Here is a 69,993-nt window from a genome sequence, read left to right as displayed (position 1 = left end):
CCCTGGACCCTGGGCACAGTCCCTGTGGCGAGGGCACCCATGGCCCATCTCCATGGCCCAGGTTCTGCAGCAGACACCCAGCCCTGCAGGCCCCAGGCTCCACCTGTCCGCTACTTTTGCTATCCGGGACAATCAGGACAAGCTGGAACAGTTCATCCGGCAGTTCATTTGTAACTAGAACTGCAGGGTGGAGCCTGTGCTGAGACTCCTTAGCCCCAGACCACAGCTGTGGCCTACAGCCAGAAGATAGAAGAAACTGTAAACCCTTAGCTGGACTATAAAATCTCTGAGGTTTGATTGTCCCTTGTTGTCTCTTCCTTTCTTCATTCTTTGGGGTGACAAACAAGGGGACTGGATGAGTCCTTTTTTCCAAACCCAGCAGTGTCTTTTTGGTGTCTGTGTCTATCTGTTCTCTCCTTTTCCAGCCCCATGAAAGTGACCCACCTCATCCCACAAAACCAACCCTAAAAGATGACGAACAGTAGCATAAATCAAGCTGCTGCTCTAGCTTGACAAATTTATTGAGAACTCTTTCTCCTTTCTACCCAGAAGAGGAGCCTTGAGGGGGCTGGCACCTGCCCACACCCAGCATTGGGCCTTTCCCTGTGCTGGGCTGAGTGGGAGTTGATGCCCCCATCTTGTCCTAAGTCCAGGGGCTGTGCAGGAGCCATCATACCACCTTGTTGACAATGACGCCTAGTTCTTCGATCTCACACTGGACTTCATCTCCCTTCTGCAACAGAGCAGGCCGTGAGGGTTTCAGCCCTACAGTCTGACACACGTACACACACATAGGCTGGAATTTCTCAAGTCTGCAAGGCCTTCTGGATCCCTGCTCCCTTTCCTTTTAGCTAACCTACCTTGAGAAAGACAGGGGGTTTCCTGAATACACCAACGCCTGGGGGAGTCCCAGTCAGGATGATGTCCCCTGGGTAAAAAGTGACAAACCTGGGGCAAAGCAAAAGAACCTGGTGAGACCAGGGGCTGAGGTAGCCACAGCCAGGGGTGGAGGGCTTGGCTCAGCCTCCAGGTGTGTGGGCAGGCAGGGTGGGGCTGGCCAAGGCAGGCTGCATCCCACTTACTGGGAGACCCAGGCTATCAGCGCTTCTGTCTTGAACACCATCTGGTTGGTGTTGCTGCTCTGGACTACCTCCCCATTCACTCGGCAGCAGATCTTTAGGTTGTGTGGATCTGAAAATGCAAAATCAACACCTTTGGGTTATCCCTTTTTTCCCCTCAAACCCCTCCCCATATTTACAAAAATAAAACTGTAGGGAGGCTTTGTGATTTGCTAGGTAAAAGGGCTTTGTTTTTGCCCATGTTGACTCAGCGCTGTATCCTAGAACTTTCTGTATAGACATTGGCCTTATTGGGCCACCCTGCAGCCCCAGCACTGCACCAGGCAGTAGTCACTTGGATGAGTTAAGGAGGGGATGTCCCAGACTCTGAAGGGGGAAAGAAAAATGGCTAGGGTTTTTATCTAAAAAAAAAAAAAAAAAAAAAAAGAAAACAGATGTCTGTCCACAGCAGAGGCTGACACCTATAGATAAAAAAAAAAAATGACTCAGCATCTACAAAGCAATAGGGTGACGGCACAAGCAGTGTCCATAAGCGTCCTGGCTAATGAGCACTTTTAACATTTTTAGTGGCAGTCTTTGTGTTCTACACCCTCTTTAGGTAAAGCAGCTGACACACAATTTAACTTCACTGAGGACTCTCCTGCAAGGCCCCGGGGCCCTTGGTGTGGCCCACCGATGTGAATGTCTCCCCAGTGGCTGTGACTGGCCGTTCTCTCCCTTCTTAGCCACTGCCTTCCTGGTGACTTTCACTGGGTCTTTGCTGCTCTTCTGTTTACACAGTGGCTGGGCGAGGTCTCACTGGTGCTCTCTTATCTCCCTTATTGTGGAACATGCCCAGGTCTGTAACAGCCATTCTCCACGGTGCTCAGGGCCAGCTTTGCTTCCCTTCAACTTAAAGACTATTTCCACATGGTGGCAGCTAGAAGCCTGACCCACCTATCAGTTGAGTGATGTTGTGATTCACTTCATGAATGGAGTTTCACATCCTCTGTGATTGTGCTCCCTCTGAGGGTTAGAGACTTGCCCTTTAATGGATTCAGCAGCAAAAGAGCAGCCAGGGAGACACATATTAGGGAGGGTGGGTAGTGTGTAGCTGCACCTGCACTCCTCCCGGGAATGCTGCTTGTCCGTGCAAGGGCAGGTGTGGGTGGCAAAGACCAGGGACCTACCTGCTACACTGTCCTTGGTCACCAAGGCAGGGCCCAGGGGGCAGAAGGTGTCGAAGGTTTTTCCCAGCAGCCACTGCTTCCCATTGCGTCTCATTTGCCAGTCACGAGCACTCACATCATGAGCCACAGTGAAGCCGGCCACATGAGCCATGGCATCTGTGGCCTATGAGGGCAGGGGATTTGGCCATGTAGGAAATTAGATCACAGGTGATACTAACCCCCATGACAAAAGATCTCAAAGCCTTTATCCCATGTTAGTAGCCAGAGCTAGCCAAAGGTGGTGGGCAAGGGGCAAGGCAGTGTCAGGGAGCAGGTAGGCAGACCATTTCCCAGTACCAGGGAAAGCTGGCAGCCCAGTGCTAGTGACAAGGTCAGCACTAGGAGAGGCAGGAAGTGGGGCCTCTGCTCCACTCTGGCCTGGGAGCCCACCCCTTCCACATTACCTTGATGTGCTTGCCCTTCTTCCCAATGACCACGGCCAGCTCCACCTCCCAGTCCACCTCCTGTAAGGTGGGAGAGGAACAGTGAGCTGCAGTGGCTCGGGCTGAGAGGCTGCACACCATGCCTCAGGGCCTGGGCCTCTGACAGCAGGGCTCAGCTGCCAGCCCGCATTTGCAGTCACTGTAAAGCAGAGCAATGTGAATGACAAGAGGCCCAACTTGCAGGCCTGTACATTTTGGGCAGTGGGAAGTAGCATCACTGAGTACAGACCCAGTTCCCATACTGTGACTGTAGAAAAGCAACACCTGTCTAGGGGACTGAGTTTAAAAGCCACTCTGGATACTTGCAACAAAGGATGAATACTGAGAAATAACAACAGCTAGCAATATGTAACCCTACTCTGTGCCAGGGACTATTCTAAGTGCTTTAATGTGTTAACTCACTTAAATGATAAGGAAAAGACCAACATCTCAAGATAAATGTGGCAAAGGGCTTGAATAAGCAATTCACAAAAAGGAAGAAATACACATGGCCACAAAAACATGAAAAAATGCTCAGCCTGTCCCATAATCAGCAAAGTGCAACTACAAAATAGATACAATTTAGCCTTTCAAACTGGCTGCTCTTTCTAATGGTAATGACCAAAGCTGGTATAAGTACACCAGACATCCAGATGTTGGTCTCTAATACCATTCCCCACTAAAAAGAACTGGGTTCCCTGGGGAAATGGCTCATTCCAGGTCCAACACAGAGAGTGCAAGATGAGCCTGGAATGTCTTAGCCAGAAAGCAAGGAAGTGCTCAAAGTGATAGGAATGGGAACCAACTTGAAGGCCCCTCACTGGCCAAATTGAGGTCAACTGAGTATCAGAAAGAATGTAAATGATGGATTACAACTAACTGAATAAAAATAGAATTTAGGAATTCACAGAGATACTAATGGCACAGGAGTAAAAAATGGGAGGAAGGAAGCTCTTTATAGAAGTATGCCAGCTAATAAAAATAGAAGGCATTACAGAAAAGTCATCTTTCTCAAACCCCCAGTGCAATAATGGGATTCAGGTAAGGATGGCCACAGGATCCCTGCATGAGGAGCTGTAGGGCAATAAGATGGTCAAATGGTCTCAAACTACCACCCATAGATTGCTTATTATTAATAATAACAATGGAGATACATCTGCACAATGGAGAGATCTAGTGAACATTAAGTAAACCAAGTGGCCAAACTCTGGGACCGCCTGACATGAGCCTCCCAGTGGGATGCAGTGGGAAGTGCACGTCTCCTGTGGAGCTCTCTCGACAAAAATGCTTAGCCTGAATCTAATCATGAAGAAACAAGCAGATAAATCCATAGTATAGGGCATGCTATGAGAAAACTTGACTGGATTCTTTAAGAAAAGGGCAGGGGATTTGTTTGAGATCAGGGGTTGGCAAATCTGTTTTTATTAAGGTTTTACTGGCACCCTGCCATGTTTATTCATTTGTATATTGTCCCTGGCAGCTTTCACACTACAACAGCAGAGATGAATCGCTGCAAAAGAGACTATATGGCACTCACAGCCTAATATTTACTAACTGGCTCTTTAAGAAAAAGTCTGGGGACCTCTGTTCTAGATTAAAACCACTAAAGAGACATAACTGAATATAATATAATGTGTAGTTTTGATTGATCCTGGATCAAAAAAGTAACCAAATTTAAAAAGTCATCTTTGGGTTAATTGGGAGTATTCCCAGTTGGGAATTGGGACAGTTGGACTATACATTAGACATTACTCATATTAATTTTCTTAGTCGTGATAATGGTATTATTGTCATGAAGGCCATTGTCCTTATTCTTAGGAGACACATATTAAGTTTTATGAGTGAAGTGTCTTAATGTCTGCAAGTTACTTTCAAAAGTTCTCTCCTCCCCCCCACCACAAGTATAAGGGTACATTATGTTAAGAGAGGGGAATGCTGGGTACCATGGCTCATGCCTGTAATCCCAACACTTTGGGAGGCCAAGGCAGGAGCATTGCTTGAGGCTAGGAGTTCAGCCTGGGTGACAGAGTAACACCCTGTCTCAAAAAAAAAAAAAAAAAAAAAAAAAAGAGTGAGAAGGGCTGGCCTGGGGAGGAGAGAAAGCAAATATGGCAAAGTTAACAGTGAAATCAAGTGAAGAGTATGAGTGTTCATTGTAGCAGTGTTTCAATTTTCTTATAATTTACAAGGCATTTCTAAAATAAAAATTTGAGAGAAAAACTAACCAGTGTTAGTAAGGGTACATATGCTGCTGGTGGAGGTGTAAATTGCTTTCACAATTTTTTTGAAGGTCAGTTTGGCAGAATTTTTCAAAAGTTTTGAAATACTGCCTGTACTTTAACACATCATTCAAATTCTAAGAGTTTACCAAAGGAAATAATCATGTATTCATGGATGTGTAAAGTCTTTTGTATATAAGGATGTTCACTGCAATATTTATTTATAGAAGCCCAAAACTGAAAACAAGTATCCAGAAATAAGGGGCTAGTGAATAAACTACAGCCACCAGTACAACAGAAAACTACACGGTAACCCTAGAATGTTTAATGGTATGAAAAATAATGGAGTCTTAAGTAAAAGGCAAATATATGCACAGTGTAAATATATACAGGAATAGAAAAATACTGGGAGGATATATAGCAAAACATTAATATTATAAGCCCTGGGCAGTGGGAATATGGGTGACTTTTAATTTTGTTATGTTTATCTGTATTTTATTACTTTTCTACAATGAAGGTGTATTACATTTGTGATCAGGAAAAGATGTAAATTTCTTTTTCTCCAAGGCCTGTGTTATTACTGTACATATACTCCCCTGCAGCTCCTATTTAATGAACTGTTGAATGAGAGGTGGCTCCTGTAGGCTGAATGCTGAGCTTGGAGCACCCCTGTGATAGGCCCCAGTGGGGAGGGCAGAGGGGAGGCACCAACCTGGCTCTCGGGTGGGAGGACGACCTCGTCATAAGGCCCCACGATGGAGCTGGCAAACTTGCTGAAGATGATGGGTTCCTTGGGCACAGGCACGTTCTGTTCTTTGCAATGGTCCACATAATTCATGCCCACACACACCACCTTGTCTGGCCGCGTAACTGGAGCCAGGAAGGTCACCTCGGACCGTGGTAGGACTGGCAACTGGGCAGCCAGGGCTCTATAGAGACCAGAGCAGGAGAGAGGGGCTGGCTGGGAGCAGGCTGGTAATCCTGTGGTAGGCTGGGGAAATCCTGCAGCAGCTCCAAGTTTTGCTTTTCTAAAATATATTTTCTAGATCTATCAACCACCTGAGTCAGTGTGAAAACAAGCCCAGCTATTGTCCTTTGATATCGGAGCACTGCTTGTTATTTATCCAGTGATTTCCTTTCTGCCTTGGGTAATTCATATCCATGTAAGGGAATTCAAAAGATACAAATGGGACTAAATGGAAAGGTCTCTCTCACCCCTTCTGGTCACCCCATTTCCCTAGACTACACAACTATTCTATGGATACTTTTCTCGGACCCTTTTGTATGCAAATGATAGCACATTGTATACACCTTTTTTCCTTAATATATTTTAGAGATCTCTCCATAACAATGTATAATAATACATAGCTTCCTCAATAGATAGCTTCCTCTTTTTTCTTATGGCTGCATATTACTGCACTATAGAGATATACCTAATTCCCTAATGAGGGACATGGAAGTTGTTTCCAATCTTTCAACAATATGCCAGTATGGAGACATACTGTCAATGATACTGTGAGTTGTGAAACATTTGTATTTTTGCCAGTTTATTAGGTGAAAATGACATCTTAAAGTGGTCTTAATTTATTGTTCGTCATCCCCTTAGACTATATTCCATAGGGCTCCCAACTTCAGGGACACCCCCACCTAGCCCAAACCCAGGAACGAAATCTTAGAGAAAATCTCTTTGTAGTCCTTTCTTCTCTGAGGAGCTAGAAATCTAAATCCCTCCCTCAGCTTCCCAAGATGCCTTTTAGGACCCTGGTCCCAGACTCTTCAGGCAGGCAGGGACTTAATCCCCAGGGAAGGCAGTACGATGAAGTAGAGTCCCAGCTCCAGAACCAAACGTGTGGCCTTGGGATAGTTAATCACCCTCCCTAGGCCTCCATTTTTCCCTCTGTAAATTGAGGATGTTGGTATATAAGATTTCTAAGGCTCTTCACTAACAGAACAGGTGAGAGAGGAAAGAGGGGTTACCCTGCTCCCTTGCAAGAGAGCTACCTGCTGGTGCTGTTTCCCAGGGCAGGGATGGGGGTGGGTGGAAGGAGAGGGCGACCAGGGCAGCTGCTGCAGGATGATGCTGCCCACTGATTTACCTTCTTGCCACTGAGAGGGCAGCCTCTCCCTGCTCCAAGAACTGCGTCATTGTCTTGGGGAGTGTGGGGTCAAAGGCATTGAGGTCGATGATCCCTCCACCATTCCCTGACTCCAGGCCCAGGTGAGGTCCCGCTAGGTGGGGTGCCTGGAACTGCACCAGTCTCATGTCTCTGGAGGGCTGAAAGGGCCACTTCTGAGCCTGCAGAAGAGTTGTGAGTAGCTGCCTTCTACCAGAGACCAGCATCAGAGCCTACAGAGAAAAAAGCAGGACCCAGGGGCAGAGGATCCCAGAACCATCATCAGAACCTATGAAATTCCTCAAGCTGTAGCCCAAGTCCCTTTGCTCCATCAACGTTTCCTGGCACACCACATGGGCAGTGATCCACGCTTGTAAGTTATCTTACCCTGCTATTTCACTTCATAAGGTGAAATATTTATAGAGAAACAACTACTTCATGCCAAGCACTAAGCTAGTCCCAGGAATTCCAGTGTTCCTTCAACACTGGAGGAAGTGTTACAGTTCAACACAGTGTAAACTTTCAGAAAAAATTTCTGAAAGTTTACACTGCTTGCCACCACTGTGGGCATTGGGGAAACAGTGTAGGTCAAACTCAGCCCTGCCACCCTGCTTGCAGGGGAGACAGATATTAATAACGGATGTAAGATTCAGCTCTAGGGACTAGTGCTGTGACAATGATCAGGGCCCTGCTCTTGTCTAGTTCCTTGAGGAAGTGATGTGAACTAAGCAGGGCTAGGAATTAGCTAAGAGTGGCAGCCAAACATAGGCAAGTGACCACTGGTGAAACTGGCTTCACAGCTCCCATAAGCAATTTTTAAAATGCTAATAGATCTTACTCTCCTACTTAAAATCCTTTCCACTGATCACATGATCCAGCCAGAACCTCTACCAGGCTGTCCCAGCCTGGGTCCAGGGCCCATGTCTGTCTCCTTTACTACCCAGCACTGTGCCTAGTGCACAGAAGGCTCTCGGTGACTCTTTGTTGAAATGAACAAATGACAGAAGCAGAGGCTTGACTTTTCACTACTTGGGAAAGCTTAATGATTGTCAACCTTGGGAGATGTGACAGAAATTATTATATGAACAGGGCTCAGGTCCTGTTTTGAGTCCAATGCTCCACTTAAAGAAACCCCATTCTCTTGTTTTGTTCTTAATCTAAGTCTGGCCTCCATTCCTTACCACACAGTCCCTCCCCTGCATGGTTCCATGTTTTAAAAATAGCCTTTTATGCTTAGAAACGTAGAGACAGGTCTCTAAGCCCCAGACTCTGGGTCCTCACCTGGATGAGTCAATTTGCCTTGTTCGGTTAAAGACTCATTAGACTTAGGTCACCACTGTCCTGGCCCACAAGTTTGACCAAAAAACTGGGGGCTTGAGTCCTCTGCCCTACTGTCTTGCACATGCACTTCCACCACCAAGAGCACTGTAGCCCAGAAGGTTCTGTTGAGAAGCAGGAACCTCCAACAGGAGATCCTCCAGAGGCCCTAACTGCTGTCCGCCATGCCTGTGGAAACTGGGCGCCCTCTAGCTGCTGCCTCAGGGATAAGGCTGGTCACCTGTTCTCCAAAACAACCCCAGGTCCCACTGACTGTGCCCTTCCCATGTAACAGGCACATGCAGATTCATTCCACCCTTACAGCAATCCCCTCAGGTGGAGCGCCCCCACGTTACAAAAGGGGACCCTGAGACTTAAAGAGGTGAAGTCACGTGCCAAGGAACCAATCAAAAAGTGGCCCCGGCACCTCTACAGTAACCACTAGACCGCACAGCCCGAGCTCAATCCAACTCTGCAAGAGTCCTTACGCAAAGAGGCAGTGGCATGCGGTGGAAACAGCCCAAGTTTCGCAGCCTGAGACGTAGTTTGCACGTGGGTTCCCACCCTACTGTCCACTCGTCTGAAACCTAAGTCAGTCCCTCAGTTTCCCTATATGCCCGCTCTGTCGCCTGCAGTCGGTGGGCGCTCACAAGGGTCCGCCCCGTCTGTGTGGTTGGAAGCAGCCGGGGACCTGGGTCCAGTCCTGTCCTCCGCGGGAGGCCCCTTCCCGGCCTGACCGAGACCCAACCTACCTGGCCGCGGCGGCCGGTCCTGCCAGGCGCCCTGTACTATAGCGATAGGGCTCGCGGGGCCGGAGGCCAAGGCCGGCGGGCGCCTGGGCACTGGCACGAGTGACTACGGGCGCCGCGGACCGCGCCCAGCCCAGGGCACCACAGCAGCAGCGAATCCGGGCGGCTCCTCCGGCTGAGGCGCAGGCGGAGCGGGCGCGCCCTGGTGACGTCACACAACGGCGGCCAATACAAGGGCGCCTCGTTTCGAGCACAGAGCCAAATCCCGGAGCGCGGGCCCAGCGCCGGGTGGTAGGTCGTCTCCGGGACGTACCCGCTGGCTTCTGGGCATTGCCGGGGCGCTCGGAAAGTCACTCTGCGGGAGACCCTCGGCTTGCGGGAACCTGAGAGTGCGCGCTGCCTGAAATTTTGCCCCTAGACGCTTCGCTGGCCTCACCCCGGCCTGGGCCCAGTTTCTGGTTCAGGCGCTGTTCTGGTGGTTGGACAAAAGTGGTGGAGACCAAGTCATAGCGTGCTGGTGACAAAGACAAATATTTTTGTCTTCTGATTCCAACACATCATTGAGGAGGGGAGGGATGATTGCATCTATTTTACTGATGGGGAACCTGAGGCCAGACATGTTTTGCCCAAGATGACCCCATTCGGTGAGTAGTGGAGCCAGGATTCTTGACCCCAAGTCTAGCTTTTCCCACGCACCCTCAGCAACCCTGTCTTCACATGCACTGAGCTGGCGCAGGGTGGGGAAGTGGGGAAATGAGGCATAATCTCCAGCAGAGAGCAGGCATTCCAGTGGAGAAGCATTTTAATTAGACAGAACCCAGTTCTCCAGGCCTCTGGCATATGAAGACATATGAGGGGTTCAAGGCAAGAGGCCCCCAAATTAATCAAGAACCAGATCATCAAGGGCTTTACTTGTCACACGAAGGAGTTTGGACCTTATCTGAATACACAGGAGACCACTGGAAGGTCCTTGCTGGGGGTGCCATGGCCAGCCTTGCAGAAGTTTTTCTCTGGCCACTCGTGCAAGGATAGGTGTCTGGGTAAGAATGGTGCAGGTGAGAGCAATGGTGGTTTGGTTTGTGGAGGTGATGATGAATGTCCAGAGATGTTCAGGCGGTAGAACTGACAGCCCTCAGTGATGACAGGAGGTGGAAGTGAGAGGGAAGGAGGTACAAGGCAGACTCCTAGTTCTGTAGCCTGGTAGATTCATGGAGACAGAGGTTCTGTGGGACAGCAGATCTGGGGAGAGGATGGTGAGCTCAGTTTTCGATGGGTTGCATTAATACGCCTGTGGGACATCCAAGGAGCACTGTGAGGTGGGTGGTTGGAGACATGGGTCTGGAGCTTGGGACTTTAGTCTGGCTTGAAGAAGGAGGTCAGTGTAGAGATAGTAGAAATGGAACCTGTGGAGGTGTCTGAGTTCAGGGGAATGTGCTGAAGAGAAACTGGCACAAGTGTTTGACTAAGCCATAGGTCCCAAAGATTTTCTGAAAATATAAGCTACAGACCAGAAGAAAATATTTGCAAAGAATATATCTGATAAAAGACTTGTATACAGAATATATAAAGAACTCTCAAAAGTCAACAGATGCAAAAAAAGTCAATAAATGCAGTCAAACAATTTCATTTTTAAAATGGACAAAAGATTTGAAGACACTTCACCAAAGAAGATATACAGATAGAATATTAGAACATAAAAAGATGCTCAACATCATTAGTAATTAAGGAAATGCAAATGACAACCCCAGTGTGACATCACTGCCCACCTACTAGAATGGACAAAAAAGACTGAATATACCAAGTACTGGCAGAGATGTGGAGCAATTGGAACACCCAAACACTGCTGGTGGGATTGTAACACAGTACGGCCAGTTTTGAAAACAATTTGGCAGTTTTTAAGGAAAGTTAAACATACACCTACTATATGATCTAGACAGTTCACTCCTGGGTATTGACAGTATTAAATAGTCCCTCAGTCCTGTGCTCCTAAAAATAATGAAGGTTAAGAAATCCTTCCACCCTTTGTGATCCAGGAAACAATTCACTGGAAAGAACCGGTGACTTTTCATGTGACTTGGCTAAGACTCCCGAGGAGGACCCCTTGTTTACCCATGACAAGGCCAGACACAGACCCTCTAAATTTCCATTCTTTGCTTCATAAATGATCAACTGAACTGCTTGTCCCCACAGATCAATGGGAACAAAATGCTTGTTAACCAAACTTTGGTTCAGATTCTCTCCTTCCCCTGGCCCCTGAGCTTTGGCTGCCCTCAGCTGGAGCCAGCACACAGCCCTCCTGAAGGTCCCTCCTGAGACTGGCTTACCCTGGCTGCAGGGTAAGACATGCTCCATCCATTGTCTGATCGTGACCCTGCTCAGCCCACTTCCCCATATGGTTCTTTCTAGCCAAGTTCACACCTCCCTGTACCGGGTAAACCTTTTGCCTAACCCCTTAGACACTTGCAGATCATGTGGGCAGAGCATTTCCCTGTTGCCGTGGTCCTCCCTCTACCACCCTCACAACAATCATTTCAAATAAAGTCTCTCCTTAAGAAATCCAGGTTTGTTTTTTTATTTGGCAGTATTTACCTGAGAAATAAAAGAATATGCCCATGCAAAGGCTTATACGCAAACACTCACAGCACTCTTGTTTGTAAGATCTCCAAACCGGAAACAACCCGATTTTCCATTAACAGATAAATGAATAAATAAATTGTGGCATATCCACACTAGGGAATACCTCTCAGCAATAAAAAGGGACAAATTGTTGTTACAACATGTATGTATATCAAAATAATTACTCTGAGTGGAAAAAAGGTAGATTAAAAAAGAATACATATGGTATGATTCCATTTGTAAACAGTAGTCGCCCCTTATCTAAGGGGGATGTGTTCCAAGACCCCTGGTGGATGCCTGAAACCTCAGTACCAAACCCTATATATACTGTTTTTTTCCTATACATATATGTATGGGGGGATAAAGTTTAATTAAGATTAAGTTAATCTGGCACAATATGTTGCTGTCAGTCGGATCACATTACTTTTCATGTTTTCCACCCACAAATTTAATGCCTTTCCCATCTTAACTAAGCACTTATCACACACCGTGGCCATAACTTTTGCAATTGAGGTGTGACAGCAAAACTGGTATGAATTTCTTTTTCCTTCTTCACAATTTCACAGATAGATCCATTCTTTTAGTAGATTTTAGCAACCACATCATAGGATTTTTTTTTTTTATTACGTCTAGAACCTTCACATTTTCACTTGCAGGAAGCACTCTACAGCTTCTCTTTGGCATGTCCCAGTTGCCAACATCACTGCTCTTGTGCTTTGGGGCCATTAAGAATTCAGATAGGGTGACATGAACCAAGCACTGTGATGCTGTGACAGTCAATCTGATCACTGAGATGGCTACTAAGTGACCAAGGGGCAGGCAGCATAGACAGCGTGGATCCACTGGACAAAGGGAGGATTCACATCCCAAGTGGGATGGTGCTGGATTTCATCATGCTACTTAGAATGGTATGCAATTTAAAACTTATGAATTGTTTATTTCTGGAATTTTCCATTTAATATTTTTGGACCACAGATGATCTTGAGTAACTGAAATTGCAGAAAGCAAAACTACAGATAAAGGGGAACTACTGTTCCCTAGAAATGCAAATGAATCTGTAGTGACAGAAAACAAACCAGTGGTTGCTTGGAGTGGAGGTGTGAACCTCTCCTTCGAGAAACTGCTTGCACGTAGGACCAGAGATGGTGGAGAGCTGGACTGATCCAGGGTGTGGAAGAATAGGCAGAGAGAAAATAAAAGATTCTGACCCCTGCTTTCTCCATGGCTGCCCTCACAATGCACTTCGGCATTACTACCTCAAGGTCCCTGGCACAGCCCTGCAGGCAGCTTGCTCCTCCCCCTGCTCTCGCTCTAGCTAGTGACTCCCATGTCTCACAGAGAAAACCGAAGTCTTCACTTGGGAATGCCCTTAGATTACTACCTCCAGACCCTCAGATCCTTTACACCTGTACCTGCTGTGTGCCTGCCCTGCTGACAGGGACTGTCCCCCAGCAGAGGCCTTGAGTCCTGCACAGGAGACCCTGTACCCAGTTGCCATACACTGGAAATTACCTCTTATTCCTCGTGAGCAGGGCTCTGCTTCTCCACCAGGTCCTTTCCCCCACACTCAGATCTCTCCATTTTTTTTTGTGTTTTTTTTTGAGACAGAATCTCACTCTGTCACCCTGGCTAGAGTGCTGTGGCGTGAGCATAGCTCACTGGAACCTCAGACTCCTGGGCTCAGGCAATCCTCCTGTCTCAGCTTCCTGAGTAGCTGAGACTACAGATGTGCACCACCATGCAGATCTCTGCATTTTAAACAAAACCAAGCAAACTCTTCTTCGGCCCCACCTCCCTCTAGTGGCCCCTTCCCAGGTCTCTTGTCAATCTTCCTTGCAAAGTCTCCCACATGAGCTTAGTTCCTGCATAACTCTTAGCTTCCTTATCTCTCACCCTCTCCTCATCCTTTCCTAACTTGATTTTTGCCCCCATCTTTCCACTGAAACAAGTCTTGCTTAAGTCGCCAGTGACTTCCATGGTGCTAAGACAAAAGGACATTTTTTATCCTCACCTCTCAGCAATATTGGCCTCTGGGCCATTTCCTCTTGCTTTAAACACTCTCTCCCCACACCTTTTGCAATAGAGATGACTGGCTGCCCTCCACTATCCCTACTCCTGCTCTTCCTTAGCAGTTAGCTAGATACTTGGCTGCCTAGGATAGAGACTAATTTCTCAGCTGCCCTTACAGCTACATGCAGCCATGAGACTAAATCTGGTTAACAAGATCTAAACAGAAAAGTTTGGGAGTTAAAGAAATTATTTTAAAAGAATCAGCAGGCTCTTCTTTCCTCCCTCCTGCTGGCTGGAATGTGAATGCAATGGCTGGAGTATGAGCAGCCATCTTAGACCTTGAGGTGACAGGCTAAAGACGCCAGGGGCTAGATCCCTGATGAATGTTGAGCTGCCAAACCAACTCTCTGCAATGCTCTTTTGGTCTTTTATGCAAGAGAGGGGAAAAAAATCTATTTTTTAAAGACACTGTTATTTTGGATCCCTGTTACTTGTAGCCAAACATAGTCTGAACTGATAAGTCTTCTGTCACACCACACTCTCTTGGATTTCCTCCTCTATCTCAGTCTCTTTTTTCAGACTCACCTGCCTCTATCCAACCTATAAATGTTGATATCTCTTAAGGTATGGCTCCTATGTCTCTTCTCATTCAGTAAGATCCCCCAAGCAACAGTTTTCATGCTTGATGGTTTAATTATCACCTACAAAAAGAAGACTCACAGGTGTACCTCTCCAAAAACCCAACTGTCTATTGGACATCTCCATTTTGATGTCCCAAAGGCACAATAAACTCAACATGTTTGAGACTGAACTCATGATTTTTCCACATCAAATATGGCCTTCTCTGTCTCAGAGGATGTCATGACCGTGTACCTAGCTGGAGAGCTCCCAGACCAGAATCCAGTCTTTGCTCTTTCCCCATTCTTACTCCCATTTTCACTTATCTTCATGTCCTGGCAAACTTACATCCCCAAATCTTCTGAATCATTAGACTTCTTTCCATCCCAGGCCAAGACAATATTACATCCTGTCTGGTTGCACTCCCACTATGGCCTCTGTGTTGATTTTAAAACATGTCCACAAATGCTTTGACATTCCTTCCATCAGTCACTGGTGTCTAATTTCCACCCTTTATTGTGGGCTGAACTCAGCATTCACTTGTAATGAATAGAGTATGGTGGAATGACCTTGCAGTATTTCCAAAGCTAATGTATTAGTCTGCTTGGGCTGCCATAACAAGTACCACAGACTGAAGGGACTTAAAAAACAGAAATTTATTTTCTGCCAGTTCTGGATGCCAGAAGTCCGAGATCGTGGTGTGGGAAGGTTGAGTTCTCTCGAGGCTTCTCTCCTTGGCTTGTAGAGAGCCACCCTCTTGCTGCCTCTTCACGTGGTTGTCCCTCTGTGCACACATGCCCCTGGGGTGTCCTAATCTCTTCTTATAAGGATGCCAGTCAGATTGGATTAGGGCCCACCCTAATGGCCTCATTTTAACTTAATTACCACTTTAAATTACCCTGTCTCCAAATAGGGTCACATTCTGAGATACTGGGAGTTAGGACTTCAACATATACATTTTTTTTGGTGGGGGAAGACATAATTCAGCTTATAGCAGCTAGGTAATAAGGTGATACAGCTACTTCCTGGCTCTCTTGGGAAAGTGCATCAGTCTGGGGCCAACTAGGAGGGAGAAATCACATGGTGATGTGAACAGACTAAGTTTAATATAAGGAAGTATTAACTATAACAGGGGATTGGAGTTATGAGACATTGCCAGTAAGAAATAAAGAGAACGCTGAAGAATAAAGAAATGCCAGATATAAGGAGCAGCCAAACCCCTAAGATTGGGAAGCACCCAAGGGAGAAGCCCCCATGGTGAGCCCCAGACCTTGCTGGAGATGGCAGAGAGGATGCTGCAGCCTGCCCTCTGGGACTCACTCGATACCCACCCTCCAGGGTCCTGGGAATGCTCTTCACAGGGAGTGTTTTGCTGGAGGTGTTCTGCTATAAAACCGCCTGGCCTGGTGGGAAGAGTGCCGGGGGCACTGCAGGAGGTGGGCGCTGGGGAGGCTGCATGGAATGCTGGGGCCTGCCTCGTGAGGACTTCGAGACCACGAAGCAAAATCCTTTCCTCCTGCAATGCTCCTTCAGTGTCCTCTACAGACAAAGCTTCAGTGCCAGCTAGCAAGGAAAAGTTATTTTTAAAATAATTATTTTAAAAAAATTATTTTTAAAATGGCCCTGGACCATTTTCACAGAGTAGGCAAAAAAGGTGAATTTGGAGTTGAGGCAATAAATAGGTAATAGGCTGTTATGGGCTAAATTGTATCCCCTGTCCCCAGATTCATCAACTGAAGTCCTAATCCCCAGATCCTTTGGATATGACTGTATTTGGAGACAGGCCTTTAAGGAGGTAATTAAGGTAAACTGATATTGTTAGGGTGAGCCCTAATCTAACCTGACTGGTATCTTTATAAAAAGAGGGGATTTATGACAGACACACACCGAGGGAAGACACGGGGAGAAGATGGCTATCTCTAAGCCAAAGACAGAGGCCTCAGAAATAATCAGGCACAGTCCACCCCTTTGCTCTGCTATCATATGCGCCTTTCACACACATTTGACCTCCCGTGCAGCAGCAGAACAACTCTCTATTCCTATCTAACCACATGGGGTCATCCTTCTTACAAGTGAAGAACTCCTACCCTTTCCCCAAGAGTCACCGTATCCATCACTGGCATATTAATTACTCCTCAAGTTCAGTAACAGCCCCCCCTGGAATATTCTCTTGCCTAAAATGTAAAGCTAAGTCCCAACAACTTGTATATAAAATAAAAATGGGAAGGAGAGAGAAGCAGCAAATGAAGCATATCCAAATAAACGTAGACATAATCAAACAGAAAACATGCAAAGCTCCTACAGCTCTCATTTCTGTAATTAATCACAGTGCTATAATTGATATTGATGGTTTCCTTCTTTCACTATACATTCCGTATTTCACCTGTCTTCCAAAGAGCCTCAGCTGGTTGGGGTTCTTTACCTAGAGGGGTGACCTAACCTTTCATTCCCAAAAGGTTGAGCCCTCACTCTCTTGCCTTTTGTGGTTGCTGCGGTTTTTCATTAACCTTTACTATTGGGCATGGCGATGCTAAGCAGTGCCCCAGGGAATGAAGCCCTTGGCTCCAGATATGGTCATTCTTGCCTCTATGGCAGCAACCATATTCCCCTTGGGACCCAGATTTTCCCTTGGTAATCAGGATCAATCACTTTAGCAAGTAGACTAGCCCTTTCTTGTGCCTGTTGACTCAGAGGCATAAGGAGGCAGTCTTACCTTCCAATGCAGTGGGACTATTCTGTGTCACCTGGTACTTTGAGTGCTAATGTCTTCAGACCAGCAGAGCTCAACGTGGCCCGGACAGGAAGCAAAAATTCTGTGAGTGGGTTATTAGATGTAAGAGTGAGAGAAGCCACTCTCTCTTCTGTCCCTTGACTCCTGGATCCATGTATTCTGGCCATGGGGGACACAGCACCACTAATGGCCTCTGATTCACAGCATATACTGCATTGTGTGAGACATAACCTCACCCTTTCAAGATGTTGTCTTCCAACTAGCACCATAACTGAATCTCCAGTGAGGTATTCCAACTTCCAGTTAGGTCAGATGCTTCCAGATGATGAAGCAAGTGGTAAGACAAGTTACTTACATGGGAATGAGCCTATGGCTGCACTTCCTTGCTGTGCAATGAGCTCCTTGATGAGAAACCATGCAGTGCAGAATGCCAGGATGGTGGCTCAGGTGTTCTATGAGTCCACAGATGGTGATGCTGGCACAGCATTCTGGGCAGAGAAGGCAAATCCATATCCAGGCTATATGTCCAGTCAGGGAAAATCTCTGCCCCTTCCATGATGGAGGAGGTTCAATGTAATCGACCTGTCACCAGTGGTCCCCATGGGGCCTGGTGCCATATCAGGGGCTCAGCACTGATCTCTGCTGTTGGCAGATTGGGCCCTCAGCAGTGGTGTTAGCCAGGTCAGCCTTAGGAAGGGGAAGTCCACGTTGTTGAGACCATGCAGAGATCCCATTCTTGCCACCATAATTTTGGCCGTCTCTCATTCCAGACAACCAAACATGCTGCTCAAAATTCTACCCACTGGGAAGTTTTTTCTTCCCCACTGACCTTCAGAATCACCTTGTGTAGGGCTGTCATGCTGCAGCTTGTAACTTTTGGTGGTGGTCTTAGCATATCATGCAGACTCATCTGTAAATGGTGCTTGAGCTTCTCCTTCCTCAGCAAACTGACCCTAACGAGCATACCAGGAAGCCACAGGCATGGACTGAGGGAGAGGAAGCAATGCAACTGGATCTGGTGTCAAAGGAATCTCAGCCACCTGCTCCAGCAACTTAGCTGTACCTTCCAACCCTGCCCAAGCTTGGTCGCTTGTCCAGCATTTCCATCTGGTGACAGATTGCTGTTTTCAAAACACCAGCAACACTCACCAGTGGCTCCCTGCTGCTCGAAGGCGGAGGCCAAAGCATTTAGGGCTCTGCCTCACTCTGCGGTGCTGACTGCTCCCATTTCACCAGCATTTGTGCCTCAGTACTCCGGGTTTCAGCCACATCAATCCATCCTCAGCCCCTGGCCCTGCCCAAAGGTCTCAAGGAACCATGAGCTTCATCTTCATGGTCATGACATTGGGTGTAAATTCATATACTCTTTTGCATGACTCAATTTATTAATGTCTCATCTCTAAGAAATTATAGGCTCCACAAGGGAAGAGTGTGCAATTTTTTTGCTATTTTATCTTTTTATCTCCATTCCCTGGACTGATGTTGAGTGCACATGTTTTTTTTGTTTGTTTGTTTTGTTTTAATGAATTAATGAATGAAGCAATGGGCAGGTGGGGGTGGGATGCCCCTCCTCTCTTTCTTGTTGCTTTTTTCCACATACACAGGGGCAGCAGGAGGAGAAGGTTGGGGGTGGGGACAAGAACGAGACCAGCAATTCCTCCCTCTGGGCCCCCTTTGCTCTGTCCTGACAAACTGCTGCTGGGGCTGGGAAAGTTTGTCAATAAAATAAAGCACTTGTGGAATTTGCAGTCTGGTTGGCTGTCAGGGACTGGCTGATGGCCTGCTCCTTGGGGCCTTATTTTTAGTTTCTGGATGTTTTACTGTATTTGGTGATTTTTCAAAACTGGGAAGAAGCGCTGCCAGACACAGCCAGAAGAGCTCGGAGAGCAAAGTGGATGGAGGAGGGGCTGGGCTGGGGGTGGGAGTGTGTGGGGTGGGTGCTCAGGCCCAGGCCCCCTACAGTGCAGGCAGCCCCCAGAGGAGATGTTTCAAAGGGACTTTGATCCTGGTGCTGCCTGAGAGCTGGCCCCGTGACCCAGCAGGCTCAGGGCCCTGTGGCCTGACCCCACCCTGGGAACCCTGCCCGGGCCTCCCTCCCTATGACCTTCACTTCAGCGGCATTTACTGAACACTCCCTTCCTCCATGTGTGCCAGCCACCCTGCCAGTCCTGGGGACCCAGGGCTGATGGTGGCGCCTCCTGTGTGCCAGGCGCCCACACTATGGCAGTGGAGACAGCACTGGGTGTGTTGGCCCCTGGCCCCTTCCTTCTGGGCCTGCTGGAGTCTGGAAGGCACATTCACCGCCCTACAGCTGCCCTGGACATTGGGGCCCACAGCAGTTGAGACTTTCCCAGCTAAAAGTGCTGAACATCTGATTCCAACTGGCTTAACGGGTGGGACGGCTGGAGATACTGTCAGTGGCTGGAATAAGTGAAAAGTCCGGAGTTTGGGAGGGGGTTGCTAAAGGTGCAGTTGGATGGCCGATGCCCCCCAACTCTCCCACCCTTATATGTGTTCTCTCTCTCCATATCTCAGTCGGGACTTCCTCTGTGCTGGCTTCACTGCCCTGGCTCCTCGGAGTGACACAATGGCAGTGACACAATGGCAGTGACAGCTGCAGCGCTCACACTCCCTCAGCTCCAGGGAGTGAGGAGGAGGGAGCATCTCCCCCCAGCATTCCCAGCCAAGGTCCCCCCGTGCCTCGTTGGCTGCGATCAGGTCACAGTTGGTTTGCCCACCCTCAGCCAATCACTACAGCCCGGGAGAGGTGGTGTAGCTTTTGGCTTGGGCCTGGCCTTGCTCTTCTCCGTCGGCTGTGAGGGTGAGCTCAAGGCCTCTCAGATGGAGAGTGGAGGAAGGACGCCCAGGCGAGGCTGGGGGCCTCTGCCAGGAGAGGGTGGGGGCTGGGAGGCAGAAGGTTGCCGTCCAATCAGGTGGCCTTCCTCTTTGGCCTCATGGGGCCCAGGGACATCGGTGAGAGAGAAGTTCCTGGAGGCCTTTCATTGAAAGGGTAATGGAGGGGCCATCTCAGGCGGAGGGATGGGTAGACACACATCCTGCATCCCCAGGAAGGTTCCATGATGTTCAAAGCCAGCCGAGAGAGCTGAACCGAGGGGACTCTGTGCACAGGTCAGGGGCAGGAGCAAAGGCAGGTGTGGCTGGGGCGGGGCACAGAGAACAGAAAGGCCCTCGGTAGTCAGGACAGCTTGGTGGCTTGGACGGTCCTCTGACTGGTGCCACTGCTATCCAGGAGAAGGTGCCCTCAAGTGCCACTCCGGAGGAGCCTGACTCCCTTCCAGGGCCTTCCGGGGCCTTCCTGGCAGGCCCACTCCCAACACACTGCCTCTTCTTGGGGACCGCTCAGCTCTGGCCAGGGGCTAACTAGACCTGAAATCTCTCCTTCTAGATATATGAGATGTTCCCATGTGAGTGGGCAGGCGTGTGGGTGGGGTGGGGAGAGCTTGCAGATGACTTCATCTCAGGCCTGCTCAGGCACAGGGTTACTCCTGGCCATGCTGACTCTGGCATAGCCCACAGGCCCCCTTCCCGGTGTACACTGGGCCCCCCTTCCCCCACCTGTCCCCAACTCTCCCAATCTCTGACCCCTGCAAGGCTCACTTTGCAGGACCTGGACTCTGCACGTTCCCTTTACCAGCCGGCTCGGACAAAGTCCAGGCAATCGTAGCTGGCCCATGCGAGACAGTGATTTCCTCCCCAGGGTGGCTGGCCCTTGGTGCTCCCCTAACCCAAGATCTTAGGGCCCAGGTGAGTGGGTGAGAGCCGAGGGAGGGCTCAGTACCTGCTCTGGGCTTGAGGGATTGTTTGGGATGGAGAAGGTTGCTGAAGGCAATGGAAGGAACAAGGGGCCATATCCAGGATGCCAGAACCGGGGTGAGGAGGTCCTCAGCGGGAGGTCGCAAGCCTTATTCACTCGGTACCTGGCTCCTCCCTGGGACGTGTCCAAGGGAAGGCAGGACAGGTGAGGGGAAAGGGCTGCCAGCAATCCAGATACACACCATAAACACTCCGTACACTAAGGAAGGCTCCTTCGTTCCTAACTTTGAGCAGGCTCACTCTTGTTCCATTCACAGTTCTGTTGGAAGTCCAAGTCCTCTAGCAATTATCCCCGCCAAGCATGGCACCCCCAACCTGTGCCCCATGGTAACTTCCCTTGTCGCCTGAATTACCATCTGGGACTTTTCTTCTTGCCTTCTAGTGTCCCCACAAGACTTGAATTTCTGTACAGCAGAGACTGTGGCTTATTCACTGTGGTCTCCTTGTGAGGCAGCCATACCCGGTGTGTGGAAGGTGTTCCATAAATGTAGAACGGTGCTGTCTTAGTTGAGACCTAGGCACTTGGAACTCGGAGCAGGAAAGGGGATTACAGTAGGGTACCAGCCGGTGTGGAGAAGGCAGAAACCCCACGCAAAGCAGACATGCAGTGCTTAGAAGCTCACGGAGGGCAAATCCCCCTGCAGCCTCGGGAGCCTCCGAGGCAGTAAACTTGAAGAAGGACACCGTTGATGCTCCTGAGGGCTCCGGGCCACTGGGCAAAGGTTAGAGATACGAGAGCACCGAGATATTGCAAGAAAATCTCCACCTCCGAGGGAGGAGGGGCAGGGTATGGCTGTTTCAAAGTTCATCTCTGTGAGAATCGCACCCTCAGCTGTTTGAAACCTGCCATGCAGCAGCATGCCTCGTTCCCGGAGTCCTGACAGCCCACAGTCTCCTGGCCTCCTGGACCCGACGGTGGCCTGTGAAGGGTGTACGTGGGGTTCTCAAGCTGTATTCAGCATTTAGCAGAGTCTATGGGTTATGTGGCTGAGTGGTTATGTGTGCCCTAGTTAATAAAGTAGGAGGACACTGGTTGCGCCCTTCTCCCCAGCACCCGGCTCGGCGCCCTCGGGGTGCGCTTGTGGAATTGCTACTGGGTAAATTCAGTTTTGGGGGGCAAACCATCTGGGGCATGAGGCAGAAACAGGGAAGTGCCTCTGGGGCTATGAAGGAAACGACAAAGAGAAGGCGCTTCTCTGCCAAGGAGCGTCCTCTGGGACCCGAATGCAGCCAAGAGGTGACGGGGCCCGTGTGTGGAGCGTCGCCCCCTGGTGGTCAGGCGGGGGCACAGCATTTGGAACCACAGTAAAGCCTCATGAGGACGAGAAGACAAACGCGGGATCTTCTAAATCAGTGGCTGTTTCCCTGGAGAGTGCCACAAAGCACAGTGGGAGGGGCTGTGGGCACGTTAGCCAACGTCTCTGGCCCTCGTTCTGCCCATGCTGTGCTTGCTGTCTGGTGCCAAGCGGCCTTCTGCCTACGGCCCTCGTGAGGGGAACGTGTCAGGCCGGGCCCTCTTCTCCGTGTGCGGCAGGGCAGCTCGGCTGCGCCGTGCTAGTTGCCCGCGGGCCTGACTAGCGTGGGCCGCCCGCCCCTGCTCCGCCCGCTGGGCGCCAAGTGGGCCTTGCGGTCACCAGCAAAAGTGAGGACCATCGCGGATTTATCTCCAAGACCTGGAAACGCCTTCTGAAATATCTGTTCTTTCTCTGATGGCTTATTGGTGTGAGTCACCCTTCTATGCGAAGGGGAAATATACATGGAAACGCCAGTGGATCGGAAGGAAGGATGCTCACGTTTATTAAGAGGCTAGTAAATATGCATATTGAGTCATCATAGCAGTGCTATCCGGGGATTTTTTTTTTTTTTTGCTTATTTTACGGGTAAAGGAAACTGAGGCTCAGCAAGGTAAACTGACATGCTCAAGATGACACAGAAAGTTCCACATTAGAAGCATGGGCCCTACACCCTACATGTCACAAGGCCTTAGAGGCATGGCATGTGTCAAGCAGTTGTTGGGGATGTGTCCTGGGGACATAGCTCTTCTGTACCCTGAGGGCAGGGTGGAAGGGAGAAGGACTCACTCCACTCCACCCCACCCACCACCCTGTGCAGCCCTTGGCCCCTTCTTGCCCAGACTTCTGTGTGGGAGTGACATGACCCTGGCACCCATTGCTGATTGGACCAGCCCTGACATCTATCCCAAGGGCAGTCAATCCATAGGCTGGCCAGACGCTTGGCAGGGGAGAACCAGAAAGGGCAGTCTTCACACCCCACTGGTTCCTCTAGGGGCAATGAGAGTGTACCCTCCAGAGAAAGAGGAGCACTGGTAGCAGGAAGACACTGCATGTGACAGAGAAGCAGAGAGAGCGAGCAGACATGTTTCACAGAAGCAGTGCTCAGGGCAGGGAATGGTCTGCTCCCCTACACCAGGCCAAAAAGAGGGCTCAACCCTGTTGTTGGAACTGGGTTTGGTACCTGAACATTCTGTGCTCATTTCAGCCTGGTTCTGTAATGCAGACTCTCCTTGTGCCTGTTTTACAGATGAGCAAACAGACACAGAGAAATTTGTGTAACTTGCCCAAGGCTGTAGAGCTGGTGAATGGTGAGCTGGGGTCTGAGTTCCCACAGACTGGCTTCTGAGCCTTGTGACTATGTCACAAGGGCACGTGGAGAGCTGCTAGCTATCCTGGGTGCTTGAGGCTGATTCAGAGTCCTCTAGGATCACCTCACAGTCCTCATTTTAGATCCCATTCATCTCTCCTCTGTACAATAGGACCACTTGGAAGGTGTGAAGCATACCTGTCACCTTCCTGCCCCTGGGAATCTGCTTAGGCTGAGTTTTCAGCCAGAAACAAGCCCCTGGCCACTGTTCTTCAAGCCCCTACTTCCCCAGGCTGAAGTGAGTCCTCCCTCTTCTGTGCTCTACTTACAATGTTTAAAGGAGGCATGATAGTCTGTTCTATCACAGTCATTTCTCACTCTGAGACCCCCAACACCAGCCCACCTGATGCAGAAAGAGCTCAGGCTTGGTCAAGGTACCCTACACCTGCAGGCACAGTTCTGATGTCTGCTGACTACTGCCTGATTTTAAAGGGGAAGCTTCCAGCATTTAACACTTATGTCTTATGTTTGCTTTGGAGACCTATCATCAGCATAAGGATGATCTATTCCTAATAGATCTATTCCTAATTTTTATCATAAATGGGTGTTTAATGTTTTCAGTGCTTTCTCTGTATCTAATGAGATGATATAAGGTTTTTTCATTTAATCTGTGTTCCAGTATCTACTTCTGTATAAAAACCTCACCAAAGTGGAGTGGCTTCACGTGACATTTACTTGCTGATCATTCTGCGGTTGGGGCATGGCTCAGCGGGGCCAGTTTGTCTCTGCGAACTCAACATCAGCTAGATTGGCTCAAAGCCAGGGCACTGGAATCACTGAAGAGTGATCACATGCTTGATAGTTGATGCTGCTGGGTATAAGCTGGGACATCAGTTGGGACGTTGGCAGGAACACTTACATGTGGTCTCTTCATGTGGCCTGGGCTTCCTCACAATATGGTGGCTGGGTTCCCAAAGGGAAGTGTCCTAAGAGAGAACCAGGCAGAAGCCACACTGCCTTTGAGGACCTAGCCTCAGAAGCCAAGCAGCATCACTTCTGCCACATTCTACTCATCCAGATGGTTACACGGAGTCCTACTGAGTTTCAGGGGTAGGGAGACGAGACTCCATCTCTTGATGAGGGAGTGATAAGTCGGGCTAGAAATACTGCAGTGGCTATTATTGGAGATGATACTGATTTTTCTTTTTTACTGTTTTTGTAAGCAACGTTGCATTTCTTTAAAATTTTACCTTAAAAAAGGCTAAAGTTTATCAGTTTCTTTTTCCTCCTTCCAAGTAACACACATACCCCCAACTTAAATACTACTGTTGCCATGTATTTCATCTTGGATTTTTGTTTCTAATTTTTTTAATCCCACAAGGGATTTTCATAAATCAGTGTTTATATTTAGACTTACTTCGTAGTTACTGCTGTCTATACTTTTCATTCGTCATGCATCTCAGACCTTTTAGCTGGGAGATTGCCTGGCTTCCACTGAAGTAAATCCTTTGGAATTTTCTTTAGTATCTATTGGTAGTAAACTCTCTTGGTATAAAATTCTAGGTTGACAGTTATTTTCTTTCAACAAATTGAAGATATCATTCCACTGTCTTTTAGCGTCATTGTAACTGATGAGATGTCAGCTGTCAATGTGTTGCTGCTCTTTTCTCTCCGGCTGCTTTTGTGATCTGTCTTTGGTGGTATCTGCGGTGTTCTGCAATTTCACTGTACTATGTCTAGGGGAGTTTTCTTTATCTTGCCTGCTTAGAACTTGTTTGAATTTCTTAACTCTGTGAATTGGTGAGGGAAGGGAACTCTCCTCTTCCCTTTCCCCCAGGCTGTCATTTCTTGCCCCTCCCCTGGCATAATCCTCACAAAGTTTATACTTTTGAAAGTAAACACTGGGAAAGGAAGATGTGTTCAGGCAAATTCTGCTTCCCTGTGTCCTGTGACCCTCACCCTTCAGCCAAGGGGACAACCCAGAATGACCTGGAACTGGGAAGGAAAAACTATCTGGGGATGACATACATATGGCACCTCAAGAAATCACCCTGCCCCACTGGCTTTACATACAGTCTCCAGGGCTGGAGCTTCTCATAAAGGCTCCTGAGGGGGACTGTGTGCATTTCTTCCTGCCTCAGCCTCAGTGAGATCACACTGGAAGCCTGAGAATTTCAAGGGCAGTCCCTCCCCCCAGAGCCAGCTGTCAAGCGTTTACCAGCATAGCACTGGGCAGGAGCCATGGCTAATAGCAGCAGGGATGGGAAAGGCTGGAAGTTCAGAGTTGGGATAAAGCCAACAGAAGTCCCTCTCCTTTGTCAAGTTTATTTTATTAAAATATACAGGACTGAATATTGGTGGGCACTGAGAACAGGAACCACCCTCCCAGGCCATGGCCAGGGGAGACGTTTCTGCCATGCAGACATGCGGCCAGTCCTCGTCCCAGCACGGGAGGCAGACCCCTCCTGGTTGGCTGTACAGCCAGTCTGACCCTGAGGCCTTGGCCCCTTAGAAGCAGAGTGACACCAGCTGGGAGGGCTGGGCTGCGGGTGAGGGGACGGGGAGAAGATCCCTGAGCCAGGGAAAGCCGATGCCCTCCTGGAGGAGGGGAGATGGGTGTCAGTGCAGCTCCGAGGGGGCCCACCTGTGCGTGGGTGCCAAGGGGCCCACGCAGCCTCTGTCATCCCACCTTTCCTCCAAGGGCTCTGCTCACCTGGGGCCGGGGCTAGCCTCCTTGGGGTGCCCAGGGACTCCTGGGGCCAGTCCTGAGCAGAATTGGGGCGGCCACTGATGGAATGTATCATGTGGGAATGTTCCTGGGAGGGCCCATGCTGCCGGGGACTGGGTTCCTTCCCTGCGAGGCCTGGGCAGGTGGGAGCAGCATCTCTCTCCTGGAAGTTTCTGTTGGCCTGCAGCCCAGCCACAGACCCCTCCCCCCTCAGCCCTCACTGATGGTTCCGGCTTCGGGCTGGCATCGGCGTCCATTCCCAGAGCTGAACCCAGCCAAGCAGAGTCCCTGGGGTTTGTGCTTTTGAATGTTGGTAGGCTGGGCTGTGCTGGGCTGGCCTTCAAGTCCCCACTGCTCTGAGGCACAGAGTGGAACCCCCAGGCTTCTTCCCCAGGGCCACCTATATCGGGGCTGCTGGGACCCAGGGATCAGCCCACCAGGAGAGTGTTGCCTCTGCAAAGTGGAGTGTCCTTGGCTCCCTTTGGGCTGTAGCCTGAGCTGCTGGGGATGCTTGTGCTTTTTTTCTGGGGTTGGGGTGAGCCCAGGCGGAGGGATGACCACACTGCTTCAGGAGAGGGGCCCAGCCAAGCGAGACAGGAGGCGGGAGGGGAAGGAGGAGGGAGGAGCCCCTTCCCAGGCCCCTCAGAGAATTGCTCCTGGGCTCCCTGGCTGCCAGTCCCTGAGCCATGTGACCTCCCAGGACCTAGGAGTACCTTGGGTAGAACAGTCTGGTGCTAGGGAGTGTGGACAGCCCTACCCACCATTCCTACTGAGCCAGGACTGAGGCAAGGGAAGGCTTCTCCACCCCTCCTCGCCTCCGTGGGGTTGGCAAGTAGTCACCTCAGATTCTCCATCAAGAAACCCAAACCCTGAGCTTGAAAGGCCCTCCCTTCCCGGACAGAGGGAGAATGGAGCTCAGTGCCCCTCACCGCCCAGGCTTGCCCATAGTGAATGGCCTGGTACAGGCCCCGACTCTCCCAGGTCAGGGGTCAGGGGCCCCGGGGCCCCAGGGAAGCATCTCCAGAAAGCAGCAGGCTCAGCCTCCATCACACCCCTTTCCTGGTCAGAACTCTCCTGACCCCAGCTGGCCCCTCCATAGTCCTGTGGTGAGGGGATTCTAGAAGCGTAGGCCAGTGGGCAGGAAGTGGCTAGGGGGAGAGGCCAGAGAGTCCCAGAGCCACCCCACTGCGGGGAAAGCAGGGTGGAGGAGGAGGGGTGAGGTGGGCCCGCAGGAGGGGGCTTTGCTTTGGAGGCTGGACCCTCCCCTGCAGGGACACTTGAGCCCCTCCTGATGACATCTAGTGGCCACTGGCCGGGGCTGTACAGCTCTGGCCACAAGGACTCAGCTCCTAGACAGACTTAGCCCCTCCTGGACCTCTGTGCCCCTGTCAGACCAGAGGAATGGGGTGTGTGTGTGTGTGTGTGTGTGTCTGTCTGGAGCAAACTGTTCACTTTCAAATATATTTAAAAAAACGTTTCTCATGGAGGCTGCTCCTGGCAGGATTGAGGTTACTTGGGGGTGAAGGTGGCAGTGGCCCCCAGCCCCCTGCTCATGTCCTAGATGACATTCTCGAACAGCTGCATGGAGCTCATGATGTTCTCATCCTGCATGGAGAGACAAGGAGGAGAGGCCTGTCGGGTGCTGGGGTGGAGGGGTGGGGGAGGGTCTCCAAATCCACCCCACAGGGACTTGGACCCTGCAGTGACAGCTCTGTCTGTCTCACTGGGTAGATGGGGGAGCAGAGAAGTTGGGCAGCTGGTCTGAAGCCCCCAGCTGGTAAGGCACGGCCTGTCTTCACCCACGGCCTGACTGCAAGCCCATCTGGTGACTCTCTGACGGACAAAGGCTTCCCTGGCTGGACACCCAGTGGAGGCCGGGGGTACTGAGGCTGCCCTGGGAGTGAGGCAGAGGTAGGGCCCATGGAGGCCCTGCGTCCTGTTCCCCAAGGGTGCTCCACAGAGCAGGCCAGCAGCAATGTTGGGGAGGCTCTGGGTGCCGTTCCCCAGAGTGACCCCTTCCCAGTCACCCTCCCTCTGGCCCCATGTCTGCCCCCCTCTGACTCGTGCTACAGGGTGGGGCTGAGGGAGGGTCTGTGGGGAGAGGGGGTGGCTGTGGGCTGGCAGGAGTGGGTGGGTGTAGGGAGGGGGTGGATTCAAACAAAAGAGTGGGGCCGGAGCTTGGATGCAGTGCCCAGGAGGTGGGGCGGGCCCGAGGACAGCTGCAGGGACAGGACTGGGCGTGGGGCGGGGTGGGAGGCATCAACCACCCTCCTCCTCGCAGAGCCTGCAAGGACTGTGTGCCCAGCCTCCTGGTGCCACCTACCTTCTGACAGGTCTCCAGGAACTCGTCAATGGTCACCACCCCGTCCTGATTCCGGTCCATTTTCTGTAACCCAAGCCACACCCAAGGTGAGTCTGTGCCCCACCAGGGACAGCCCCCACCCCCGGCCTGAGGATGTGGCAGTGGATGGATGGGCTCCCTCCACCTGACTCATCCCCTCTGCCCCTACCTTGGATCCAAGCCACATAAAGTGCCTTCCCTAGCACCTCCCACCCCCTGGTTGGCTCCTCTAGCATCTCCCCAGTCTGCCCCCCCCCAGCCACTTCCCTGAGCCTACCTGGGCTTATGCTTCCCAGAATCTGTCCCCATGCTCACCTGACCCCTCACCTCCCTGACAGGAGTGCAGATGGAGCAACAGAGTCACAGGACGGCCACATGTCTAGAGGGCCCCCAGCAAGCGGGAGGCAGAGCCTCAGCCCCTCTAGTCCCCACAGCCCCAGGGCAAAGGCAACCCAACCCTGGAGGAGCAGGGGACACTTCCAGGAAGCCCCGGATCCGGTGTGGGCTGCCTGGAAATCCCCAGCCCCAGCCTGCCCTGAGCCGAGCTTCAGCAGAGCAGAGAGGTGGTTTAACTCGCTTCTCAGGGGGTTCTGACAACCTGCCAGGTTGGAGAGGCAGGCTGACCCCCTCGTGGGGAGGGGGAGGCTCAGAGAGGGCAAGGGGCTTGCCCAGGGTTGCCCCAGGAGCAGGGGCCCCTTCCTCCGCAGGGCTCCCCTTCCCCACGGCAGGGGCTGAGCTCGCTCACCTGGAAGAACCGCTCCACGTGCTCCATGGGCGCGTCCTCCCGCAGGATGGGGTAGGTGTGGCGGCCCATCATGTCGTAGATGGACTTCATGATGGCCAGCATTTCCTGGGGGGGGAGGGGGCTCCATGAGGGGGCGGAGGGCCACTGCCAGGGCAGTGGTTGACTGAGCGAGAGGGGCCGAGCGAGCTGGAGAGGGGAGCTTCTGACTAAGTTTCTCTCCAAAAGAGGCTGGAGATAGATTTTTATGTGCTAATCTTCAACATCTGAAACTGTAACAACTACTTCAAATACAAAAAAATGCCTGGGCCAAACAAAACCTGTGTGGGGGCCAGTGTGGCGAGGGCGGCCATCTGCCCCCTGCCTTAAGGGACCACACTGGCCCCCCTCATTTCATGGGGGCTGCGACCAGGACCCCAGCTTGTCCACTCGGGTCTCCCCAGGCCCCTCTCCGTGAGAAAGGACGGCCAGAGAACACTTGCTGGCTGGACCAAGATGTGTGGTGTGGGGCACACGAGCCCATGCTCGATACCCAGGCGTCCAGGACCGAGAGCACAGGGGAGGAGAGCCCGCCGGCTGCTGCCCCAGGGCCAGGCTGAGTCTTGTCTCTGGACAGGGAAGGGAGGAGGCGTAGCCGGGCCTCCTCCCCCAGCCACCCTGATACCTCTTTGGTGATGTAGCCATCCTTGTTAATGTCGTAGAGATTAAAGGCCCACTTGAGCTTCTCGTGGACTGTTCCTCGCAGCAGGATGGAGAGCCCGACCACAAAGTCCTAGGGAGGGAAGGGCGGGGGAGGAGTGTCAGCCCAGTGCCTAGATTCAGTTTCCAGGTCGCTGTGTGGCTTCCACTGAAATTCACACCTCCACAGGTGGAGCCTCCGTACCAGGTAGGCGGATGTCCATTCAGGTCCGTGTGAGGTGAGCGTGTGCATGTGTGTGTGAGTGCACATGTGTGCATGCACAGGTATGTACCTACGTGTCTGTGTGTGTGTATGTGGGTTGTGTGCCTGCGTGTGTGTGCATGTGCCTGGGGGTGTGCGTGTGTGCACGCATGGCAGGGGTGGCATGGTAGCTGATACTGATCTCAAACAAAGATATTGAAATACATGGTGCCTTAGCCTCATTTAATGCATTGCTGCTGACAGAGGTCTGAGCCTGCTCTTTTAACAAAGGCGGTCTCCTTTTAGTTTACCAAGTGCCTGTGTGTCAGAGGTGCTTGAAAACTTTCGGCTTGAAAAGCTAGACTATCAGTGCTCAACTCCTGAGTCACGACATGCTGTGTGTGGCCATCCACAGGGACGCTGGAGGCAGGAAGCCAAGGGAACGGTGCCACCGTCACTCTGCAGGAGAACAACTTCCCAAGGGAGTTCTGGCCTGTGACTAATTTATTACTAATGTGACAAAACAGGACTGTCCAAATGGTTTCCACGTGAAAACTTCAACCGTTTTGTTATAGTGATTGCTGGAAAGTAGCTCCTTTCTGCACCTCCAGGAAGGTGTGAAGGCTGAGCCCCCTGCCCCACGGGGAAGGCAGCAGAAAAGCGCTGTCCCCAGCCGTGGGTGGAGGACGGCCAGGCTGCAGAGGGCCGGGCTGTGCAAGGGGCCGAGTCTCCCTCAAGTGGTGGATTTTCTGGATCTGAGGAAGCCTGTCCCATGGGACGGAGAGACAAAGGGAAACAGAGAAAAGCTATTTGGAAGAAACAAAAATTATTCCAGGAGAAAAAACTTAATGAAAACTATCAGATTCACAAGTTAGAGATCTTGTATCCTTAAAATAAGAATAGGATACCATTAGAAAAAAGGAGTAATTGGAAACAGGAAAGAGCTCTGGGGAGTTCAAAATACGGAAGCAAAATGACAGACTTAGAAGGGTTGGGAGAGCAGATGGAATCTTCCATGGGGTGGAACGAGAGGGCGAAGAGCTGGAGAACAGGAGAGAGAGGAGAGGACAGTGAGGGGCGCACTCCACAGGGCCTGGCATGACGCAGGAGTTCCAGGAGGGCCCTGAGACGACGGTGGAAGGCAGGTTGAAGAAACCGTGAAAGAAGATTGCCCAGAGTGGGAGGCCGAGATTCCAGGGTCTACCACTGGCCAGGCATGATGCACGGAAACAGCTGTAGTTCAGCCTGCAGGCACAGATCACGGTGCAACTTCAGAAAAACTGGGTGCAAAGAGAGGCTCCTACAAGCTTCCAGAGAGAAAAGCGAAGCCAAACAGAAAAAGCAAAAGCAGGTCCCATTCACAAAGTCAGAAGCAGCAGCTGTGCCCGTTCCACAGTGACGCTGGAGGCAGGAAGCCAAGGGAACGGTGCCACCGTCACTCTGCAGGAGAACAACTTCCCAAGGGAGTTCTGGTCCCTACAGTGCATCAAGCAAGAGTAAGAACAGAATAGAGATACTTCCAGATACCCAAAGGCTCAAAAGTTACATCCCGTGTACTCTTTCATAGGACGCTGCTGGAAGGTGTGCCCCTGAACAGAGAGCAAGAGAGGAAGATGAGGGGCTCCAGAACCAGGGGCCCTAGCCCAGGAGAGGGAGGAAGAGGCCCCTGAGGGCACCCAGGCCCGACAGAGGATGGAGCCATGGGGGGCTGGGGAGGTGTCCTCAGGGAGATGACAGACAGGAGGTTTGGACGACTGGAGAAGGACCCAGCTTACATGAATGATGAAGTCACAGAAAACCAGGCAAACGAAACTTCAGGACAAGCGTTAAACTGTAGGCAAAGGACAGGAAAACATAATGATGGTTCATGGTAATTACTATGTGTCTTGTCTCTAAGAATATTAAAAAAAAGATTGGGGTTATTGCAAATATGGGTAAGCCGATCTGACTTTGCATTTTAAGGGTATGTTGGGAGGTTCTGAGGCCTGGCAGTGAGGAGGGCTGAGTGTCCCCCAGGTCAGATTCCGCATCCCCTGCCCCTGGCAGGAGCTTTTGTGACCACTGGGATCCCACCTGTGGTGCTCCAAGGATGAGGCCGTGGGGATATGCGCCTTCCTCCTTCCCTCCTCCCTCCCAGAGCAGAACACTTTGAAATCAAGAAGTTCCTCAAGGGAAACACACCAGTGTGAAAGCAGAGGAATTAGTTTCACGTGCAGAGAAGCACGCAGAAGGCCCAAGAAGATGCCATGATGAAAGACCTTCCGAGAAGGTGCCCAGTAGAGGAGCTTTGGCACCAGCGCTCCCCGCTCAGCCACTGCCAGACCCCACCCCTGCAGACCCGCCACCTACCACCTTATAGGACCACAGGACCCTCCCTCTAGGGGAGTGAGAGGAGGCTGAGGAGGATGACAGAAGCCTTCTTGAATACCCACCAAGCTCAGGGGCTATTCATCATCTCTCTCTTTTTTTTTTTTTTTTTTGAGACAGAGTCTCACTCCGTCGCCCTGTGTAGAGTGCAGTGGCGTCATCATAGCTCACAGCAACCTCAAACTCCTGGGCTCAAGTGATCCTCCTGCCTCAGTCCCAAGTAGCTGGGACTACAGGTGTGTGCTACGACGCCCAGCCAATTTTTTCTATTTTTAGCAGAGATGGGGTCTCGCTCTTCCTCAGGCTGGTCTTGAACTCCTGACCTTGAGCAATCCTCCCTCCTCGGCCTCCCAGAGTGCTAGGATTACAGGCGTGAGCCACTGCACCCGGCTGACTGTCTCATTTCTGAACAAGAAAATCCATCCCACCAAGCCCCGTGTGGGCCCATTACTTGGGATTTCTCCTCACACTTTACTGTCCAAAGTCTCAGGTGCCTCTTAAAACGGACACCAGAAACTGGTCACATAGGAGGGGGCTGGAGAGGACAGTGAATTTTCCCAGGTTGGAATTTTTCCGTGTGCAGTGGTATTAGTAATTCAGGTATTGCTGAAAATGAAGAGAACACTGTGTGCTTGCACAAGCAAGGCCCTGGCAGGGAGGTGCAGAGTGGGGGGTCCTGTGGTCACAGGGCACGGTGGGTGTGTGTGAGTGTGCCCGGCGGGCTCGCAGCACAGAAATAACCCGAGCAGCATTATCGACGAGCTATTATTACCCCGGTGCGTGCAGGGGCTTGCTCCGTGCTTTCCTGTCAGCTGCCCTTGGCCCTGGAAGCCGAGCCCGGCATATCGATCAGGCCGGCTCTCAGCAAGGTTTTCCTCTCCGAAGAGGTTTCAGCTTTTCGCCTGCAGCTATTTTTAGGGGCCTGGGCTCCACAGATGGGGCCTGTAGCAAATGATCCTGTGCGGCCAGGCCTGGGAGGAGCCCAGGAGGCTCCCACACAGAGAGCCCCGGCCAGGCCAGGGGGACGGACTTCTCCTTCCTCACGGTGGGGGCACCGGGCTTCACCCACAGTGCCCAGCTGGGATGTTCTCTGGATGTCTCTGGCCTCTTTTCTGGGTCACAAGGGGGAAATTCTGGGGCTGGGGGCTGAAATCCCAGCATTTGCAAGCCAGACCTCTGAGTTAAACCTTGACCCCTTTGAAAATGCAAATTCACTGGGTCACTACTGCCACAGTGTGCATTTGTGTAGCTCCCTTGGCGGGGCAGAGCTGGATGGGAACTCCTTGAAAGGAAGAAACAGGGTGACAGGACAGCAAGGTCAAACGCCCCTGACCTCACTGGCCCAGGGCCAGCTACGTGCTGCCCACTCATTCCCTGGGTGACATGCTGGACCGTTCCCACCCAGGATTGTGTCTGACCCTCCCGACAGCCCTGAGAGGGAGCCACCGGGGCTGGGAGATCCCCCCACAGGCCTCAGGGGCAGGGCACATGGGAGGGGTCAGTGGGGCCTACCTCGAAGCGGATGGCCCCGTTCCCGTCGGCATCGAAGGCGTTGAAGAGGAAGTGTGCGTAGGTGGTAGCGTCTGTGGAGAGCAAGGCGGGGGCTGGGGTGTGTTGGGTCCCCAGCCAGGAAGCCCCACCTGGGGGTTCCAGCCGAGTCCCCTCTTCCAGCCGGACAGAGGCAGCACCAGGCCTCTGGAACGCAAGAGGTGGCAGGAGGGTGGGAGGGTCCCCTCCCTCCACACAGGGATGCAGCGGGGGCTTCAGAGGAGCCAGGGGGCCTGGCCGTGGACTCACCTCCCTGAGGGAAGAACTGTGAGTAGATGAGTTTGAAGGTGTCTTCATCCACCAGGCCCGTGGGACACTCCTGCAGCAGGAAGTCACCCCCTGAGCTACCTTGGCCACCCCCAGAGCCACGCCCCGACTCTGACTCCACGGGGCCTGGCCTCTCTCCCCATCTTGGGGGGTGCCTGGGCTGGGGAAAACCTGGGTGGGGTGGGCGAGAGGAAGGAGGGGTAGGTAGGAAGGGGGTGGCTGCTGGCTTATTCCGAGCTGCTCCCCTTCCCTGTACCAGCATCAGAGACAGAGAAGGGAGGACAGTGGACCTCACAATTCTGATTCTGGGGTCCGCTCCAGCCCCCAGACACTCTCCCACAGAATATAAGCCCTATAAAGACCCCTGGGATATTTACTGTGCAATGAAGTTTCTAGAAGGTCTCCCTGGGCCTGGGTCCCTCCTGCCTGGAGTCAGGAACAGGGAGGGCTGAGTGGGTCAGGATCTCAAGGCCTCTCCCGGGGGGAGTGGGGAGGCGCTTACATTCTTGAAGCCCCTGTAGAGGGACTGCAGCTCCTTCTTGGTGAACTTGGTCTGTGCTTGCAGCTGGTCCAGCCCCTCCGGCTGGTGGCGCACCGTGGACAGCTCCAGCTCACTGTCGCTGCTGTCTGGAGGGGGACACAGACCCAAGGGGGTGAGGCCTGTGGCCCCGCTCCTCCAGCCTGCTCTGCTGTGGGCAGTGCCAGGGCACAGGCTGAGACAGGGTGGAGTGACCCTCCTTGCACTGCACAAATGGAGGGGCCGTGACTGAATGGCACATTCGGGGGCGTGCCTCAGGGCTTCTGCACCCCTGTTCCCCACTGAGGGGGCCCTCCCTGCCTGCCTCACCCCAGGAGTGCTGCCTGCCCAGCCACATGGTGGGACGGAGTGGGAGCTGTTTTTGTCCTAGAGAAACACCGAACAAGGAGAGACAGGAGGGAAAAAGACAGCAAGACAGGCACGAGGGACCTCTGAACTTCACGACCGAATGACCGAATTCTTAGACCACCTCCTCTGTGTGGCCCTCCTTAACTTCCCCCAGGAATGGCGACGGCTCCCCTCTTCGCCCATCAAAGCCTAACACAATGCTGTCCAGCTACATTTGGGATGGGGGAGTTATCCAGGTTTGGGTAGAAAGTCAGACCTCCCAAGCCCGTAGAGCAGGGATCAGTCCTTTCCTTTAAAAACAACACACCAAAATGTTAACCATGGCTACCTTTGCGGGGACAGGGGATTTCAAATGATCTTTACTTTTTTATGATTTTTTTTTTTTACATTTTCCTAATTTCTTTTAGTATGAAACGCACCACCTTTACAGTACAAAATAAACCTATGGACAAAGCAGAATTCAGTACCCACACCTTGCCAGGGAGCACGCTCACATAGCTGGAGAGTGTCACCTTCCCACTGACTCAGACACCGTGAGCCCCGCTGCACTGTCACTGCCACCTCCCACAGGCGAACGGGGAGTCCGCGATTATCTGCGCGGCTTGCTGCTGCCTCTCCACTGCAGGGGCAGCCGTCCTGCTCTGCTCATCCTGTGCCCGGGTGTCTAGCATGGTGCCAGGCAGGGCCCCGTGCTGAGCCTGCTCCATACCTGGGCTTCCCCCACGACGCTGGCGGGAGAAACACCAACCGAGAGAGCACCTGGAGAGCTGCCCAGCAATGAGGCTGTTTCCTTGTCCACATTCACTCCCAATCTCCAAAAGAACTATTTTCCAACTTCCTTCTCTTTAAATTTCCAGAATCCCCTTCCTCATCCTTACCCTCGGGTTGCCTCCTACTTCATTAAGAAGATCAAAGCCACAGAAGATTTCCCCAAGTTCTTTCCACCACACCTACCCATTCACCTGCACCTGGCCCAGACAGGGCTTTCCCACCTTCTCTGCTGACAAACTGTCCCTGTTCTCGGTGAAGGCAAATCTCCTGTGCAGTGGGTCCTGACCCCTCTCATCTACTCAAGCATGTGGCTTTAGCCATTCTCCCTACTCTTTCCTCATCATTTTTCCCTCCCTTCTAGATCATTCCCATCACCATACAGACATATTGATAAATCTGGCAATCCGTAGTGAAATTAAGGATAGGCAAACCCTGCAAGCCAGCAATCCCACTCTGGGTAACATCCCACATAGAATCTTCCCCAGCTCAGGGGACCTGTACAAGATGCTTATAGTAACAGTATTTTTGGTGGTGGGGAGGGGTTGGAGGCAATGCAGGGGTCCATCACTGGCAGGATGGGTGGGCACACTCTGGGGATGCACAGCAGGGGGAACATGCAGTGGCTCAGATGCACACATAGCAGTATGGACGATGTTAGAAATAAGGTGCTGCCTTGACTAAGAGGCAGACTTTTCAGACTGGGTGGAAAGGCAAGGCCCAGCTATAGGCTAGTTACAAAAACGACACTTTTAATACAAAGACAAAGACAGATTTAGAGTAAAAGGATGGGAAAAGGATAAGAACGCTGGTCATTTCATAAAGATACAAGGAATAATTCATCAAGAAGATAGAATAATCTGGAACATATACCACCTAGTAACAGAGCTTTAAAATACCCAAGGCAAAAAAATTCAACACTAAAGGGAGAAACAAATAAGCCACAATCATAGCTGAAGATTTTAACATCCTTTTCTAGTAAATGGTATAACAAGTAAAGACATAAAAGATTTGAAAAACACTGTCAACCAATCTGACCTAATTAATATTTTATAGGGCATTGTATAACTATAGAATACACATTTTTTTCAAGAGCACATTCTGTGGTTACCAAGATATACCAGATGCTGGAACATTAGAACAGATTCTGACCACAACGGTATTAAGTCAAAATTCAGAACAAGATATTCAGAAAATCTCAAGTACTTAGAAATAAACAAACACATTTCCAATTAGCCCATAGGTCAGAGAAGAAAAATCACAAGGCCAATTTTGAATTCAATGATAATGAAAAACACAGCATGTCAAACCTTGCTGGACACAGGTAGAGCTGTGCTTAGAGGGAAACTTAACGCTTTAAATTCCTTTATTAGAAAAGAAGATAGGTGTAAAAATCAATGACATAAACTCCTAGATCTAAGTATTTCATAATCTAAAAAAAGCAGAGTAAATTAAACTCCAAGTAAGCAGGAAAAAACACATAATAAAAACAAGAATAGAAGTCAATGAAAAAGAAAACAGACAAACAGAGAAAAACAAATAAACTCATTAAGAAGCTCAATAGGCAAGTCATAGACTGGGAAAAACACAGCCTCAGTGCATGTATTTGACAAAGGACTTATTTCCAGAATATATAATAAACCTCTACAAATCAACAATAATAAGACCAAAAACTCAATTTTCAAAATAGGCAAAAGACTAGGCCACTTCACAAAAGAAGATATACAAATGGTCAATAAGTACAGGAAAATGTGTTTGAAATAGCACTAATCATGAAATAAATGCAGATAATTCAATGCAATATGCAAAATACCCAATCATTTATCATTTCAAAAAGATTGACAATGCCAAATGTTGGTAAGGATGTGGAGCAACTGGAACTCTAATATATTATTGGCGTAAGTGCAAAATGGTATGACTACTCTGGAGAGCTGCTTGTCAATTTCTTATAAAGTTAAAACATACATCAACCTTATGACCTATTTACGCAGGACAAATAAAGACTTGTACAAGAATAGTCATAGTAGCTTGATTCATAATAGTCCAAAACTGGAAAGTACCAAAATAATAAACTTGGAACTATGACATGTTTATATAATGGAATACTATTCTCCATTTAAAAAAAGGAATAAACTACTGATAAATGCAACAACATGGATGCAACTCAAAAATGGTATGCTAAGCAAAAAAGCCAGACATAAAAGAGTTTATACTGTATGACTCCATTTATACAAAGTTCTAGAACAGGCAGCATTAATGCATTGTGAAAGGAAGTACAGTGGGTGGTGGCTACAAGGGTGTATACAACTGTCAAAATGTATTGAACATTTAATATCAGTGCATTTTGTTGTATGTAAATTATACACCAATTAACAAAAAGAAAACACATTGATTAGACTTCTGCTTTCAGTCATGATAGGATAGTGAGTGGCAGACTTACCATCCTGGTGCAAATGACTTTAAAACTGGAAATATGTGAGGCAAGTGTGTTCAGGCTTTGGACTATGGGATAGGTCTAAAATTTCTGAGAGCAGGGAAACTGAAGTGAGCCCCACATCCATCCTGGATATCTGCCTAGAGACACTTTCCAGACCATGGCACAGGGACGTGGTACATAAGCCAGGGAGCAGTAGTCTTGCTGAGCTGATGAGGCAGAGATCAGAGTTTGGGGCTGCTGAGGCAGGTGGAATTTTCAGAGCAGAGTCCTGGAGAGGAAGGAACTGCACAGAATAGTGGCTCCAGAAGTCTGTGTGTGGGTCCTCCTGGGGCCTTGGCCAAGGGCTGGGCTACACATGTTTAGAATAAGACTATAAATCTAAGAAGAGAGCAGCTGCTGGGGAGAAGAGGGTGGCTAAGGGAGACAGAGACCTGAAAGGACACATTAGAATTCATGCAGCAATCGGAAAAAGTGGAGTATTGGCTAAGCCAAAATGGAGATATCTCCCTAAGCACCTCAGGTGCTGAAACCCCAGAAGGGCCATGCTTTAGGAATAAGAACCATGCCCTTGAGTAAGGGCATGCTCTAGATCTAAGAACAAAGTCAAAACAAGCCAACTCTAACAAAGCCTAAAATAAAGTTTGTGAAGATCAAGTGGCTCTGCCAGTAATTTAACTGCCTACAAAACTAAAATTCAACAGCATTTATATTAAGACAATATAATCTAGATCCCTTACATATAATATCCAACATATAACTAATATCCAACATACAATAAAAGATTTAAAGACTTGGGAAGAAGCAGGAAAATGTGACCATAATAAAGAGATAAAGGAGTGAGCAGAATTATTAGATTTTTATCATTAGAATTATTAGAAAAGAACTTTAAAACAACTATTATCAACATGTTGAAAGAATTAAAGGAAAGAAAAGAGTAACAGATGGGAATCTTAGTAGAAAAATAAAACTATTAAAAAGAACCAAATGGAAGTTCTAAACCTGAACAAAACAATACCTAAAATTAAAAATTCACTTGATGAGCTTCAGAGAAGACTGGACACCACAGGGGAATAGATCAGTGAATCTGAAAGTCAACAGGAATTATCCAAACTAAAAACAAAGAAAAAAAATATTCACAAAACCATGCACAGAGTCTTAATGACAATATCAAGCAGCCTAATATATATATAATTAAAACACCAGAAGTAAAGGAAAAAGAAACTGGGACTAAAAAATAGCTGAAGAAATAATGGCCAAAGTTTCCCCAAATTTGTTGAAGAATATCCATCTACAGATTCAAGAAATTCAGTGAACCCCAAGAAGGATAACTTAAAAAAAAAAAAACATATCTAGGCTGGGCGCGGTGGCTCACGCCTGTAATCCTAGCACTCTGGGAGGCTGAGGCGGGTGGATCGCTCGAGGTCAGGAGTTCAAGACCAGCCTGAGCAAGAGTGAGACCCTGTCTCTACCAAAAATAGAAAGAAATGGTTTGGACAGCTAAAAATCTATATAGAAAAAATTATCTGGGCATGGTGGTGCATGCCTGTAGTCCCAGCTACTCGGGAGGCTGAGGCAGTAGGATCGCTTAAAACCCAGGAGTTTGAGGTTGCTGTGAGCTAGGCTGACGCCACGGTACTCACTCTAGCCCAGGCAACAAAGCGAGACTCTGTCTCAAAAAAAAAAAAAAAAAAAACATATCTAGAAACATCATGGTCAAACTGATGAAAGCCAAAGATAAAGAGGCTATCTTAAAAGAAGCCAGAGAGGAGGGGGAAACCATATAGGAAAACAGCAATAAGAAAGATAGCTGACTTCTTATAAAAAATGATGGAGACCAAAAGACAATGGAAAGACACCTTTAAATTGTTGAAAGAAAAGAAATCTATTAACTTAGAGTTCTTTATCCAATGATAATGGCCTTCAAAAAGGAGAGTGAAATAAAGGGATTTTCAGATCAATGAATGCTACAGAATGTGACACCAGCAGAATGGCACTATGAGAAATGCTAATGGAAGCACTACAGGATGAAGAGAAATGCTATCAAATGGAAATCCAGATGTGTAGGAAAATAACAGGAAGCCAACAGAAAAATTTGGAACTGAACACTTATGAAAAGATAACATATCAAAACTTGGGGGATACAGCTAAATCAGAACTTATAGGGAAATTTAAAGTATTAAATGCCTACTTTAGAAACGAAGAAAACTTTTTTGTTTTTTTTTTTGAGACAGAGTCTCGCTTTGTTGCCCAGGCTAGAGTGAGTGCCGTGGCGTCAGCCTAGCTCACAGCAACCTCAGACTCCTGGGCTTAAACGATCCTACTGCCTCAGCCTCCCAAGTAGCTGGGACTACAGGCATGCACCATCATGCCTGGCTAATTTTTTCTATATATATATTTTAGTTGGCCAGATAATTTCTTTCTATTTTTAGTAGAGACGAGGTCTCGCTCTTGCTCAGGCTGGTCTCGAACTCCTGAGCTCAAGCAATCCACCCCCCTCGGCCTCCCAAGTGCTAGGATTACAGGCGTGAGCCACCGCGCCCGGCCGAAAAGTTTTAAATAATATATGCTTCCACCTTAAGGAAGTGGAAATAGAAGAGTAAAATAAACACAAAGTAAGCAGAAAGAAGGAAACAGGATAATATGAGAGGAGAAATCAATAAAATTGAAAATTAAAAACATAGAGAACATCAATGAAACCAAAATATGGTTCTTTGAAAACATCAAAAACATCCATACAACTCTAGCAAGAATAAAAAAGACAAAAAAGAGAGAAAATACAAATTACCAATATCAGTAGTGAAACAAAGCAATTAAGTACAGACCCTCCAGACATTAAAAGGATAAAGAGGAAATATTATGAACAAGTCTTTGCACAAAAATTCCACAACTTTGATAAAATGGACCAATTCCCCCCAAATCACAAACTATCCAAATTTATCCAAAATGGAAAAAAGATAACTTGAATAGTCCTAAGCAATATTTGTCATGAACATAGATGTAAAATTTCTCAATAAAATATTAACAAATTAAATCCTTCAATGTCTAAAAAGAATAATACACTACACCATGTGGTGTGTTCCAAGAATGTGAGGCTGATTCAATATTTGAAAATAAATCAACATAATCTACCATATTAATAGTCTAAAGAAGAAAAAACACATCATATCAATTGATGCAGAAAAAGAATATGATAAAATTCAATATCCATTCATGAAAAAGAAAAAAATAAAAACCAACAACTCAGCAAACTGGGAATGGAAGGGGACTTTCTCAACTTGATAAAAGGCATCTACCAAAAAAAAAATCTCTAGTTAATATCACACTTAATGGTGAAAGACTGAATATTTTCCCCCTAAGATTAGGAACAAAGCAGGATTATCTGTCCTCTCCACTCCTATACAATATTATACTGAAAGTCCTGGCCAGTGCAATATGGGTAAAGGAATAAAGGAAGGAAGGAAGGAAGGGAGGGAGGGAGCGAGGGAGGGAGGGAGGAAGGAAGGAAAGAGGGAAGGAAGGAAAAGCAAGTAAACAGATTAGATAGAAAGAAAAAACCAAACCATTTCCACTTATAGGTAATGTCTACAGAGACATGACTGAATATGTAGATAATCCCAAGGAATCTACCAAAAATAAAAAAAGCACCCTCTAATAAGTGAGTTTAGTAAAGTCACAAGAAAAAAAGTCAACATGCAAAACCCAATCACATTTCCATAGACTAGCACTGTACAATTAGAAATCAAAATTCAGGCAAAGGAGAAGGGCAGTGGCAGTAAGATCAAAGATCCTCATTCCTGTCTCTTTTATCTGCTTTGAAGTTAAAGGGGAGGAGGGCAAGGACGGTGGAGGGTTTCTGTGCTACCTGGGAGCTGATGGACAGCTAGAAGTTTGATGAGTACATGGAGGCTCTAGGTGTGGGCTTTGCCACTAGGCAGATGGAAAATGTGGCCAAACCAACAGTGATTATCACTCAGGAAGGAGACAAAGTGGTGATCGGGACTCAAAGCACATTCAAGAACACAGAGATTAATTTCCAGTTGGCAGAAGAGTTTGATGAAACCACTGCAGATGACAGAAACTGTAAGTCTGTTGTTAGCTTGGATGGAGACAAACTCACTGATATACAGAAATGGGATGGCAAAGAAACAAATTTTGTAAGAGAAATTAAGGATGCCAAAATGGTTATGACTCTCACTTTTGGTGATGTGGTTGTTGTTTGCCACTATGAGAAAGCATAGGGGAAAAAGAAACAAACTTTCTGGTCTAGAGCTGGAGAAGCTTCAGTTTTTCTGTTTACTCACGTTTCAGTGCTATCCTGCCATTACAGCATAGCTGATCATTAATTAGAAGGTTATCCTTGGTAGGGAGGTGGAAAATGGTGACTTAAAAACTTGTTACTCACAAGCAACTAGCCCAATTTTGATCTATAAATTGATTTTTATCTATAAATTTACTATGTTTTATAATTTGCATTCACATTTAAAGTCACCTTTTTATACAAAGAATTGAATACATTTTATAACTTCCTTTGGAATTCAAATGAAATTAGAATAAAAATCTTAAAAGTGAAAAAAAGAACCCAAAATTTAAAAAACAATATTATGTACAATTATTTACCCCATAAATGAAATACTTAAGTATCAATCTAGCAAAACATGCACATAATCTGTAGTCCAAAAATATAAAATAGTGATGAAAAAATCACAGATTTAAATAAGTGAAGGGACATACCATGTTCATGGATTTGAAAATTCAGTATTATAAAGATGTCAATTATCTCCACAATGATCAACAGATTTAAAATAATTCCCATCAAAATCCCAGCAAGGTTTTTTTTGTCCATAGACAGAGTATTCTACAATTTATATGGAAAGACAAAAGAACTAGAATAGCTAGAATAATTTTGTAAAATAAGAATACAGATACTGTTAAATAAAAAGGTAAACATAGATGGGGAGAAAATATTTGCAAGTCACATATCTAACAAGGGATATCCTTATATAAAGAAGTCTCAAAACTCAGCAGTAAGAAAGCAAAGAACCCAAATTAATAAATGGGCAAAAGACTGGATCAAACACTTCACTATAGAGGATACATGGATGGCAAATAGGCACATAAAAGATGCTTAACATCATTTGCCATTAGAGAAATAAAAATTAAAGCCACAATGAAATACTACAATGTACCTATTAGAATTACTTAAATAACAAATACTGACAACATCAAGTGCTGGTAAGGATGCGAAGTAACCAGAACTGCTGTACTTTGCAAGTAGGAATGAAAAATGGTACAGCCACTCTGGAAATCAGCTTGGCAGTTGCTTATGAACATACACTTACCATAAGATGGGGCAGTCCTTGTTATTTCCCCAAATGAAATGAAACCTATTATATTCACACAATAACCTTTAGGTAAACGTTTAGAGCAACTCTATTCCTAATTGCCCAAAATTGGAAATAACCCAAATGTCCTCCAACCACTGAATGGACAAACATCCACACAATGGTTACTACACAACAACAAAAAGAACTACTGATATACTCAACAACATGAATAAATCTCAAATGCAGCAATTAAGTGAAAGAATCCAGACTCAAGAGGCTAAATAATGCATGATGCCATTTACGTGACATTCTGGAAAAGATAAAATTATAGAGCATTACAGGGAAGGAGAAGAGATCAGTGGCTGCCAGGCGCTGGGCGGCGAGACGGGGCTGACACAGAAGAGGCAGTGCGAGGGTTTGTGGTGCTGGAATTGTTCTCTATCTTGATTGTAGTAGCAGTTACATGACCGTGCACTTGTCAAAATTCATAGAACTGGACACCCCCAAAGGTGAATTTTACATTAATTTAAATTAGAAAAATTAAAATGAAATAAAAGTTAGAATAATCACCTATAGGGGAGGAGGGAAACAGGGAAACAAATGGGGAAAAATAAGCAAGAGAGTCTTTAACTGGGTCAAAGCTGATAATGTCTCATTAACTAAAGAGTGTGATTAACTTAATCCACTCCCGAAAGGGCCAAAAAACAAAATAAGACAAAACCCCCCAAACCACTCCTGTTTGTTCCATTTAAAACAAAACTCCCTGACCCTACTTTCCCTAAGCCTTTTCTCAACCTTCTTAACTCCCTGTCTTCACTTCCTCTCTGCCTATTCTCCCTTGAACTCACTCTACCCTAAGCAAACTGCTCTTAGAAGGATCATCAATGATCTCTACATTGCTAATCCAGTGATCAATACAATAAATTTGATCCCCAAATCACATAAGGGCAATACAGGAGTGAAAATCATATGTTCATCTCACTTGTGAACAAAACCCTTGTGATGCAAAACCCTAAACCAAATGTTAGTAGCTAATCAAATCCAGCTGCACTTTTAAAAAAGCATATTATGATCAAGAAGATTTTATCTGGAAGAGTATAAGGAGGGAAAACCATATGAAAATTTTAATGCAGAAAAGGCATTTGATAAGCTTCCACATCTCTTTATAATTAAAATGAACAACAAAAACTCTCAGCAAACTAGGAGTCAAAGGGAACTTCCTTAACATGATAAAGCTTTTATTTGCAAATCATATGTTCACAGAACAATTTACAGAAACTATTAGATTTAATGGCAAAAGCTCAGGCACATTCTCTTTAAGATTTTGGTGAAGACAAAGTTGGCCACAATCACCACTAATCAATGTCCTGCCAACGCTCTAAGGCTGAGGTCCCCAAACTCCAGGCCATGGATTGGTATCGGTCAGTGGCCTGTTAAGAACTGGGCCACACAGTGGTGGGCAGGTGAGCGAGCACGGCATTGCTAAAGCTCAGGAGCCCTTTACTATTGGTGAAGAGTTGATCCTGCTTGTTGCTAAGGTCATTTGGCGTGAACTTTTAGAAGAGGTTGCAGTTCAAAAGGTGGCATGTGTTTGTCTTTCGGCTAGCACCATAACTAGATGAATTGATGAAATAGCAGAGGATACTGAGGCACAAATGTTAGGGAGGATTAATGAGTCACCATGGTATGCAATACGGGTTGACGAGTCTACCCATGTTGACAACAAGGCAACAATGCTTGTTTTTATGCGATATATTTTTCAGGAGGGTGTGTATGAGGCTATGTTATGTGCATTTTTGTTGCCAACCAACACTGCAGCTGCAGAACTATTAAAGTTTTTGAATGATTACAAACCAGGAAAACTGAACTGGTCACTTTGTGTAGGTATATGCATGGACAGAGAGGCTGCCATGACTGGATGGCCTTCTGGTTTCACTACTCAGGTCAAGAAGGTCACTTCTGAATGTGAGTCTACATACTGTGTCATCCATAGAGAAATGCTGGCTAGCCAAAAAATGTCACCTGAACTAAACAACGTTTTACAGAATGTGATTAAAATTATCAACCACATTAAAGTCCATGCCCTTAACTCACGTCTGTGCTCACAGCTCTGTGAGGAGATGGACGCAAGGCACGCACGTCTTCTCTTACACACAGATGTGAGGTGGCTTTCTAAAGGTAGATCACTGGCCAGGGTTTCTGAATTACGAGAGCTGCTCCAGAGATTTCTTTTAGAAAAACAGTCACCACTGGCAGCACATGTCAGTGACACATCATGGGCCGCAAAACTTGCTTACTTGTGTGACATATGCAACCTGCTTAACGAACTCAATCTGTCACTTCAGGGGAGAATGACAACTGTGTTCAAGTCAGCAGATAAAGTGGCTGCATTAAAAGCCAAACTGGAATTATTGGGTCAACAAGTGAACACTGGGATTTTTGACATGTTTCAAACATCAGCAGAGAGTTTGAAAGAGGCTGATCCAGGGCCTTCCTTCTCCCAGCTGGTGCATGATCACCTATCTCAGCTTTCAAAAGAGTTTGAGCATTACTTCCCAACCACAAAAGACCCCCAAACTGGGAAGGAATGGACTGTGACCCATCTGTGAATAAGCCAGGTGAACAGACTTTGTGGCTAGAAGAGGATCAACTGTTTGAGACTGCAAATGATGGTGGCCTTAAAAGTACGTTTGAGACAACTTCAAATCTCCATGCGTTCTGGATTAAAGTCAAGGCGGAATATCCTGAGATTGCCACAAATGCACTGAAAAGCCTGTTTCCATTTCCAACATCCTATCTTTGTGAAGCAGGGTTTTCTGCAGTGACAGCAGCCAAAACGAGATCACGGAGTAGACTGGACATAAGCAACATACTTCAGGTGTCACTGTCTCCCATCATCCCCAGATGGGACAGTCTAGTTGCAGGAAAACAAACTCAGGGCTCCCACTGATTCTGTATTACGGTGAGTTGTACAATTATTTCATTATATATTATAATATAATAATAATGGAAATAAAGTCCACAATAAATGTAATGTACTTGAATCATCCTGAAACCATCCCTCTCCCTTGCCTGGTCTGTGCAAAAATTGTCTTTCATGAAACCAGTCCCTGATGCCAAAAAGGCTGGGGACTGCTGTTCTAAGGAAATTTAGAAGGAGAAATAAATAGTGTAAAAATTGGGAAGTAAAGGATAAAATTGACATTATTTTAGATGACATGGTCCCTACAAGGACCAAAAACAATCAACAGACCTGAGAGTTCAGTAAGGTTGTCAGGTGCAAGATTAATCAATATGAAAATCAACAGCAATTTTCTACACTAGTAATAACTACATAGAAAATACAATAAAAAATAACAACACTCATAACAGCAACAAAACTAAAAAGTATCTAAGTAGTAAACAACACTCAAAGGACCTCGCTACAGAAAGACAATCTAAATAAATGAGACCTTTCATCTTAGAGCCACACATCAGAAAGATGTCATTTCTCTGCCAATCAAAATGCAGCTGGGCCACGCCAAGGCCTGCCTACCTGCCTGCTCACCTCCCCGGCCTCCTGCCCTCCTCGCCAGCACCATGTTCAGAAAGGCTGTGACCTTCTCTGCCTCGTGTGCCCTGGCCATGACTTTGCTCTCACTACCTCCTGAACCAACCACTGACATACTAGAATCAATGATGGACCTAGACGCGACCACGTGTACCTGGAGAACATGCAGGCCGTCAGATTCTCTGCTAACCTGAAGTCAGCCACCTCCACCTTTGTGGAAAAAGTCACCGAGGCCACACCTGATTACAATACAGTTCAGACAGAGACTTTCATGAATGTGGATTTCGATGTCACTGTTGTTTATTCTGAAGAGCCCATGACTGGGACACCAGATCGGCCCAGCACCTCTGCAGGAAGCAATTACCACATCTCAGTGCGTGCTCAAAATGAAGCAAAGTCTCCATTAGCTGTGACTATTGCTGTGCTATCCACTGCTTTCTAAGAAGATTCTGAGCTTTTGAACCAGCCTATCACTACACCATAGAAGATTACATAATTGGAGAAAACAAGAGAAACATAGCATGCACCCAGCTGAGGGGTGACAGGCATTGATCTTGCCTGGGTGGATGGAATTGTACACAGACAGGGGAGGGGAATTTCATAGCTGTGTCCCATTTAATATGGGCCCAATAAATGATCATCTGAATTGAAAAAAAAATCCATTTGGACTTTTTTTGAGAACATTGATAAACTTGTTCTGAAATGTGTACGGAGAAATTAAAAATCCAGAAAAACCTAAAAATAAAGAGTAAAGAAGCAGTTTCCTCTATCAGATACTAATACATATTGCACATTCACTGTTATAAAAATTGTGTGGTTGGTATAAGAACTGCAGGTGCACCAACCAACAGACCAGAGAGCTCAAAAAGAGATGGAGATATAGAAGGGAATTTCATGAAAGATATGGGGAAAGGTCAGATTGTTTAGTCGAGTAGATGGCGTTAGGAAAACTGGATCACCATATAAAGAAAATAAATCTGGATCCCTTCCTTACACCACGTGCAAAAGTGGCCTCAGATGAACTAAAGTCCCAAACACGAAAGGTAAATTATAGTTAAAACAAAACGTTAAAGTCTTTTGTTAACCTAAGGGTATGGAAAGATTTTTTAAAACTTCAAAAGCTCAAACCACATAGGAAAAAAACTGATGAATGTGATTACATTAAAATTATGGATTTCTGTTTAACAAAGGGAAGAGTTAGAGACACTCAGCAGAATGGGGGAAGCTACCCTGCCGTGTTTACAAACGACGACAAGGGAATGTCTAGAATAGATAATCATCAGAAAAGGAAACCAGAAAGATGGATAAATACATGAAAGATGGTTAACAGGAAAATGGAAATTATGATGAGAATGCAACATCTCCTGGATTGGCAAGAAATAACAATAATAAAAAATGAAAAAAGCAGTCTGATGACACCAAATTCTGGAGAGGATGTAGATCAATGATAATTCTGACCAGGTACAATTATAGGCACAATGCCTATAATCCCAACAATTTGGGAGGCTGAGGCAGGAGGATCCCTTGAGGCTGGGAGTTCAAGAGTGGACTGAGCAACATAGCAAGACCCCATCTCTACAAAAAAAAAAAAACATTGCCAGGCACAGTGGTGCATGCCTTTAGTCCCAGCTATTAGGGAGGCTAAAGTGGGGGGATCATTTGAGCCCAGAGTTTGAGGCTGCAGTGAGCTATGATCGCACCACTGCACTCCAGCCTGGGTGACAGAGTGAGACCCCATCTCTTGTTTATTTATTTTTTATTTCAGAATATTATAGGGGTACAAACGTTTTGGTTACATAAATTGCTTTTGTACTATTTGAGTCAAAGTTATAACTGTATCCGTCTCCCAGATAGTGTGCATTGTACCCGTTAGGTATGAATTTACCCACTCCCCTTTTCCAGATTCCATCTCTTAAAAAAAATAATAATGTGGGGAACCTGTGCCCTTAAGGCCCATGTGACCTTCTATGTCCTTAAGTGCAGTCTTTTGACTGAATCCAAATTTTACAGAACAAATCCTTTTATTAAAAGGGGTGCAGCAGAGAAGCATGAAGTTTTCTTGCATCCTTTGGCACTTAAAAAAGAACAGTCTTGACATCAGAAGGCCACAGGTTCCCCACCCTGAGAAGGGTTTAGCAATTCTCTCCTAGGCATATATGCTAAACTCAAGTGCCCAGGAGGCATGTACAAGAATTGTCATTGGAACACTCTTTACAATAACAATAGCTTGAATCAACCAAACGTCCACAGACAACAGAGCAGATAAATTGTATTGTGGGGTATGCACCTGATGAAATATCATACAGTAGTGTAAAATGAATTGACTGTAACACACAGCAATGTGGATGGGTCTTAGAGATATTTCGTTGAATGAAAAACTAGTCCTAGGAAACCAGTATGATTCTATTTTTTATCAAATTCAAAGCCAAGAACAACTCAATAATATATTTGTAGGGATACATAAGAGATAAAATCAAATAAGAACAAAATCAAGGAATGACAAACACAGATCTGGCTCTGGTAACCTTGACAGGGATGGGATAGCACAGGATGGGTTCACTGGTGTTCTCTATTCTCTGTAATTCACATATCAAATATATATTAATTAGAGGTTAATCAAAATGTTTACAATTTCATTTTTTCAGAGCAAAAGAAAGTGAGAGAGAGAAGGGGGTGAGTGGAGGAGCCAGCACATACCTCTGGTCTGGATTAAACACTCGATGCCCAGAAAACAAGAAGACAACAATCCCGAGAGAAATGGTCAAAGAATATGAAAAGGCAATTTATAAAAGAAGTCAAAAAAGCTAATAAACATACATAAAGATGTTCAAAACCATCAGTATCAAAAGTGCACATGAGATCAATGAGAAAAAACATTATACTCCTTCAACTTGCAAAATCTGAAAGCTGCTTGTAAAGTCAAGTCTTGGTCAGAAAATGTGGGCTAACTCCTCTCCTGAGCTCCAGACCTACCTGCCTCCTTGTCACCTGCACCTGGATGTCTGGGAGGTGTTTCAGGGAACATGTCCCAACCGGGCTCCTGATCTTCCCCCCAAACCTGCTCCACCCACAGCCTTCCCAGCTCAGCTGATAGCAGCTCCATCCTGCCAGGTGCTCAGGCCAAAATCCTGGGCATTTGCCGTCCTCCCCACGTGCAGCCCATGTGCAAATCCTGCCAGCTCTACTTTCAACATCCGTCCCACCTCTGACCCCTTCTCCCACTTCCACTGCCCCTGCCCAAGGCTCCAGCTTCTCCCCTCCTGGTCTCCTTTCTTCTGCCCGGGACCCCATCAGTTTGTTCTTCAGGTAGTGCCAGAGGAAGCTGTTGAAAACATATCACATACTTTGCTCTCAACGACCTCCTCCAAGCTCTGAGTATAAAAATCAAAGTCCCTAAAAGGCCAGCAAGTGTCCCCAACTTCCCCAGCTCTGACCTCATTACCCATGTCTGTCCCCTCACCTCTCTACTTTAGCCATGTTGGTGCCCCTCAAACCTACCAGGCACACTCGTCCTGAAGAGCCCCCCACTTGCTGGCCTCTGCTTAAATGTCACCTCCTCCTCAGAGGCCCCCCTCATTTCTATCTACCCCCATCTCAGTTTTACTCTTCTTTGTTTGGCTATCACTCCTTGGCATATGCATATTTCTCTATTTACTACTACTATGGACTGAACTGTGTCCCCCCAAATTCGTAGTTGAAGCCCAAACCCCACAATGTGACTATATTTGGAGACAGGGTCTTTAGAAGGTAATTAAGGTTAAAGGAATTCACAAGGTTTGGTCCTTAATCCTACAGGATTGGTGGTCTTATAAGAAGAGGAAGAGAAAGATCTCTGTCTCCATGTGCATGAACTGAGGAAAGGCCACGTGAGGAAAGAGTAAGAAGGGGGCCATCTGCAAACCTGGAAGAGAGCCCTCACCGGAAACCAACTCTGCAGGCACCCTGATCTCAGACTTTCAACCTCCAGAGCTGTGAAAGAATAATTTCTGTTGTTTAAGTCCTCCAGTCAGTGCTATTTGTTATGGCAGCCTGAGCAGACCAAGACAACTGGTTTGTCATTGGTCTCTTCCTCTACATGGGGCCTCAGCAGGGACTTGGGTCTGCCCACCGCTGCACCCAACCTGGAACCAGGGTTGCACATGGGAGGTGCTCCATAACACACGCTGGGTGGGACGGAGCCTCCCAGCTGTTTCCTTGGATGTGTTCGTGGATTATTGCTGTGGGCTTTAACTGTAACATCTCCAGGCAGAGCCTGCTCCTGGTGCACCCCCTTCTTCTCCATGGGCTAGTCCTGGGCCACCTCCCTCCCATCAACGTACCCATCCATTTGCTATGGTTTGAATGTTTGTCCCCTCCAAAACTCACATTGAAATTTAGTTGCCATTGTAACGGTATTAAGAGGTGGGCTCTCTAAGAGGTGTTTATGTCACAAGGGCCTGACCTCATGAATGTACTAATGCCGTTATTGCAGAAGCCGGTTCGTTATGGCAGGAGTGGGTTTGCCCCCTCTTGCCCTCTCTCTCTCTCTTTGCCCTTCTGCCATGTGGTGCTTTCTGCCATGTGATGATGCAGCGAGAAGGTCCTCGCCAGACGCTGGCCCCTCAGTCTTGGACTTCCCAGACTCCAGAGCTGTGAGCCAGTACATTTCTGTTCATTACAAATCACCTGGCCTCTGGTCTTCTGTTACCGCAGCAGAAAACAGGCTAAGACACGGCTGATAAGAAGAGGGCCGGCAATAACGTTTTAACTTCTCTATCCAACAAGCATTCTGCCAAAGGAGTGAAAGCATGAGGCTTTTTGACAATTTGCAGTTGTTCAGCAGCCTGACAGATTACAGAGTCCCAGTCCAGGTTCTTGTCCTGTATGCCATGAAGCCCCCTCTGTGCAAAAGCTCAGGAAAGGTGGCGCCAAATCTTTAATTCACTGAGCTGAGATGCAGCAGGTACCGGCAAGGGGCTCTCTCTGGCCCACCCAACAGCTGAGCCCTGTGAAGCCTCTCTGGGCTGCCCCCAGCACCTCTGCGACTCTCCCGCGTAGGCCGCCTTCAGCTTGCCCCATAGGGAGAAAGCAAAAACAAGAGTGGGTTCTCTAAAAATCTTCTCTCAAACCTACTCCCCTGCCAGCCATCGCCCATCCTGTTGCCCTTGGCAGAGAAACTCCAAAGTGCTCCAATTGCTCCCTGGCTCCAATTGCTCTTGAACCCAGCCCATTCAGTGCTCCCCCACCTGTCACTCCCCAGAGCTGCTGGTGGAGGTGGCCTTGGTGCGCTGCAGCACATTCACGCACCCCGCAGTCTCCCTGAGACTGTGCCCAGCCTAGTGCTGACACTCACAGACACCAGGGGCAGGCAGAGCTGGTGGAGCCAACACACGACCAGCTCCAGCTTGAGCTGCCAGGGAGATGGGGGCACCGGCTTGGTTGTGACTGAATTTGGTATTTCAAAAAGCATCCCTGTGGTCACCAAGGGGAAACTCATGGACTTCCTTATACAGATACTGCATTTCAACACTCAGCTTAATTTAATTTACTGACGGGAGGCCCCAGAATCCTTATAGTCTTGGGGCCCATGAGGGCTTTACAATGGTCCCTACACTAGTGACTTATCATCATGTCCCCCCTTAGTGACTGTGCATTAAGGAGGAAGCTGCTGGTGATTTCAAATGATCCGAATGAGGGCTTTGGGGCCCAGGGGAGAAAGCAGCCCCAGCCACCCTCCCCAGGAGTCCAGCCTCTTAGCCACCCCAGGATCAGCCTCTGAGAGACACAGCTGGGCCTGGAATTGCCCATGGACGCCTCTGGCTGACAGTCCATGAGGGCTTGGGGAAGACAGGGAGGCAGGGCCTCTAGCACGTGGTGCAACCAGGCTCCTCGGCCCTGCCCTGGGCCAGAGGATCTAGCCTTCACCTAGTCCCTCCTGGTCAGGGGACTTCTAGACCCCAGGGTCCCACAGAGGGTCCCAGGAACTGCCGTGGGGTGAGGGGAGGCCTGGGGGCAAGACTTCCTTTTCAATCCGAGCTGCCTCTTTTACCCATCAAGGGGTGCTGGACTTCCAAGTGAGACTTCATTTGAGAATCCCTGACTAAACTGCTCTGAAACTACTGCCTGTGTCCAGGTCTGCGACATGGAGCCACTGACCTGGGGAGGGAGGGGCCCTGCCCAAGTCCCCCAGCCTAGAGCAACGTCAGGCCTCAGGCTCCTGCCTATCTGCTGCCCTCCCCCAGCCCAGCAGGCCCCAGGGCAGCAGCACGCAGGTCCCTGACCTCGTGGGGCACGTGATGAAGGACACCCAGCACATGATCAAGGATGGAGTGTCTGCCAAGTGCATCTTCCTTCCTACTAACTTCTAGTGCACAGTCAGTGATGTGTGACTGGGGGGAATCTGGGTGGGACTTTTCTGGCAAGAAATAAGGAGAGCTTACGCTTGCAAGGCGCTTACTCTGCCGGGCACTGTTTTATGAGCTGAGTCCTCACAACAGCTCTAGCAGGGAGACTGTTCTCACTTTGGATTTGGACCCAGGCAGCTGCCTCCACTTCGGGCTCCTGACACCTGTCCCGTAAGAGGCTGGAACACACACGGCCATCTCCAGTGGTCTCCTTGGCCCTGCATTTAGAGACACACTCAGGGCAGGTGTGCCAGCGTCCAGAGAGGTCCTGGCTCTGTCAGTCCCTGTCTGGGTGACCTCCCTTACTCTCAGTTTCCTCATCTATAAAGTGGGCCTGCTGATGAGGACAAAATAAGGATACACACAAAGTGCGTGGCATAGAGAGAGCAGTTATTGGATGCTGGCTTCTGTCATTGTCACCAGCATCCCAGAGCTGCAGGAGTCCTGAGGAACTTGCAGTTTACAAAGGGCAGCGGACCCAGCCAGGGAGAAAGGCACTCAGGATGCTCAGAGCATTAGCACCAGGCCCCCAGCAAGTGGCGGAGTGGGTGCTGGGGTGAAGGAGAGCAAGAGAAAGAGTAGGAAAGATCGCAGTAGCCCCTTAGGCCTGCTCCAAGCCAAGAGACGGCTGTGAACCCACCGGGCCCCCAAGTCACCTTTGCAAGACCAGGCCCCTGTAGGTGGCAGGTGCACAGAGGGCAACTGCAGAGTATGTGGGCTGCCTCCCAGGAAGGGAGAACAGGGGCAGCAGGCCAGACCCTGCACATCCTGGTTCTGGGCACTCCCATCCTCCCCGTCACACCGCAAACCTCTGCTGTCTTTGCCCACCTATACTCAGGCTCCCAGAACCCAGCCTGCCCACCCCTGCCCCAGCCAGAGGGACCCCCCCCCCGCGAGGGCATCTGCCCAGGGATGCTCTAAACCGAGGGCCAAGACTCCGCATTACCTGTGCTCTGGGGGGCCTCACTCTGCCTGGCATACAATGGGTGTCCAGTAAGTGTGTGCTGACAGTGGCATGCCATTTACATTTGCTCAGCACCTGTTGTTTGCCAGGCAGTGCTGGGTGTGCTGTGAGGCCATACAGTGTAGAGAGGCACGTCCTCTCAGAGAGCCCACGGTCAGGAGGGATGGGGACATAGAAAATCTGAGGGCAGAGTCATCTAACATAACCTGAGGGTGCAGGGAAGGGGAAGGGGAAGGGAAAAGGTCAGGGGAAGTTCCCAGGGGATACGGTGCCTGTAATCCACCTCCCTCACTTACAGATTGGGAAACAGCTCAGACAGGAGAAGCAACTTGCCCAGTGAAGCAGCGCCCCCAGCCAATACTCCTTCTGGAACAGGGTTCTCAAGCCCAGCACTACTGTCATTCTTTGTGGTGGGGGCTGTCCCATGCATTGCAGGATGTTTAGCAGCGTCCTGGCCTCTACCCACTAGATGCCAGTAGCACCTTCCCAGCTGGGACAATCCAAATGTCTCTAGACATTGCCAAATGTCCCGTGGGGGTTAAAACTGCACTCAGTTGAGGGCCACTAGTCTAAAACTGAGGAAATCTGAGCTCAGCTAAGAGAAGCAGCAGTCAAAGCCAAGCCTTGGGCCACAGATGTGGACAAAAAATTCTGGAGTCGGGGCTGCATCAACCTTGCAAACAGGTGCCAAGGCTGACCAGCCCGGGCACAATTTTTGCTCAGCCCTACCTTTCTGAGTCCCTTAGATTTGAGTTCCTCTTTCAACTTTTCCAAAGTGTGAAAGGGATAGTGGAAAATATTGTTATTATCCTCATTTACAGAGGAGGAAAGTGAGGCTCAAGGAGTCACCCAGTAAGCCAGTAGCAACCAGGCTGGAACTGACAGAGTGGGATGACAAACTCAGCTGGGCTCTGCAGGGCAGGGTGCCCAGCTCCAGTGGCAGCCTGGCCAACATAAGCTGCCTCCCCTCTCTGGGCCTCTGAGTCCACATCTGATCCCAGAAGGCCCTTTCACGGGGAGCTGAGTCAGGCCACATGGCCCCACCCAGTGAGGGGCCTGGTGTCAGCTGCTGTTTCTCTGGGACCCATTCTGCCTGGAGTGCTGGAGACAGCCTCCCCGTCCCTATGCCTCTTTAGGGCTTGTAGCTTTGCCTCCCTTTTGGCCTTGACAACACACTCATTTTGTGCTTGAGGCTTAATGCTGCCCCTAGAACACAACCCCGCCCCAGCAGAAGGCAATCCCGCTGGCTGGGAGGCCCTCCCAGCCCCCACGCCCCTACTGTTTGCTCACTAACCCACATGACCAATGGTGGGATCCCAGGCATTGGGACAGAGTGCCGCGTTTAGGAATCCAAAAGTCACAGACGCAAGACTTGATAGGCTGCATGCCCTTTTCAGACATGGACAGGGGACCTTCTTCAGGGTGACCAGGCTGTACTGACCAGAAAGTGTCTGTCTTCCTGCCTCCCTCCTGGACGTGTAGTGACCAGGGGAGGCCTGACATCTGCCAGTGGGTCAGGGCCTTGAGAGGCCCCTGGCTAGCCCGTAGCTGGGAAGAGGATGTCCCTGAACTGGACAGCAGTGCAGGGAAGGCTGGGGGGGGGGGGGGCGCACAGGGATTCCAGGAGGGGCTGCTAAGTCTGGTGGTGGGTCTTGTTCTCAGGTGACTTGGAGCCTCAGATGTTTGGGGTCAGCAGCTTCTGACCATGGGGGCACTCCCTCCCTCCCCCTGGCTACCCTCCTTCCCCTTGGCATCCCTGACCTCAGGGGCTGCTCCTTCTCCCTTACCTGTTAATGCTGGAGGGTCCTAGCGTTTGGCCCTTGAACCTGGTCCCTTTTATATCTCACCCACTCCCTTGTTGACCCCCTAGTCTCACAGTGTTACATCCCAACATTTGCTGATGGCATATAAACTTCTCCCCTGAGTACCTGATGTACTCCTGAGTACCTCCTCCACCACCTCCTTGATGGCTCCACTTGGATTTTTTAATAGACATTGTGCCAGGCAGAATAACGGGTCCACAAATATGTTCATGTCCTAGTCCCTGGAACCTGGGAAAATGTTTGGTCCCATGGCAAAGAGGTAATAAGACTGTATACATGGAATTAAGGTTGCCATTCAGCTGACCTTAAAATAGGGAATTTTTTCTGGATCATCCAGGTGGGCCCAACGTAATCACATGGGCCCTTAAAAGTGGGACAGGGAATCAGAAGAGAGAAGTGAGAGATGGCAGCGTGAGGACAACGCAGCCTGATGGGCGGCCGGTGCAGACGGAGGAAGGGCCGTGAGCCCAGGCAAGGCCTCTGGATGCTGGAGGGGCAAGAAACAGAGGATTTCCGGGGGCCGCTAGGAGGAGGGAGCCCTGACATCACTGCTTGGTCTTAGCCCAGGGAGAGCCGTGCTGGCTTCTGCTCTACACAACTGCAGGATAACACATTTGTGTTGATTTAAGGCATTACGCATGTGGGAATCTGTCACGGCAGTGATAGAAAATTAATACACCCCAAACTTAGGTCCAAATGGAACTAGTGACCTTCCCCATAAACCTGCCCGCACAGCAGCTTCCCCGTCTCAGTAAACAGCACCTCTCCCTGCCAGGTGCTCAGGCCAACCTTCCCGACCCCTTCCCCCCTCTCACACCCACGGCAAACCCAATCAGCTCTACCTCAGAAAGGCGTCGGAACGCACCCACTTGTCCCCAGCCCACGGCTGTCTCCCTCCTGGATGTCTGCAAATGCCTCTCACAGGACCTCCTGCTTCCACTGCTGCCTCAACACAGCAGCCAGGGGACCCTGAGGAAATTCAAGACCACCTCATTCCTCTGCTCCAAACCTTCCAACAGCTCCAGATTTCTCTGACAGAGGCCCATCCCTAGACAGAGCAGTTGTCTTCAAGCTTGAGTGCATCCCTGTCGCACCTGCAGCTGGTTAGGAGACAAGCCGCTGGGCCTGCACTGAGTTTGGGGACCCCGCAGGTTTGGGGAGGGGCCTGCAGATGCACATTTCTAACAAGCTGCTGCGTTCCACTGCTGCTGGCCTGGGAGCACACTTTGACACCTGTCCTTGAAGGCCTTGCACAACGAAAGGCCTTGCACCACGTTCTCAACCCTGGCTGCACATGAGTCTCCCGAGAAGCTTCTAAAAATCCCAGTGCCTGGGTTCAACCCAGACATCTAGGGTTCAGTGCCCCAAGGTGGGCACGGCAGGTATTTTTTAAAGCTGGTTATGACTTGTAGCCCAGTAAGAATCTCCTCCCCATGAGACCTGGCCAGTTACTCTCACTCACTCTAGTCCACCCGCACTTGGCCCTGATGACACAGAACATACCCCACCTCCAGCCTACACACTCTAGGCAGTAGACACCCTCACCCCCACCCCACCCTGCTTGGAGCCCCCTGCTCCATGCCCATGTGGTCAGCAGCTGTCATAGGACCAGGCCTCAGGCTCACAAGCTGGGGCTGGCGCAGAAGGGACAGAAGGCTCCAGTCCTCCCTCTTTGTTGGCAAGATTCCCTCATGAATTCAACAGATCCTCGCGGAGCTGCTGCCTGGTGCAGGCGCTGTTCCAGGCACGGGGTACTCCAGTGAACGGGACACAGTTTCTGCCCTCGTGTGGCTGATGTCTGGTGGAGACAGACCACAAACTGATAAAGAAACTAAGCTATCCAGAACCTTACGGTAGGGATGGGGCTGTGAAGAGAAATCAAGTGTGTCAGGGGTCTCCGCTCCTGCAGGGAAAGTGCCTGCCACACTGGGAGACGTGAAGGGATGAGGAAGACCTTCATGTCACCAGCACATCAGAGATGCCACCGGGGCCCAGTACCCTCCACCATGGCCTTGAGCAAGGCTCAACAGAGAGTCTCAGAGGTGAGCCTTCAAATCTTTTGGGAACACAAACACCCTTAAGAATCATACTTTAGCACCCCAGGAAAAAGCACCAAACATGCAGTCTTGCCCATAATTTCAGGGGCTTTATGGACTTCCTGGGCCCAGACCCCATTCCATTGTTAAACACTAAGTGTCAGGTGCCACACAGAAAAGCCACAGTCCTTGGGATACAGCCCCCGCTTCCCCAGCCCAATTCCTGCAGGGTCCAGGTGCTAAAGTTGAGACAAGACCCCCTCCTGGCCTTCTGGGCTGTCCAACAGCTCCAGGCTCTCATGCCCTTGTCATGGCAAGGCTCGCAGACGCTGAGCAGCTCCCTCACCTCTGAGACCCCGCAGGTCACCAGGGAAGGAGAAATCCCAATTAAGCAGGCAGGATGAGGCCTGCCTTCCTGCCACATGGAGTCTGCTGTACTGAGGTTGGCCTGGCCTCTTTCTAGGCCCGTGCCCTGCTGCCACTGATCTGCCCTGGTGGTCAGGACAGCCAAGCCACCTCCCCGGCTCAGCCCCCTCGTGTGTGAATCAAGGGGCGGGCTTCCTGCTTAATTACTGCTCAGGAAAAGTGACTGGGGTGACTCCATCCCTGGAGTCACCCAGAGACAGAGACTGACAGGGGACCCAAGGCAGAGAGGAAGGCCCTTCACTTCTGCATCTACTTCTAGAAAGCCGCATCCCCAGAACCAGGATCCATTAGTTCCTAACAATCCCCAGGGCATCATAACTCAGGTTTCTTACAGATGAGAACCACGGAGGCTCAGAGAGGACAAGAAACACTTCCAACTGCACACGCACATGCCTGGAGGGGAGCTGGGGCACCAGTCCCCTTCCCACCCCCAGTGTCACTGAGGATGGCCCACATCCAGGCTGGTGGGACAGCCTAGGCACCTCATAGCTCATCTGACAGTCCTGTAGACACTGCGGGGCCAAAAGGCACTTCCAGGCCCTCGGCTGGCACCATTCCCCACCAAGAGGGAGTATCTAGAACTTATGACTCCCCCCTCTGACGGAGTAGGGGGCTGGGAGGGGGCTGTCTCAGTGAGAGGATGTTTCACCTGTGAATCAGCTCTGTTCTTACCAGTAATCACTCATTGCCAGCATTGCTGATAACGGCTCACAAAGTCTGCACATTTATTACATGCCAAGAATGGTGCTGGGGGCCACGAAAGCACCACTGACTGGTTAAAGGCTGCCACAGCCCTATGGGGCAGGAAGTGTTATTAGCCCCACTTCACAGATGGTGAAACTGAGGCTCAGAATGAAAAAGGGATTTTTATAGCCAGTTTGTGAGGGTGACAGGATCCCAGCACAGATCTGGCTGACTGAGGTTCCTCCCCCAGTTGCACCAAGACTCCAGAGCTCCAGGAGGCACAAGTGGGCACATATACCAGAAAAGAGAAACTCCTTAGAGCTTGAGGGGGTTTTTACAAGGTAGAATAAGCCATCTGTCGTCCTGTGCTTACTATCCACCTTGTAAAGAAATCCCTTCTCCTTAGAATCACAAAGGCAAACTTCAGACTGCTCCTGACCTCTGAGTGAGTCGGGAAAGAAGGTTTTGCAGCACTAAATGAGTGAGGCTGGCTGGTGTCCTGGCCCCTTGTGGTCCCCTTGAGGGACCAGGAAACAGGGAAGAGCATGGAGAGGCCATGGCTTCCCTGGGCACCAGCCACTCCTCCACGCCCACCCCAGGTTCCACATGGGGAAAGAAAAGGCAGGGATAGGGAACAGAGATCCCCTTCAGGAGCATGGAATGCACATCCCTTCCTAGCCCTGCCCTGATCCTAAGCACCTGTAATTTCCAGGAAGTTCCCTGTCACAGATCCCCCTGCCAGGGTCAGCATCCGGCCAAGTGGAGGCCCAGCTTGTGCAATTTTCCTCCGCAGCTAAACTCTAAAACTTAAAGTGGCATCTTTCTGAACCACCTGGAACAAGTCTCTTCTCTCTGGGCCTCGTGAACTCACCTAGAGAAAAGGTGTGATGGAGCCCAGTGGCTTCTGAGGGCCATGTGGCCAGCGCCAGCCCTGGGCTCTGAAGGCAGAATGGAGGGAGGCCTTCCTTCCTGGCCCCGGCCCTTCCTGCCCTTTGCAGGGGTTTGGGGCACATCCTCATGCCCAAGGGGATGCTGGGCAGCTCAGAGGCAGCGGCAGGTTCTCCCTCTCTCCCCTCCCGAGGCCTCTGGGTTTCAGTCCCAAGAGCTGCAGCCTGGCAAGGTCAGCCAAGTTCTTAGGTCCGTAGCATGCCCATTATCCTCTGAGAGGGCAGCAAGCGACAGGAACGGGACAAGCTGGCCTCTTCCCCAAGGCCCAGAGGTGCAGGACTGTAGCTGCTTCTTTGCAAAGAGGGGAAGGGGAAGTTACATCCCTGGTGGTTGGGGTCCCCTACAGAAGCAGGTGTGCCCCGGAGGGGCCCCTCCTCCTAACCTGCCCAAGGTGAAGCAGGTGTACCAACCGCTTGGGAAGCGCCTCCAAAGGCGCCGGTCAGGGGTCCCAGTGAGACCATCAGTGTCTGATTTAAGTGTAGGTCTGTCTCCTCAGTTAATATTTTATTGGGACAAAATGTGCGGACTGCGGATTTGGTTGCTGATGCCATGGGCCTGAGCCTTGCTTGGGGAGGTGAAATTGGATGCAGGGTAGGGGGCAAAAGGGACAGTTCCACCACACAGCAGAGGCTTCAAATCACTTGCCACCACCAGGTGCCCTGAGCTGAAGGTCCTTCCTGTCATGTTCAACCTGCGCCACCTCCCGCCACCAGGCAGCCCGAGCTGGCTGCGCTCACCAGGGGCAGCTGGACTGCAGGCCTAGGACGGCCAAAGATGCCTGTTCAAGGTGTCACCGTGCACCTCGCTCACACCCCAAGAGCCCAGGCTCGGTCATCTCTGGGGCCGTCTCTGCCCCCTTAGTCCCAGGTCCAGCCCTCCGGAGCCGGGAGAGGGCGGCCAGGGCCTCCCGCTCCTCCCCAGCCCAGCGCACCAGAGTGTGCGGGTGCTGCTCCCTCCCTACACACCGCTGGCCCCCGGCGGAGGGCAAGGAGGGGCGGATGGCCACACGTTACCTTCCATGGACATGGGCTCCAGGATGCCGAACTGCTTGAGGACCGCGATGAACAGCAGCACCACCACGGCCATGGCGCACAGCTCCATGCCCTGGAAGCCCATGGCGACCCAGGCTGCCTGGGGCCCTGGGGCCGGGGCGCGCCCCTCGCCCGCGCGCTGCCTCGGGGAGGCGCCGGGGCCGTGCAGCCCGCACGGCCTCTCGGGGCGGCCACGGCTCACATGCCCCCGGCAGGCGGGGCCGGGGCTGCGGGTGTTGGCGGGGCCGGGGCACCGCGGAGGGCGGCGGCGGCGAGCGGGGCAGGCAAGGAGGCTGGACGCGCTGCGGCGGCCGAGCCGGAGCGCAACTTTCCGAGTCAGCCGGCAAACTTCGAGGCGCGGTGGCGGCGGCGGCGCGGAACGCAGCTCGGGCAGCCAGCGCGGGCCAGCGGCGCCCCCATGCCCGGCGCGGCCGCCGCGCCTCTGTCGCCCCCTCTCCAGCCCCGCGGGCGCGGGGGCGCGGGGGCGCGGCGACGGCGGGGGTCCCGGGCGCTCCGGGCTTCCCCAGCCTCCATCGCGGCTCCCCGCGCGCTCATTGGCCTGGGCGCGGCGACCACTCGGGAAGGCGTCCCTGCGGCCCCCCCGCGCGAGCCCGGGAAGGGGCGGAGGGAGCCGGCCCCGCCCCGCACGGTCCTGCCCGGGACGGAACTTGGCGCGTCGCCACCGCCGCCCCGCCAGCCCCGGGAGGCCGCGCGGTCGGCGGTTTCACCGTGCGGCCCGCTCGGGGTAGAGGCCCAGTGGCTGGGGAGGGGCCGGGCGCCCGAGAGGAGGGAGCCGCAGCGACGCTCTCGGCAGGGAGTCGGGGCTCCGCTCTCCTCGGGGAGGGGTGCGGAGCCTGGCACCCAGGCCCGCGCGGAGTTGGCGGGCGCAGGATCCGGGAATCTCTCTCGCCCCGGGATATTTCCCGCAACCCTCAGCCCTCAGGCGGGAGATTAAACTCGGCCGTGGTCTGGCGCGGTTGTAAAAGGAGAAGTTGGTACCCAAGTTCTCCAGTTCTGGAAACCTGCGTGCGCTCGACGCTTCGGGGGGAAGTGTGAGCGTGGGCAGTAGCGTCTGCGAACTGAGTTTTAAGTGCTGACTTTGCTGCGTGACCTTGGTCGAGTCGCGCACTCGCAGCCTCCTTCCCGGTAAAGAGGCCGCAGCCTGCTTTCCGGCGCGGGGGAAGGAGCTAAGCGGATGCGGGTGCCGCGCACGGGCAGCGCAAGGGCAGGCTGGCAGTTTGTGGACGACCCCCTTCCCGCCCGCCACACTGGGTGGAGGCAGGGAAGCCGCCGAAGGGAAGCAGGGAGCAGAGGACGAGGCGTGGCAGGGCGGAGCCCGGGTCCTCCTGGCCGCGAGGCTCGGGGACTCGAGCGCGGGAGCCGTGACTCTCTGCTGCCCTCCGGTGGGCCCCGCGCGCCGCGGGTGTCCCCCCGGGACGGGGTTCGAGGGCGGCCGGCGCGGGCTGCTGAGAGCACCAAAGCCTTCCCGCGGTTGTAGCACAGGGAGAAGTCCAGTGCACTCCACGCCTGCGAGCGTGAGCCCTGTCACCTACGGCCTGGACAGTTGCAGCTTCCGCTTACGCAGCCTGTGACCCAGTCTGCCATTCATTCGGCAAACACGGAGCAGGCACAGTACTCCGTGCCAGGCACAGAGCTCGGTGCCCGGGTGGGGCGGGAGCCGCAGTGTGTGGCTCTCCCGGAGCTCGCCTACGCGGGCCAAGCATTTGGGCCGACGTGTAGTTCTTGCAGGGCTTCCCCAGTGGGCGTTCCTCTTCCCCTGCTTCACAGCTGAGGACCCCGAAACCCAGAGGGTGAGGTACGCGAGGGGCTCTGGAGCGGGTGCTTTCCTGGGACACCAAACTGTTTACGGTCACGGCAGGGAGGCTGCGCAGTCCGCCCTCACAGTTTCACACACCCAGTTAAAAGTCTGAGTCGTTGGTGATATTTTTAAAGAACTATAAATTCACAGCTTTCAATTCTAGTTGATTGGGATGCGGTGAGTCTGCACTGACCAAAGGCAAGAGTTTTAAGCAGAGAGGCTAATAATCCCCAGAGAAAAGGGCTCTGTTGGAGGACTGGAGTTAAGCGTCTAAAAGTCTAGAAAGGCTAAAGAGCCTCTAATTGACACACTTAAGTGCCGTGGGAAATCTAGCCTGTGTCCCAGCTAGTTACCACCGACCTCAAATCAATGGCTTGGTTGAAAACCTACTAGGACATAACCTCTTTAAGCCTCAGTCTCCTCATCCATAAAATGGGAAGATAATCCCACCTTTCTAGGGGCTTGTAAAGGATATAATGAGACAAAGGACTGGCATCAGACGGGGGCTCTGATAGCACCTATGGTGTACCCTCAGAGCTGAGTGTGCCCAGCTGTACAGGGTGACAGATGTGCCTGGTGAGTCGGAGAACTGAGCAAGCAGAGGAAGCCATCTCAGGAGTCCTCCAGAGGCTGGCACCTACCCCTGCTCCCTGCCTCAGTTTCCCCCAGTGCTCCTGAGCATCATCCCAGTTCCCAGTGAAAGCTTCAATGACTGCCCATAAACACTGGGCTATAAACAAGACATCGATCCCCTGGCTGTGCGGTGTAAAATATTAACGATGCCTAAGTGGATACCAGGCCTGAGAGCAGAATGTCCGCTCGGCATTAGCAGCCCGGGCCACGGGCCTAATGGATGGGAAGCTGACTCCCCGCTCATGCACTAGGCTGGGGCCTGTCAGCTCTGGGCCAACCCAGGTCCACTGAGGCTGGGCTGCTGGTCTTGTCACACTCCCCTTCCCCAGGACCTGGAGAGGGAAGCTGGCAGACAAGCCCCGTGTGCCCCCCTCCCTGGCATGCGTTCACCCCTCCCCATCATCCCCAAGTGCGCACGTGTGGCCGTGTGCTGGGTGTTGGTGGCACTCATTGCCTTGGAGGAAGGGACAGTCTAGGGAGTGGGGTGAATGAATACAAAGAAATCTCTTCAAGGAAGGGTGTTAAGGGCTGCCACAGAGGTGGGGACAAGTTGAGGGGGCAATGTGGAGGGAACTGCAAAGGCTGGGGCTGGGAGCCTGGGAGACCCAGGCATGCCTTGTATCCTGGTCTAGTTTAGAAAATTTTCAGAGAAAACTGCTTTGAGGTGGGCCAGCACTCCACAGCTAGTCTGGCACCCCACACCTGAGGTCATGGTCTCCTTTTCGCCTGGAATATTGAAGCTGCCACTCCAGTTCTGCCTCCAGGAAGCCAACCCAGATTACAGCAGCCCAGTCTTCTCTGCCTTCTCCTCTGAACTCCCATGGCCTCTACCTGGGCCACACTATTCCTCCCTGCATTTTGGCTGGCTGTCCCGGCGTCTTCCATGTCATCCCACGCTCCTCTTACTTCTCAGCACAGCTACTTTGAGTTCCCGGAGGCTGGGACCCTGTTGGTCTGACTGACATTCACCAGATGTCCCCATGCTACCGTTCCTGCCATTCTGACCACCTAGCTGCCTGAGGATTTTGAGAGGCTCTGATTCTTAAGGGAGGGATTGAGTGGACACGTGCTATTTGAGGGACTCACTCCCTGAAAACAGCTCAGTAAGTTGGTCCAATCCTAACTCTTGGGGAGGGGCCAGGAGGGGGGCTTCTCTTAGTTCTAGTGCGTTCCACTGGGCAAAGCCAGCATTATTCAATTTATTTGTCCTTCTCATATTTTATAGAAACCAGACAAGAATGCTCAGGAGTGGAATTCCACATCCCAAAGAAATGTCCCTTAGGACCCCTCCCCACTGATGTCCCAAGGCTCTTCAGACACAGCACCTCTTGTCTCTCCCAACCTGTCCCTCCCCCAGGCTTCCCACCTCAGCTGCTCAGGCCAAAACCCTGGCTCTTACCCTGGAATCTGTCTGTCCCCACCCCTGCCCAGTCTGCCACCACACTCTGGCACTGTGCTTCCTCCTCCATCTCTGCCCCACTGCCACCAGCCAAGCCACGCCATTGTTTCTCTCTCTGGGAATTCTGCCGTCTATCCCCAACACCTCTCCCCACTTCTGCTGTTACTTTCCTCCTCCCTCTTTGTTCAGCCACCAGAGTGATCATCTCAAGACAAACATCAGATGCCGTCCCTCCCTGTGAAACCTCCGGTGGCTCTCTGCCTCGCCATTGGCTGTGTTTGCCTGCTCAGCAGTCCCCATCCCTGATTCAGTGACCACACCCTGATTTCCTCTGTGGAGGCCCCTGGCCCTGCCAGCCTCAGGGCAGTGATTTTGGAGGTTTGGGACTATAACTGGTCAATCAGTATCAGTTCCTCCTTCCACTTCGTAGCACCGCCCTGCTGACTCGGGGATAGGCACCGAATGGGAGCTGGGACAGTGAGAGCCCTCGGTGAGCCTGGCCCTGGGACTAGCAGGAGACTATGGTAGCTAAGTGGCCACCCTGCTGCCAGGTGGAAACAGTGAGCAAGCCTGGTAATGTAGTCACTTCAGGAGAACACAGCAAACAGTAGAGAGAAAGAGACAGTGTCCAGCTGGCAGCCCTGTGTGCCTGATGACACATCTAAACCTCCACCTTTCAGTTATATGAGCCAATAAATACCCTTATTATTGCTTAAGCCAATGTGAGTCGGGTTGCTGTCTCTTGAACCAGGAGAGTCCTAATTAATGCATTCTCTGTTACTCGTAGAACAAAGACCAATATCCTAAAAAGACTCCTAGTATACTCCTAGTAAGAGCAGCTGACATCTAGTAAGCACTTACTGTGTACCAGGCATTTCGACACATCTCATTCATTCCTCACAGCTCCTGATAAGTAAGGTAGGGACTGGATAAGAGGAAGCACAGAGTGGTTCATGCTTTGCTCAAGGGCACACAGCCGATAAACCACAGAGCAGGGTTTTGAACCCAGGCAGTCTAGCTCCGAGCCTGTGATTTCAATTCAGCAGCGCCCTGCGTGGTCTGGGCCCTTCTCCTCTCCTTGCAGCTGCCTGAGTGAGCCCAGCACTCTCCCAACTCAGATTTTCCCTGAGCCATGCACGCTTCTCCTCCTCCTTTCACCCAGCTTATGCCTACTAGTCCCTTGGGTATCTGCTTCCCTGTCACTTGTGCAGAGGTGCCTTCCTGGACCTCCTCCCCTTATTAGTCTCCGCCACGCCCTCCTCCTTCTCTCTGTGCAGTCAGCATGGTGGGAACTTAGATCTTTGCTGTGTGTGCGTTTATTTCTGCTCTGCTGCTAGACTGTAAGCTTCCTGAACGGATGGGCATTGCTTGCCTTGTATAAATATTTATTATAATTGATGGGGTGTCAGATAATGCCATTTCCACAGTTGTTTCAGCAGAGGCTGCCGTGGTGTCCCTAGTAACAGCACGGGGCTGGGGGGCCGGGAGAAACAGAGCTGATTCTCTAGTCTCAACCCTTACCTGCTGGTGGCCTTGGCCACGGCACACCACCTCTCTGAGCCTTGCTTTCCTTCTTGTAAAATGGAGTCACTCAGTGACATTCACCTGCCTGTTGCACAGTGGGCTACGGATGTGAAAGTGTCTCAAGACACACACGAGGGACCTTGTTCCTGGAGAAGCCTGTTTCCTCAGAGCCAGGACCACCTAGGAAGTGGCACCAGGGGAGTCCAGCCTTCTTGATCTTGTGGTATTGCCTGGGCCCTCCAATCAAACAGGCCCCAGGGGCCACACAGACCAGTCCACAGAAATCTCTGCTCTGGCCCAACTTCAGATGAAATCCAGGAGGCTTATGGCTACAGGTAACAGAAACCCCCCACTCCTTGGCTTAAACCAGGAGGAAATGTACTACGGCACACACAGGAAGTCCAGCAGGAGGGCCGCTCCAGGGGCAGCCAGCTTAGATGCAGTGGTGTCATCCAGGACCTGGGTTCTTGCGTCCGCCTACGCCGCCAGCCTCAGATCAGCCGCCTTATCCACGGCCTGCTCCCTCGTGACCACAAGGTGGAGCCGAATTCCAGACATCACATCCTCACATGCCTATGTCCAGGGAAAGAAGAAGAATCTCTTCTTGTGCTTCTTTCTATGAGAAATACTTTCCCATTAAGCTTCTCTCTCTCTCACACACAAATCCCCTCATGTTTCATTGGATAGAATCGTGCCATATGCCATACTTAAACCAATTGCTGGCGAGGGAGATGAGGCCACCACTGTGGCAGAGATTGCTGCCTCCCCACCAACGCCCATTCTCCTCTCTGCTACAGGAAAGAGGTCTTAGCTGGGCACGTGGCTGCCCGGTGGGGGCTGCATTTCCCAGACCTCCTTGTAATTGCGTGTGGCTCTGTGTTGTTGCCAATGGCAGCGATGTGTGCTGCTTTGGGGACAGAGTCCTTAAGACAGTGGGTGAGCCTTCCCCTTGCTCTCTCTTCTCCTTTCCCACTGGCTGGAACCCAAACTATTAATGACCAGCCTCAGCCATGCAGATCCTGGGGGCGGGGGGAAAATGGAACCATAGGGTCCCTGAATGGCCTCTAACCAACCTGGAACATTCACCTTGAGCTGTTAAAGGAGAAAGAAGTACTCAATTTTTATGCCTTAAGGAAAGAGATGAGATCAGGTGAGAACTATCTATTTTGAAAATAAAGGTAGAAGAGGAGATAGAGATACAGATATCAAAGGCTTCTTTACACTGTTGGAAAAACAAATTGATTTGGACCAACCAGAAGATATAAAACTGTTGTAAAAAGCATTTTTCAAAGATCCTTTAAGATTTCTCAACCAAACATTAAATCAAACCAAGGTGGCCCCAAGTGAGACAGAGTGATGGATAGAACAAGGAAACCAAGACATAAAGCAGGACTTTTATATCCAGAGAAGGACTTTGCTAGTGGTTACAGGACATGGAACTGACTGGAAGCAAATAGACCAGAAACCAGCCAAGTCTTTGAGGGAGTCCTGTTGTGGTAGAAGCCAGAAGCCTGGCATAAAAAAACCTGTGGCTATTCAAGACTTAAAATAACACTTCGACCTCCAAACTTGCACTTACAGAAAACTGAGACAGCTCTGCAGCCCCAAAGGAGGACATGCTTCTCAACACCTGCTTCAAATGTGGCCAAGTGGGTAGGGGACGAGGGTGGACCTCCCGAGGGCAAGGCTGGGACGGTGGAGGGCAGGGGACAAGGGGGTGCTCCCAGAGAGCAGAACAGAGGTGGCTGCCGAGCTGTCCCACACTACCACCAGGTGTCCAAAGAATCCTCACTATCCAAATCTGTGCATTTCCTGAATCCAGATAGTTGGAGTTATTTTAGTGAGTTTGGGTCATGAGTAGTGTAATGCATTACCCAAATCTATGGATTTCTGAGTTTTAGATAGCAAGCAGTGAGAGTTCATGAAGCAAAGGTATCTCAAAAAGTTATCTGAATCTGCTCGGTTCCTGAGTTTGGCCAGGGAGAGTTCTGATAGCAACGATACGTGTTTTTGCAATTTCTGCCCAGCAGGATTTAGTAACTGCTCTGGGCCGCTGTCTCCTGTGTGTTTCCATTCTTACCTTATCTCCTTTAAGGAGGGAGGAAGTGTTTCATGTACATGGAAGAATAATGTGCACAGGTGTTTGCTGGTGGCCAGTGATGGAAACCACCAGTTGTCCATGAAAATCCATTCTACCCTTTTGTGGTGACAGAGTTGTTCCTGAATACATGTAGCCCAGGACCACATTTCCAAAACCCCCATGGCCTGGGAATGTGACTAAGTTGCCTCCAGTGGAATGTGAGCGAGGCCGCGTGTGCCACTTCCAGGAGGAGCCCTTAGGCATTGGACATGGCCTTGCCTCCCCATCTCCACAGCTGGTGCCCATGCCCAGGCATGGTGGTGACCAGCCTTAATTGTGTAGCGACAGTGACACAGCCCTGGAGGTTGGCAGAGCCACCAGGGGAAGGCACCTGGACCCTGAACGTCTGCATGTGGCAGAGCTGCACACCAGCCTGAACACTCACCTCAAGATGGTTGCAGAAAAGAGAAATAAACCTCTCTGCCCTTAAGCCACCTGGTTTTGGGGGTCTCATTGTGATAGCTCCTGGTCTAGCCTAACTAATACAAGCATGATGGTCAGATTAGGCAGGGCTGGCTCCTCTTGTGGCTGAAGGAGCAAGGGAGACACTTGAAACTGGAGCTTAAACTGGAGTTCTCTAAAGAGGGAAAATGATTGGGATAGACAAGCAACAATGTCTGCACCAATACCCTGCTCCTTATGGGGTCAAGGCACAAGCCCAGAGCCTCATTCCTCTACCCACTGGGCACAGATACCAAGGAGAAAGAGTCGGCTCCTTCCAAGGCAGGGCTTGGAAAGTCTTCAGGCTGTGTCCCATCTGCCTCTGCTGAGGGGTCTCTCTTTGGCTGTGGCCTGGACAAGCCAATGCTGCAGGTACTTACGAAGCC

The 69,993-nt window shown here is 50.1% G+C and overlaps 3 protein-coding genes and 1 pseudogene across 3 annotated transcripts in view; 2 read left to right on the top strand and 2 right to left on the bottom strand.

The window, feature by feature from the left end:
• The window catches only part of GPAT2 (glycerol-3-phosphate acyltransferase 2, mitochondrial), a 9,804-nt gene extending 9,540 nt beyond the window's left edge, over positions 1-264 (top strand). Inside the window, exon 21 of the mRNA XM_045550636.1 lies at positions 62-264. Coding sequence (XP_045406592.1) covers positions 62-178 — 117 coding nt within the window. The 3' untranslated portion in view covers positions 179-264. The remainder of the gene's footprint in view (positions 1-61) is intronic.
• A 233-nt stretch (positions 265-497) lies between these two features.
• On the bottom strand, positions 498-9,294 carry FAHD2A (fumarylacetoacetate hydrolase domain containing 2A). Its single transcript, XM_045550116.1, has 8 exons — positions 9,112-9,294; positions 7,025-7,275; positions 5,641-5,857; positions 2,692-2,751; positions 2,249-2,411; positions 1,083-1,191; positions 861-948; positions 498-733 (listed from the first exon to the last, which is right to left on the bottom strand). The coding sequence occupies exons 2-8, from the start codon at positions 7,267-7,269 to the stop codon at positions 671-673; spliced, it is 945 nt and encodes a 314-aa protein (XP_045406072.1). The 5' UTR covers positions 7,270-7,275; positions 9,112-9,294; the 3' UTR covers positions 498-670.
• An 18,399-nt stretch (positions 9,295-27,693) lies between these two features.
• On the bottom strand, positions 27,694-62,046 carry KCNIP3 (potassium voltage-gated channel interacting protein 3). The gene is made up of 8 exons (XM_045550115.1): positions 61,634-62,046; positions 34,894-35,018; positions 34,374-34,443; positions 34,089-34,159; positions 29,994-30,101; positions 29,333-29,437; positions 28,570-28,632; positions 27,694-27,851 (listed from the first exon to the last, which is right to left on the bottom strand). The coding sequence occupies exons 1-8, from the start codon at positions 61,734-61,736 to the stop codon at positions 27,804-27,806; spliced, it is 693 nt and encodes a 230-aa protein (XP_045406071.1). The 5' UTR covers positions 61,737-62,046; the 3' UTR covers positions 27,694-27,803.
• LOC123636647 lies at positions 36,693-42,720 on the top strand (annotated as a pseudogene).
• Positions 62,047-69,993: the final 7,947 nt, after the last annotated feature.

This window comes from Lemur catta, chromosome 4 (assembly GCF_020740605.2).
Source record: "Lemur catta isolate mLemCat1 chromosome 4, mLemCat1.pri, whole genome shotgun sequence".
In the NCBI taxonomy this organism is placed as follows: Eukaryota; Metazoa; Chordata; class Mammalia; order Primates; family Lemuridae; genus Lemur; species Lemur catta.
The sequence above is the reverse complement of the archived record's forward strand: the minus strand, read 5'-3'. Positions and strand labels throughout refer to the sequence as shown.

Bases quoted from the DNA above. Each gene is read 5' to 3' on its own strand.
- KCNIP3 (XM_045550115.1), bottom strand. From the start codon at position 61,736: ATGGGCTTCCAGGGCATGGAGCTGTGCGCCATGGCCGTGGTGGTGCTG. The intron at 35,019-61,633 runs GTAACGTGTGGC...GTCCCCCTCCAG, and splicing joins GGAGCCCATGTCCATGGAAG to ACAGCAGCGACAGTGAGCTG. The intron at 28,633-29,332 runs GTGAGCGAGCTC...CTTGGGTTACAG, and splicing joins ACGTGGAGCGGTTCTTCCAG to AAAATGGACCGGAATCAGGA.
- FAHD2A (XM_045550116.1), bottom strand. From the start codon at position 7,269: ATGCTGGTCTCTGGTAGAAGGCAGCTACTCACAACTCTTCTGCAGGCT. The intron at 2,752-5,640 runs GTTGGTGCCTCC...CCCACCTTACAG, and splicing joins TCCTCCCACCCGAGAGCCAG to GAGGTGGACTGGGAGGTGGA. The intron at 1,192-2,248 runs GTAGGTCCCTGG...TTGCATTTTCAG, and splicing joins GACCAAGGACAGTGTAGCAG to ATCCACACAACCTAAAGATC.